At 42.6% G+C, this 72,089-nt stretch overlaps 2 protein-coding genes and 1 long non-coding RNA gene across 3 annotated transcripts in view; 1 reads left to right on the top strand and 2 right to left on the bottom strand.

Moving 5' to 3' along the window:
* The window catches only part of LOC149462359 (uncharacterized), a 19,351-nt gene extending 11,121 nt beyond the window's left edge, over positions 1-8,230 (bottom strand). The window contains exon 1 of the long non-coding RNA XR_016312672.1: positions 7,866-8,230. This is a non-coding gene — a long non-coding RNA (uncharacterized LOC149462359). The remainder of the gene's footprint in view (positions 1-7,865) is intronic.
* Positions 8,231-16,157: 7,927 nt separating this feature from the next.
* LOC149462358 (uncharacterized) lies at positions 16,158-40,647 on the top strand. The gene is made up of 7 exons (XM_089677066.1): positions 16,158-16,359; positions 26,433-26,566; positions 27,236-27,356; positions 31,846-31,967; positions 34,689-34,759; positions 36,284-36,431; positions 37,366-40,647. Exons 1-7 carry the CDS (start codon positions 16,285-16,287, stop codon positions 38,645-38,647), a joined length of 1,953 nt encoding a protein of 650 aa, XP_089533192.1. The 5' UTR covers positions 16,158-16,284; the 3' UTR covers positions 38,648-40,647.
* Positions 40,648-41,542: 895 nt separating this feature from the next.
* Positions 41,543-68,793, bottom strand: NELFB (negative elongation factor complex member B). Its single transcript, XM_089677067.1, has 13 exons — positions 68,529-68,793; positions 65,245-65,408; positions 63,809-63,908; positions 59,324-59,554; positions 59,017-59,202; positions 57,712-57,824; positions 56,707-56,809; positions 56,018-56,113; positions 54,689-54,831; positions 51,876-51,982; positions 50,578-50,719; positions 46,174-46,282; positions 41,543-42,947 (listed from the first exon to the last, which is right to left on the bottom strand). Exons 1-13 carry the CDS (start codon positions 68,730-68,732, stop codon positions 42,807-42,809), a joined length of 1,839 nt encoding a protein of 612 aa, XP_089533193.1. The 5' UTR covers positions 68,733-68,793; the 3' UTR covers positions 41,543-42,806.
* Between the last annotated feature and the right edge of the window lie 3,296 nt (positions 68,794-72,089).

Below are 72,089 nucleotides of genomic sequence, written 5' to 3'. Positions count from 1 at the left end.
AAGAAGAAGAAGAAGTAGGATGAAAATAAGAATAATTCCAAACCGGAAAAAAGTGTATGTGCAGAGCTCCTCTAAGTGTATCTGCAGAGCTCCTCTAAGTGTATCTGCAGAATAGAGGAACTCTGCACATACACTTTTTGCCGGAAACCGCTGTATGGAGTGAATGTCCCAGAACTGTCAGAAATAGACTATTTATGACAGTTCTGGGACATTCACTGCATACAGCTGTTTTAACCGCTGTATGGAGGGAATGTCATGGAACTGTCAGAAATAGACTATTAATGACAGTTCTGGGACTGTCCTTCAATGCAGCGGTTGAAACATTGTATGTATTTGTTTCCATAAATGGATCCATTTATGGAAACAAATACATACAATGTTTCAACCGCTGTATGGAAGGACAGTCCCACAACTGTCATTAATAGTCTATTTCTGACAGTTCCATGACATTCCCTCCATACAGCGGTTAAAACAGCTGTATGGAGTGAATGTCCCAGATCTATCAGAAATAGACTATTTATGACAGTTCTGGGACATTCACTGCATACAGCTGTTTTAACCGCTGTATGGAGGGAATGTCATGGAACTGTCAGAAATAGACTATTAATGACAGTTCTGGGACTGTCCTTCCATGCAGCGGTTGAAACATTGTATGTATTTGTTTCCATAAATGGATCCATTTATGGAAACAAATACATACAATGTTTCAACCGCTGCATGGAAGGACAGTCCCAGAACTGTCATTAATAGTCTATTTCTGACAGTTCCATGACATTCCCTCCATACAGCGGTTAAAACAGCTGTATGGAGTGAATGTCCCAGATCTATCAGAAATAGACTATTTATGACAGTTCTGGGACATTCACTGCATACAGCTGTTTTAACCGCTGTATGGAGGGAATGTCATGGAACTGTCAGAAATAGACTATTAATGACAGTTCTGGGACTGTCCTTCCATGCAGCGGTTGAAACATTGTATGTATTTGTTTCCATAAATGGATCCATTTATGGAAACAAATACATACAATGTTTCAACCGCTGTATGGAAGGACAGTCCCACAACTGTCATTAATAGTCTATTTCTGACAGTTCCATGACATTCCCTCCATACAGCGGTTAAAACAGCTGTATGGAGTGAATGTCCCAGATCTATCAGAAATAGACTATTTATGACAGTTCTGGGACATTCACTGCATACAGCTGTTTTAACCGCTGTATGGAGGGAATGTCATGGAACTGTCAGAAATAGACTATTAATGACAGTTCTGGGACTGTCCTTCAATGCAGCGGTTGAAACATTGTATGTATTTGTTTCCATAAATGGATCCATTTATGGAAACAAATACATACAATGTTTCAACCGCTGCATGGAAGGACAGTCCCAGAACTGTCATTAATAGTCTATTTCTGACAGTTCCATGACATTCCCTCCATACAGCGGTTAAAACAGCTGTATGGAGTGAATGTCCCAGATCTATCAGAAATAGACTATTTATGACAGTTCTGGGACATTCACTGCATACAGCTGTTTTAACCGCTGTATGGAGGGAATGTCATGGAACTGTCAGAAATAGACTATTAATGACAGTTCTGGGACTGTCCTTCAATGCAGCGGTTGAAACATTGTATGTATTTGTTTCCATAAATGGATCCATTTATGGAAACAAATACATACAATGTTTCAACCGCTGCATGGAAGGACAGTCCCAGAACTGTCATTAATAGTCTATTTCTGACAGTTCCATGACATTCCCTCCATACAGCGGTTAAAACAGCTGTATGGAGTGAATGTCCCAGATCTATCAGAAATAGACTATTTATGACAGTTCTGGGACATTCACTGCATACAGCTGTTTTAACCGCTGTATGGAGGGAATGTCATGGAACTGTCAGAAATAGACTATTAATGACAGTTCTGGGACTGTCCTTCAATGCAGCGGTTGAAACATTGTATGTATTTGTTTCCATAAATGGATCCATTTATGGAAACAAATACATACAATGTTTCAACCGCTGCATGGAAGGACAGTCCCAGAACTGTCATTAATAGTCTATTTCTGACAGTTCCATGACATTCCCTCCATACAGCGGTTAAAACAGCTGTATGGAGTGAATGTCCCAGATCTATCAGAAATAGACTATTTATGACAGTTCTGGGACATTCACTGCATACAGCTGTTTTAACCGCTGTATGGAGGGAATGTCATGGAACTGTCAGAAATAGACTATTAATGACAGTTCTGGGACTGTCCTTCAATGCAGCGGTTGAAACATTGTATGTATTTGTTTCCATAAATGGATCCATTTATGGAAACAAATACATACAATGTTTCAACCGCTGCATGGAAGGACAGTCCCAGAACTGTCATTAATAGTCTATTTCTGACAGTTCTATGACATTCCCTCCATACAGCGGTTGAAACCGCTGTATGGAGTGAATGTCCCAGAACTGTCAGAAATAGACAGAAACTGTCACAGAACTGTCCTTCTTCTCATCCTTCTCCTTCTTCTCATCCTTCTTCTCATCCTTCTTCTCATCCTTCTCCTTCTTCTCATCCTTCTCCTTCTTCTCATCCTTCTCCTTCTGCTCATCCTTCTTCTCATCCTTCTCCTTCTTCTCATCCTTCTCCTTCTCCTTCTTCTCATCCTTCTCCTTCTCCTTCTTCTCATCCTTCTCCTTCTCATCCTTCTCCTTCTCCTTCTCATCCTTCTCCTTCTTCTCATCCTTCTCCTTCTTCTCATCCTTCTCCTTCTCCTTCTTCTCATCCTTCTCCTTCTCCTTCTCATCCTTCTCCTTCTTCTCATCCTTCTCCTTCTCCTCATCCTTTTTCTTCTCATCCTTCTCCTTCTCCTTCTTCTCATCCTTCTCCTTCTTCTCATCCTTCTCCTTCTTCTCATCCTTCTCCTTCTTCTCATCCTTCTCCTTCTTCTCCTTCTTCTCATCATTCTCCTTCTTCTCATCCTTCTCCTTCTTCTCATCCTTCTCATCCTTCTTCTCATCCTTCTTCTTCTCATCCTTCTCCTTCTTCTCATCCTTCTTCTTCTCCTTCTTCTCATCCTTCTCCTTCTTCTCATCCTTCTCCTTCTTCTCATCCTTCTCCTTCTCATCCTTCTCCTTCTCCTTCTTCTCTTCCTTCTCCTTCTTCTCATCCTTCTCCTTCTTCTCATCCTTCTTCTTCTCATCCTTCTCCTCCTTCTTCTCATCCTTCTTCTCATCCTTCTTCTTCTCATCCTTCTCCTTCTTCTCATCCTTCTCCTTCTCCTTCTTCTCATCCTTCTCCTTCTTCTCATCCTTCTCCTTCTTCTCATCCTTCTCCTTCTTCTCATCCTTCTCCTTCTTCTCATCCTTCTCCTTCTCCTTCTTCTCTTCCTTCTCCTTCTTATCATCCTTCTCCCTCTTCTCATCATTCTCCTTCTTCTCATCCTTCTCCTTCTTCTCATCCTTCTTCTTCTCATCCTTTTCCTTCTTCTCATCCTTCTTCTTCTCATCCTTCTTCTTCTCATCCTTCTCCTTCTCATCCTTCTCTTTCTTCTCATCCTTCTCCTTCTCCTTCTTCTCATCCTTCTCCTTCTTCTCATCCTTCTCCTTCTCCTTCTTCTCATCCTTCTCCTTATTCTCAGCCTTCTTCTTCTCATCCTTCTCCTTCTCATCCTTCTCCTTCTCATCCTTCTCCTTCTTCTCATCCTTCTCCTTCTTCTCATCCTTCTCCTTCTCCTTCTTCTCATCCTTCTCCTTCTCCTTCTTCTCATCCTTCTCCTTCTCCTTCTTCTCATCCTTCTCCTTCTTCTCATCCTTCTCCTTCTTCTCATCCTTCTCCTTCTCCTTCTTCTCATCCTTCTCCTTCTCCTCATCCTTTTTCTTCTCATCCTTCTCCTTCTCCTTCTTCTCATCCTTCTCCTTCTTCTCATCCTTCTCCTTCTTCTCATCCTTCTCCTTCTTCTCATCCTTCTCCTTCTTCTCCTTCTTCTCATCATTCTCCTTCTTCTCATCCTTCTCCTTCTTCTCATCCTTCTCATCCTTCTTCTCATCCTTCTTCTTCTCATCCTTCTCCTTCTTCTCATCCTTCTCCTTCTTCTCATCCTTCTCCTTCTTCTCATCCTTCTCCTTCTCATCCTTCTCCTTCTCCTTCTTCTCTTCCTTCTCCTTCTTCTCATCCTTCTCCTTCTTCTCATCCTTCTTCTTCTCATCCTTCTCCTCCTTCTTCTCATCCTTCTTCTCATCCTTCTTCTTCTCATCCTTCTCCTTCTTCTCATCCTTCTCCTTCTCCTTCTTCTCATCCTTCTCCTTCTTCTCATCCTTCTCCTTCTTCTCATCCTTCTCCTTCTTCTCATCCTTCTCCTTCTCCTTCTTCTCTTCCTTCTCCTTCTTATCATCCTTCTCCTTCTTCTCATCATTCTCCTTCTTCTCATCCTTCTCCTTCTTCTCATCCTTCTTCTTCTCATCCTTTTCCTTCTTCTCATCCTTCTTCTTCTCATCCTTCTTCTTCTCATCCTTCTCCTTCTCATCCTTCTCTTTCTTCTCATCCTTCTCCTTCTCCTTCTTCTCATCCTTCTCCTTCTTCTCATCCTTCTCCTTCTCCTTCTTCTCATCCTTCTCCTTATTCTCAGCCTTCTTCTTCTCATCCTTCTCCTTCTCATCCTTCTCCTTCTCATCCTTCTCCTTCTTCTCATCCTTCTCCTTCTTCTCATCCTTCTCCTTCTCCTTCTTCTCATCCTTCTCCTTCTCCTTCTTCTCATCCTTCTCCTTCTCCTTCTTCTCATCCTTCTCCTTCTTCTCATCCTTCTCCTTCTTCTCATCCTTCTCCTTCTCCTTCTTCTCATCCTTCTCCTTCTCCTTCTTCTCATCCTTCTCCTTCTCCTTCTCCTTCCTCATCTCCAAGGGCATTTAAATTAAAGGTACAGTGTTCTGCACTAATTTAAAGGCTCTCTGAAGCCTAGAAACCCTTTAAATAAGTCATCTTCGTAGCGGAGAAATTCGCATCGAATCGAATTTCACACTGGAATTCGCCGAATCAGCCGAATCGAATTTTTCATTTCTTCGCTCATCTCTAACACCAATAATGGAACACTATTCCTACCGATGATATGGCACTATTTCTGCTGATGATGTGGCACTATTTCTGCTGATGATGGGGCACTATTCCTACCAATGCCATCCACGATGGGGCACAATTTCTCCCAATCATACCAGTGATGGGACACTATTCCTATCAATGAGAGCAATGATGGGGCACTATTCCCACCAATGACACCAAAAGTGGGGCCCAATGACACCAATGATGGGACACAATTCCTCCCAATAACACCAAGGATGGGGCATTGTTTACTCCAACTGATGCTGGGACATTTTCTACTCCCAGTGGCCACATTGCGGCCCCTCTAAAGCCTGAAGGACAGTAAACTGGCCCTTTGTTTAAAAAGTTTGGAGACCCCTGTTTTAGAGGGTGGCTACTTTTATTCTCCATGGTCCCACTGTATGTAGGAAGGTAGCCTCCCTCTCATGCTTGCTCCTGAGATGTACTATGAACTGTAGATTCTGGGAAGTGTAGTGTGCATAGAGCAGTGTACATGATGTGCACTGTTCATTCAAAAAAAAAAAAAGGAAATTGGGGGAAAAGAAAAGGTTTAGGAACTCTCCAAGGAGACAAAACAACACAGTGAGAAATAGTGTAAAAAACAGATTGCAGATCCATTAGATGGTGAATGTGTATGGTTTATTTTTGGAGAATAAGGATATAGTTTAGTGTCTCTTTAGATATGTCATCCTTTATGTTACTCTTCAACCATTTCATGAAGAATGTTTGTTAAAGTGATAAAGCTAAAGCCAAAAACGATTTTTTTAACCTTAATGCATTCCTTGCATTAAGGTAGAAAAAAAATAATTTCTATTCCTCTGCCCCCCCCCTTTCCTATGTGAAGGGGAAGAGAGGGGAGAAGAGACCCAGCTGCATCTCTTCTCCCCTCCCTTCCACTTCACACAGGGACTCAAACAGCAGCAGGAGACATTGGCTCCTGCTGCTGTCAATCAAGTACAGTGAAGAGGAAGTAGGGGTGGGGCTACGTCCCGCAGTGTGTGTTTATGGAGTGCCTCCATAGACACACACTGCATGCCTCCATAGCAAACAGCTTGCTATGGTGACACAACAAAGAAGAGGAGGAGCCAGGATTGCCAGCGGGGGACACAAGAAGAGGAGGATTGGGACTGCTCTGTGCAATACCGCTGCACAGAGCAGGTGAGTATAACATGTTTGTTATTTTAATTAAAAAAAAAAAAAATAGACTTTAGTAACACTTTAACATATGAATATAGATCTCTGTCGAGATGGCTTTAAAATGATCTTTTCTTCATCACCGTGTGCATATATTTTCACACTTGAATATGTTGAGTAAAAATATAAGATTAGTAGAGATTCCCAAAGCCCCCTAATCTAGCAGGGGGGGCAATTCACTTTTTCGTTGGAAATGGATCAAAATGAATCATGTGACAATTGTGTTCCTGGGCACCTTAAGGGTACGTGCTGATTGGACTTCATTTATATCAAATCTGGATTGTGTATAGGTTCAGCTGTTGTGGGTCATTTAAAGTGTATACTATCCTAAAAACTTTTGTGTGTGTCCACATATATGTATTTTATAAATCATAGCCGTTATCATTCATGTACTTTTTCCATCTGACGTATCTGGTTGATCCTACCAGTCACTTTTCTTCCTTGTTCTAAACTGACCACACAAAGCAGAGAAGCTGGTCTGTGCTTGCGTGGTCAGTTTGCATCCTTTGGTAGGCCATTCAGAGGTAGAGGACACTACATGCCTGTATTGGGTAGTTTGTTCAGCCATCATGCCCCCTGACCAATCACAGCCTGCCTTTTGAACACATCCCCTGCTAAAGCACAGCCTGAATCTTGCCTTAGGCTGAACAGACTATGGAATACAGGCACGCTGTGTGTCTGCACAGTGTCCTGTAACCTCGATCACTTAAGAAGAAGCGATGCATAGTCACATGAAAGAACATTTCAACCTTGTTAAAAAGGTAAGATCTTTTCTGTAACTAAGAAAAAGCATTTATAATGCCTGTTATAGTTTAAACTGTATTAGAAAGTGTCTATAACACTGTATGTTCATAACTACGTTAAATTACCCTAAAATGAACACAGGTGCAGTATAAACTATCAGGGGCGGACTGACCATTTGGAAACTCGGGCACTGCCCGAGGGCCCGGGGTCAGTAGGGGGCCCCATGAGATTCCCCTGGTACCTTTTTCATAGGCATTTTTGAGTTTGGGCAAGGAAACAGGGGCCCCATGATCCCCTATTGCCCGGGGGCCCCATGAGTTGTCAGTCCGCCCCTGTACACTACAGTACTGAGCTTGAACTAAACAGAGATAGATGAAAGTAGTGTGTCCAGACTGGGGGTGTTTAGTGCATGTTGAACACAGTAGACCATGCAACCTTTTACATTTGCAGTATATATTATCTGTAAAGTGACCTATGGCAAGTGCACCCAAATGCAAACTCCATGCAAATGCAGTCTAGCTATCAATATAACATATCTCAGTAATATGTTTCAAGGTAATCAGGCAAAGATTTATAAATGTTCTCCATGTAGTACAGCCAATGGATGGATGTACAATAATTTTTTTCTTTGCGGATTAAGCAAAATGTTATCCCATTACAACAGGGGGGATTTAGTACAAGTCATGCTGGGCCTTGTAATCCCCTGGCGTAGAGAGCCAGAGATTGCTCATAAACAGAGGAGGGTCTGCAGGGCTACAAGTAGGTGATGCTGAAGCTTGTAGTCCCCCAGCAGATACCAAGTCATAGCTTACCCACAGACAAAGGAATGTGTGCAGCTTGGCAGTGACTCACCTGGATGACCAGACTGGTCCAGCCTTCTTCTTGGGTTTACATGCTAGTTTCTTGTACTCCATCCAGCCGCTGACCAGTTCCTGCAGGATGACCATATAGAGGAGGAAGATGAGGATGCGAGGATCAATTTGGGGGAGCTCGGAGTCCAGCTCCCCTGTCATGGCAGACGACAGAGGTAGATGACGAGCTGTGTAGATGTGGTCGCTGCACAGGAGACGGAGGATGAGGAAGAATCATGAATGATGTAGAAGCCCCCCCAGGGGAGGGGGGAGGAGGATGCTACAAGGAGCAGACATGTATTTAACAGAGGCTGCATCTGTCCTGTGTGCTTCCAGAGCATTGTCTGCCTTATAATTAATCTGCTCTTTTCTCACATCCACCAATCATGTAGCTCTCTCATGCCTGCTGCAATGCTAATTCTCTGCCATACAACCCCTGCTATAATCTCTTTCTGATATGGAGTACTTATGTATGTTGTTCATTTATATACAGACAGCAAGTTCCACAGATTATTATACATTTCTACAGTTTTGATGTTCCGCAGTACTCTACAGCGAACACTAAACCTTTACATCTGTCCATGCACCAGAGGCCAGGGGAGCATGCACTCTAATATTCCACCCCAGTCCCACGCTGATATTAATATCATTTTTTATAGCTCTGATAAATTCTGCAATACTGTACAGAGAACACTGAGCCAATTATATCAATCTCTGCACCAGAGCAGCTTACGCTCCAATGTTCCATCACAGTCACATGGCAATATTATTATACAATATTAATATATTATATTACTATATTGTACATTAAAGCAGTAGTAAACACCGCTTGCTGACTTATATCTACAGGCAATCATATAAAAAAAGCTTAACTTCAAGTACAACTAATATCTCATAAATGTGCACTGTTTAGGAGATATTCATAAATACATCAGTTGTTCATATAGTGAACTCGGTGTAGAGTAATTCACCCTGAGATCATCACAGAGGACAAGGTGGCACTCTCTATGTCTGGAGAAAAAGAGATTTAATCTCCAAATATGGAAAAGTTTCTTCACAGTAAGAGCTGTGAAAATGTGGAATAGACTCCCTCAAGAGTTGGTTCTGGCCAGCTCAGTGGATTGCCTTAAAAAAGGCCTGGATTCTTTCCTAGATACACAGAATATAACTGGATACTAACATTTATAGGTGAAGTTGATCCAGGGAATATCCGATTGCCTCTCGGGGGATCAGGAAGGAATTTTTTCCCCTGCAGGTGCAAATTGGATCATGCTTTGCTGTTTTTTTTTTGCCTTCCTCTGGATCAATTGTGGGTATAGGATGATAACTTTTTTTTTTTTTGGTTGAACTGGATGGACTTTTGTCTTTTTCAGCCAGACTAACTATGTAACTATTTTTGCAGCTGGTAACATTACCGACGCATGCGCACTGCGCTTTGAAGTGACAGCATGCTGTCCCTTCAGAGCTCTGTGTGCAGGAGTGGATTCATGGCGGCTTGGCCATGACCAGAGCCTGCAGACCCAGAAGGAAGACCAGGTGAAGGTAGAAGCCGTGTCAGCGTCATACTAGCCCATTATGACATTACCTTGCAATGGGAATTTTTTTTTTTTCTCCCTACACACTTTACTACCAGTTTAATATACAGCAGTTAGTTACATCACACTCGGCACCAGAGATGCTTACACTCTAATGTTCCACACTGATATTTATATAAATGTATATAGCTCTGATATATTCTGCAATACTGTACATAAAACATTCTACCAGTTACATAAACCTTTTCTCCAGAGCAGCTTACACTTCAATATTCCACCACAGTCACATGGCAACATTATTAGACCTTAATATAGATCTGATATATTACACAATGCTGTACAGAGAAAACTGAGCCAGGCACATCCGTCTCTGCACAAAGGAGCTTACACTTCAATGTTCTACTCTAGACACACACTGTTATTACTAAGCATTTAAATAGCTCTGACATATTGCACAATGTTCTACAGAGAACACTGAACCAGTGACATCAGTCTCTGCACCAAAGGAACTTACACTCTAATGTTCTATCACAGTCACACACTATTATTGTAATTAAACATTGATAGTATATAGCTCTGATATATTCCACAGTGCTCTACTATCAACATTGTACCAATCACTTTAGTCTCTGCATCAGAGGAGCTTACACTCCTCTGTGGTTCGGTGGAGTGGAGGAGACGATGGACCATTTCTTGCTTCAGTGCCCCTTCAATATAGAAGTCTTCAAGCAGGTGGGTGGGGTCTGGGTATCCCTTTCCTTTCCCACTTGAGTTATGTGGAGTGGTCTTACGGGGTCTTTCAAACTCACCAGGACTTTGATTTTAAGACACTTTTTCTAGTTAGCTTAGTAGTCCGTTACTACACGTGGAATGCACGATGTCAGGTTTCCATTCACAAAAAAGTCCTTCCTGTCGAGATGGTGGTGAACAACATTCTGGGTGAGGTTGAGAAGATTCGGGGTCTTGAGAAGGACGGGTGGCGGCCGGGAGCCTGAAAAAAGACATGGAGGAATGTCAGGTCCCGTAGCTGCTATCTGTCAGTCTCTGTGTGTGGGGCTTCACTTTCTGTCCTTTCACATCCCCTAGATTTTTGTAAGATCAGATTTTTAAAAAAAGTGGCATGGGATCAATGTTTAATCATTTCTTAGCCTGACGGTGTGTTTAGGTGAAAGTCAGGTTTGCTAAGATACATTATAAAGATGATAATAATAGTAAAATATGATTGGTTCTGTTTATGTTTTTCCCGGCAAGAAAAAAGCCATTTCCTGTTTTCTATGCTGAAGAAGATATTTTTGTTTAATTACATATATTTATTTATTCTGTATATATGTAAATATGTTTTTTTTATTATGTTGTTTGTTTGTAAGATTTTTAATAAACAAAAATGTACATTTTAACGCCCCATGACAGTCACACACACCTTTTATACATTTATTCACTGTATCTCTGACATATTCAACAGTGTTGTATTTGGGGCACTGAAACATTCACTTCAGTCTCTTCACCAGAGGAGCTTACACTCCCTTCCACTGTTATTTATCTGTATAGAGTCGGAGAGGTCTACGGCCATACACGCCTCTGGGCTAAATTACACACAGCGGGTCTAAGCTCCATTAGGACGTGGACTTACCTGACACATTCTACATCCTTGCATTTCCCCCTATGGGCTCCTGGATGATCATATATACTGTACTCCCACTACTCCCATGCTACACAGGCAACTTTTTTGTAAGTGTTATTATGCTTTTTTTAGGGCATAAACAGCTTGGATTTGACTAATTCCTGCACCTTTGCTTACCTTTTTAACTAATAAAAAAGCTGAACTGCAGCTAACACCTTATAAGCAGAGACAGCAACAGTTTGTTTTTCCTTTTGGGATAAAGGTTTGACATAAATGAAAAAAGCCTGAACATTGTAAGCACCCCTGTCAGTGTTAAACGCTTTGTCTCAATCCTCTAACTGACACTTTTGCTGGACAGCTCAATCTGTTAAAGTAAGCTTAAAAATAACCAACTTACTATCCAGATCACCAGTTGAAAATAAAGTGAAAAAGCCTAAAAAAAGGAAACGAATACCTCATTGAAAATCAAAAAAATAAATAAAAGTCAGTATTTGTAGCTGCTGACTTTGAATAAAAAGACACATACCTGTCCACGGATCCAGCGCTGTCACTGGGCCAGCTCTTTGTCGGTCTCTGGATTCCTGGCACCGGCATGTTTACTGTGGGAAGATGGCTGTGACTCACAGCTGGACTCTCTCTGTGCACGCGCTGCGCCTTGTGAATGGACCTGCAGCCACCTGGGACCTGTGATGTGTCCAGAAGTCTGCGGGCAGGGAGAGGGGGAGAACTTCTGGTGGAATCGCTTAGGTTATTCCAGCAGAGGAGGTACCTGACAGAATTAGTTACCCCCACCAAAAAAAATGTTCTAAAAGTGGGAGGGGGGGCATAAAGCATACCCTTTGTAGGTGAAGTTCCCTTTTAAGCTGCAATATATCACATTTTTGTTTTTTGAGTTTAATAATGCAATCTAGAAATCAGCTGCCATGTTGTCCTGCTCATGGATCACTGTATATCACAGTGGTTCATATAGTGAACTTGGTGTAGAATTATTCACCCTGAGGTCATCACAGAGGACAAGGGGGCACTCTTTACGTCTGGAGGAAAAGAAATGTAATCTCCAAACATGGAAAGGTTTCTTCACAGTAAGAGCTGTGAAAATGTGGAATAGACTCCCTCAAGAGTTGGATTTCTTTAAAAAAGGTCTGGATTCTTTCCTAGATACACAGAATATAACTGGATACTAACATTTATAGATAAAGTTGATCCAGGGAATATCTGATTGCCTCTCGGGGGATCAGGAAGGAATTTTTTTCCCCTGCAGGAGCAAATTGGATCATGCTTTGCTGGGTATTTTGCCTTCCTCTGGATCAACTGTGGATATGGGATTATAACTTTTTCTTTTGAACTGGATGGACTATTGTCTTTTTTCAGCCAGACTATGTAACTATGTATAGTAGTACAATCCTGGCTGTGCGTTGTCTATGGTGGTGGGGTGTGTAGTTCCTCAGAGCTGTAGGCACAATGCAGTACAATATATGTTGTCAGCACACTGCTGAATATTGATCTGGCTGCAAGTCATCAGACGAGGCGGCTAGCTTGTGTAGTGACTGTGACACACAGACATCTAGGGCACATGCCAGGGAGGGGGTGACTGTGACTGCTGTGTGGCTGCAGCAAACCAAGGTGAGAAATGCCTATGCTTGGCAACTGCTGTTACTATGGGAACTGGAGCTCTCAGCACTCAATCAGTACACCCCTTCATACTGAATCTGCTCACTCTCTCATGGCAACGGATGGATGACTGCAAAGGCTCGAGAATGCAGCAAGAACATGACTTTGCTAATAGGAAAAATCAAATAGAGGCAATCTAATTAAATGTATTTAGGGAAGCTGGGGGAGCTACTGCATACAGAAGGTTTTTTTTTACCTTCATGCATAGAATGCATGAAAGTAAAAAAAAATGTATCCTTGACAACCGCTTTCAGGAGTAAATGAAACCTGTACTGTAAAAGTAAACCTGTATTGAATAGAATGTTCTGTAAAATTTGTGTAACATGAAGTTACAGTTAGCCTGGCTGAAAAAGACAAAAGTTCATCCAGATCAACCAAAAAAAATAAACAAACAAAAAAACCCAACATTTATAATCCTACACCCACAGTTGATCCAGAGGAATTAAAAAAAAACATCAAAGCACGATCCAATTTGTTGCTGCAGGGGAAAAAATTCCTTTCTGATCCCCCGAGAGGCAATTAGATATTCCCTGGATCAATGTCACCTATAAATGTTAGTATCCAGTTATATTCTGTGTATCTAAGAAACAATCCAGGGCTCCAACAATTTTCTGCTTTGGTTGCAGACAACTTTCTGCTGTGACAATGAACCCCCATTCACACTGTGCAGCATGTCACCCATGTACTCATGTCAGCGGCTGCCCTCCATGTGACAAATGCGGGAAAAGTTGCTCAAGTCTCTTTTTTGAGCTTTGCACAATTTTTAGCTGCACTTTTTCTATATGTAAAACCACACACCTTGTTTTCCACCTTTGGGGAACCATTAACAATGAATGCCACAAGTGCGACATGAGTTTTTTGTGCATTCCATGAAAGGATTCAAAATTGTGTGATTTTGTGCGTTTTCACACGCTACACAAGTGCGAATGCGGTCTGCCACCTCCCTCATTGCCATCTCTTTACATTTAGTGGCTGTCAAGAGATATAGAGCAGATGCCGCTGCAGCTCACAGTAAGCTCAACCACACTGACATTATATTTACTGCTTATATACGCAGATCAGCCATAACATTATGACCACCCACCATAACCAGGACTCCACTAGACCTCTGAAGATATGCTGTGGTATCTGGCACCAAGCTGTCAATAGCAGATCCTTTAAGTCTTGTAAGTTGTGATGTGGGGCCTCTATGGACTGGACGTGTTTTTCCCACACATCCCACAGATGCTCAAGTGGATTGCGATCTGGAGAATTTGGAGGCCAAGTCTACATCTTAAACTCGTTGTTCTGTTCCTCATACCATTCTTGAATTGCTCAGACCAGGACGCCTTTTTCCTTTGTTCTGTAGTCCAGTTCTGATGCTCATGTGCACATTGTAGGTGGTTTTGGCTGTCGACACAGGTCAGCATGGGCACTCTGACTGATCTGTGGCTACGCAGCCCCACACACAACAATCTGCGATGCGCTGGGTGTTCTGACACCTTTCTATAAGAACCAGCAACAACTTTTTCAGAAATTTAAAGAGGAGCTCTGGACTCTGAAATTAAAAGTCAGCAGCTGCAAATACTGTAGCTGCTGACTTTTAATATAAGCACACTTACCTGTCCAGGATCCAGTGCCGTCCTCACCCGGGTTAGTTCTTCACTAGCCTCTGGGTTCCTGGAGCAGGCATAGCAAGTAAGGGAAACCAGAAGTGAAGCTATGTGGCTTCACAGCTGATTTCCTACTGCACATGCGCAAGTCGCGCTGCACCTTGTGAATGGGAAGGCACAATCCCAATGTACATGTTCATGTATATATGCAGGTGCTGCAGCGACCATCAGCTCAAACCAAGAGAAGTCAGAGGAGAAGAATGTCACCAGCATACCGAGGATCTCCAATATGGGTCCAAAGCTTTAATAAGTGATCACATAGTTACAGCAAGAGCAACGTTTCGGAGCCTCGCAGGAACCCTTCATCAGGCATCAGGTGCTTTGTGAATAGTCTCGTAGTCTTCTGGGACCTGTGAAGCAGGGGTGGACTGACAACTCATGGGGCCTCCAGGCAATAGGGGATCATGGGGCCCCTGTGTCCTTGCCCACACTCATAGCACACCCAAAAAAGCTTATAAAACTGTACCAGGGGCATTTCATGGGGCCCCCTATGACCTCGGGCAGTGTCCGAGTGCTCGAATGGTCAGTCCACCCCTGCTGTAAAGTGTCCCAAAAGACTGCGGGGAGGGGGGGGGGGCAAACTTTTGGCTCAGTTAACCAGAAGTGGGAGCAGGCACCTCTCAAAAGTAGACACCCACTCTCCCCCTCAAAGTGCCAAATGTGGTAGTGGAGGAAGGAGGTGGGTGCATACAAGCAGATCATCCCCTTTTGGGAGGAGCTCCACCTTAAACTACAGTAGCTCTTCTATTGGATGGGACAACATAGACCAGCCTTCTCTCCCCACATCAGTGAGCCTTGACCACCCACTGCCTCGCCGGTTTTCCTTCCTTGGACCATTGTTGGTAGGTCCTGACCAATGCAGACCGGGGACATCCCAGCAGAACTGCAGTTTTGGAGTTGCTCTGTCCCAGTTGTCTAGCCATCACAATGTGGCCCTTGTCACAGTAGTTCAAATCCTTACGCTCTTATGCATTCAACACATCAACTTCAGGGACAATATGTTCACTTGCTGCCTAAGGCTGGCCATACACTATACAATTTTATGTCCAATTCCTTTTAGATTTACTTTCAACTATGTAGTACAAGAGCCTGCCTAATTGGATACAATTGAAAGTGTTGTTAGTTTTGACCTCCTATTGTATGTTTTTTGGTAAATCTAAACCAAAAAGCTCAAGAAAATTGTATAATGTATGGCCAGCTTTATATATCTCACTGACTTTCAGATGCCATTGTAACAAGTTAATCGATGTTATTCACTTTGCCTGTCCATAATCATCAAGTTATGGCTGATCCTGACCTGATTAATCATTAATCTTTAATCACATCTACTGTTTAAACCCTCTGATAACAGCAATGTATGTAAGGCACACAGACAGCTGCAGGAGCCTGTTATTTGGGGCTGTTATGCACACTTCAGGAGCTGGAAGGGAACTGCCAGACAGGGGCAGACTGACCATTTGGAAACTCGGGCACTGCCCGGGGTCAGTAGGGGGCCCCATGAAATGCCCTTGGTACCATTTTCATAGGCTTTTTTGAGTTTGGGCAAGGACACAGGGGCCCCATGATCCCCTATTGCCCGGGGGCCCCATGAGTTGTCAGTCCGCCCCTGGTGCCAGATATCTCTTTTCACCCTCCAGCTGAAGTGTCAGGACGGGAAGCTGTATGAGGAATCGAAGACAATCCTCCGTTATGACCATTTGTCTGAACATTCAGATTCCGGGGTAGAAGATCTCTGCTGCCGTTCTGCCGCACACAGCTCTCAGCCACGTGCAGATATCAGCAACGGCCTGGAAGACCACGCCCCCTCACACATGACTGCAGCAGCACGCTATTCCGCTGTCCAGGGTGCTGATCCTGTAGCGATGCGCTCGGCACTCTACAGCTTGTGAGCGGCGATCCTCGCTGTGCCTGGTTGGTTGCCTAAGAGACGCAAGACGCTGAATGGCAGCCTGCGAGGAGAAGCGTGCCCGGGATAGTATGGGGGCCCGGGGAGAACACGGGGAGCGGGCTGAGCAGGTAACTGCGGGGAAATACGGAGGGGGGAGGGGGGCTGAGCCATGTGGCCATGTGTTTCCTCATACTGCCAGCTTGGGGGAGGGGGGGAGCATAATACTCTCGGAGGGAGGAGGGGGTTCAGGACGTCTGTACTGGCTGATCATGGGGGCAATATTCTAACAAATCCAACCAACCGCATGCAATGCATCCTACAATCATGCCCGATCACACTGGTACACTGTCACATTTTATGGTTTTATCTGATCACCTGGTAAATCATTGACTTGTCACTCAAAAAAATACACCTTAACCCATTCAATACCGGGCAATCTTACACCTTCCTGCCCAGGCCAGTTTTCAGCGCTCTCACACTTTGAATGACAATTGCGCGGTCATACAACATTGTACCCAAACTAAAATTTTATCATTTTCTTCACACAACTAGAGCTTTCTTTTGGTGGTATTTAATCACCGCCGGGGTTTTTATTTTTTGCTAAATTAACAAAAAAAGACCAAAAATTTTGAAAAAACATGTGTTTCTTTGTTTCTGTTATAAAAGTTTGCAAATAAATAATTGTTCTTCATAAATTTAGGCCAAGATGTATTCTGCTACATGTCTTTGGTGAAAATAACCCAAATTAGGATGTATTTTTTAGTCTGTAGGAAAGTTATAGAGTTCACAATCTATGGTATAGATCTGAATATTGATCAATCCTGAAGTACTGACAGCCAATCTAATTTCTTGAGGTCCAAAAATGTCAGAACAGTACAGATATCCCCCAAATGACCCCTTTTTGCAAAGTAGACAGTCCGACGTACTTCATAAGAGACATGGCGAGTTTTTTGAAGTTGTATTTTTTCTGGCATAATTTTTTGGAAAATTAAAAAATTAAAAAAATTAGTTTCACTATTTTTTTTTTACATACTGTCACCAGTGCAGTACAGCGTCATCATATAACTGGCATGGCGGTGATCAGGGACACTGACTGGTAAAAGTATAAAAAAAATATATATATATATATTTAAATTTTTTTTATTATTTTTTATTTTTTATTACATTTTTCTTTTTTTAAAGATTTCTTTTTCATATTTTACTATGACCAAAGTAGTACAATGTTACCATAGTAACATTGTACTACTTTGGGGAAGTGATCAGTATTTTTTTTTTTTTTACACAATTTGCTTATAGCAAAGTATTACTTTGCTATAAGCAAGCATTTACCTGAATGACAACGATTCATTCAGGGTTTTTTTTTTTTGTGCTTAGCTGTGATTTGGCCACAGCTAATCACATGACATGTGCATGTGATTAGCTGTGACCATTCACAGCTAGACACTAGTATACAATGGATGGCATGAATGAAGCCATCCATTGTATACAACTGTCATGTGACCTGCTGTGATTGGTCACAGCAGGTCACATGGTACCGGCAACAGGGGCCAATACTCAGATCTGTCATCGGCCGTGTCCGAGGTACACGGCCGGTGACAGATCACGCCGATGCGCGGCTATGCAGGAGCGCAATCTGCGCATGTGTGGGAGGACACCATATGGCGTCCACCCGGAACGCTGATGACATTTGCCGGCCGCCATTCAGCCATAGGGCGGGTGGCAAATGGTAAAAAATGCACAGTGCATTTTTAGCGCGTTTCCATTGACCTCAGTTCACGCTAGTCCGTAGGCTGCAGACTGGTTGCGGGTGCAGGAATCACACCTGTTCCCAGACCCACAACCAACTGCAGCCAAATCCCGCATTTTGCGAGACACGCTGGGATGTAATTCAATCTGAATGGCACCCCCATACACCTCAGCCTGCAGCGCGATTGCGAGAACTGCTGGGAAACGCAGCACCACAGCTCATGTGTTATAGAATAGGAAGAAGGGTCAGCCGCACACCAGAGGATTGATGAGTATAGTGTATATTTATTAATCCATAGACCACACAAAATACCAGGACATGAATACAGGACTTGTTAACGCGTTTCACATGATCTCCTGCTTAATTATGATGGATTAATAAATATAGACTATACCCATCAATCCTCTGCTGTGCGGCTAACCCTTCTTCCTATTGCATGGTGTGTGGTGGCGAGCCAGAGTCTGCACCTGTCATGGATTGATCTGAAGGGCCCCCTCCATACAAAAATATGATAACTACAAAATGATTTTGTTTTTTTAACATGTATTTGAGAAAGTGGATTTTTTCCTGCAAAATCTATAAAAGTTTATACTCTGGTTTATTGTATCAGTTTAAAGACCAACTCTAGGAATTAGAAAAAATTGATCCTAGTAGTGCCCTCCATGCCCACCCCACACTGCACAGGTTAAATGCCTGCTATTTCTAAGGGGTAGAGGAAGAGGTATTATTACTTACTCCATCCCCTGCTCTGGCCGCCTTTTTTCTGCTGAGGCGGTTCCTCAGCATCATCATTTACAATCAGGGGCGGACTGACCATTTGGAAACTCGGGCACTGCCTGAGGGCCCGGGGGTTAATAGGGGGCCCCATGAGATGCCCCTGGTACCTTTTTCATAGGCTTTTTTGAGTTTGGGCAAGGAAACAGGGGCCCCATGTTCCCCTATTGCCCGGGGGCCCCATGAGTTGTCAGTCCGCCCCTGTTTACAATGCAGGTCTTAGGAAGCTATTCAGAACAAATGTGAGCACGTGCTGAGAAGGAGGTGGCAGAAGATGTGAATGGTCTGAGGAGAGGATCTGGCATAGTTGCCAATACTGTACATTGTGTGCTGTGTTTGTTTGCTCAGGAATGCATGCAGGCTCATTCACATTGCACCAAAGCATGCAGCTGTACACGTTAGCAAGAGCGTGCATGCTGGCACATGTTAGCTCACATCTGCTGCCAGAACTGGTGCCAAATGCCTTATATAGGGACAGTTGATGTGCTCAGAGTTTGCTGGATGATCTTCAGCTACCAGTGCTCCTCATTACTGTGATCTTTGGACTACCTGTTTTGCCTGCCTCTGGACCTTCTTGCTGCCTGACTCCTGGTTTGACACCGGCTTGTTCTAAAACCTCTGCTTCTCTTGTTTAACCATGTATGACTCTGGCTTGCTTCTTTGACTACTCTCCTTCCTACTGCACTGGACCCCTGTGAATGACCTCTGCTCTGTTCTTGACCATGTTCCTGCCTACTCCCTGGCTTACCTTCCCATGTATGATTTCGGCAACCATCCTGACTACGCTTCCTCAGTCCAGTTCTGCCAGGCTGATTTCGCTTATTCCTCAAGTGCCACCTCATTTGTGGTTGCTGCCTTGGTCTTGCTACATCTCTAAGGGCATCTGTCCTGGCAGATAAGCTGACAGCCAGCTTATCAAGGGTATTTATTTGTTCTGCTCAGAGTTGGACTTTAAATTAATTTTGGCATCTCAAGAAAACCATGCATACCCCTTTAAGGAAGTTAGCCTACAACTGTGTGTGTGTATGTCATGCATTTGTAAAAGGTGTGACTGTCATTGAGAAAATAAACCAGCTCTTTAGTTATCAGTTAGTTAGTGAGGAAAGTTGATTAAAAGGACATTTAGTGTAGAGGTAGGTCTGGCCAGCATTGTCAGCCTACAGCAACCTTTCAGCTCCAGAGAAAGAGGCTTGTCCCTCAAAACATGTCAGGTGACTTGTCTAAACTGAATGTTTCTGACGAGGTCCTTCAACTTGATCATCTAGAACACAGATGTCAAACTGGCGGCCCTCCAGCTGCTGCCAAACTACAAGTCCCATGAGGCGTTGCAAGATTGACATTTACAAGCATGACTCTCAAAGGTAGAGGTATGATAGGACTTGTAGTTTTGCAACAGCTGGAGGGCTGCCAGTTTGACACCCCTGATCTAGAAGATGGGGATATTAGGAGGTCCTGTTCATGGGATGTGATGGATGGTTATATACCTGTAATTGTAATATTTGTGTTCGTATTTTACTTGGTTTTGTAAATAATGTTGTGCCAAAGGTGTTGCATAAGGTGGGTGCGCTTTCTCTTTTTGTGATTTTAAGGACAACCTCTTTATTCTGATTTATATAGTTATGTGTACAATAGTATGTATAACAGTATGCATTTACAGTTAGATCCATATATATTTGGACACAGGCATAATTTTAGATTTTTTCAGGTATTTACCAAAATATATTCAAGCTATAGTTATATAATGGATATGGGTTGAAAGTGCACACTCAGGTTTAATTTGAGGGTATGTACATCCAAATTGGAGGAAGGGTTTAGGAAGTACAGCTCTTAAGAATAGCCAACCCCCCTTTTTCAAGGGACCAAAAGTAATGGACAGTTGAATCAACAGCTGTTTCATGGCCAGGTGTGTGCTACTCCTTTGTTATTTCTTCATCATTTAAGCAGGTAAAAGGTCTGGAGTTGATTTTAAGGGTGGTATTTGCATTTGGAATTTATTGCTGTGAACCTACATCATGCTTTCAAAGGAGCTGTCCATGCAAGCGAAACAGCCCATTGTAAGGCTTCAAAAACGAAACAAATCCATCAGAGAGATAGCAGCAACATTAGGAGTGGCCAAATCAACAGTTTGGTGCATTATGAGGAAAGAAAAAAGCACTGGTGAACTCAGCAACATAAAAAAGCATGGACGTCCATGGAAGACAACAGTGGTAGATGATCGCAGGATCCTCTCTATAGTAAAGAAAAACCCATTCACAACATCCAGACAAGTGAAGGACACACTCCAGGAGGTGGGCGTATGATTGTCAAAGTCTACAATCAAGAGAAGACTTCACGAGAGCAAATACAGAGGGTTCACCACAAGGTGCAAACCATTCATAAGCCTGAAGAGTAGAAAAGCCAGATTAGACTCTGCCAAAAAACATATAAAAAAGCCAGACCAGTTCTGGAAAAGCATTCTTTGGACGGATGAAACTAAGATTAATCTGTACCAGAACGACAGGAAGAAAAAAGTATGGAGAAGTCTTGGAACAGCTCATGATCCAAAGCACACAACGTCATCTGGAAAACATGGCGGAGGCAGTGTGATGGCATGGGCGTGCATGGCTTCCAGTGGCACTGGGTCATTGGTGTTTATTGATGTTGTGACAAAAGACAGAAGCAGCCGGATGAATTCTGCAGTGTTTAGAGATATACTGTCAGCCCAGATTCAGCCAAATGCAGCAAAGTTGATTGGATAGCGCTTCACAGTACAGATGGACAATGATCCAAAACACACTGCAAAAGCAACCCAGGAGCTTTTGAAAGAAAAGAAGTGGAATATTCTGCAATGGCCGAGTCAATCACCTGATCTCAACCCAACTGAGCATGCATTTCACTTGCTGAAGGCAAAACTAAAGGCAGAAAGACCCACAAACAAAGAACAACTGAAGACAGCTGCAGTTAGAGCCTGGCAAAGCATCAGAAAGGAGGAAACCCAGACTTTGGCAATGTCCATGGGTTCCAGACTTCAGGCAGTCATTGCCAGTAAAGGAATTTCAACAAAATATTAAAAATTAACATTTTATTTAGGATTATATTCATTTGTCCAATTACATTTGAGCCCCTGAAAATGGAGGGACTGTGTATAAAAATGATTGCAGTTCCTAAAATTTGTACTTCATATTTCTGTTCAACCCCTTGAATTAAAGCTGAAAATCTGCACTTCAAATTAATTTGGATTGTTTCGTTTTAATTTATTCTGGTGGCATACAGAGCCAAAAGTATGAAAATTGTACCTGTGTCCAAATATGTATGGACCTAACTGCACATGTACAGTATTTACTTCACATATAACACATTTAACCTTTTAAGTATGTACTGTATATATTATCAATTACAATACTGTGATTTGCCATGTATAATAATTCCTGTGTATAAGGGGTTTACTGTTCCTGAAGTGCCCTGGAACCCCCAAGGTCTAAATCCAACCCTGCCCACAATAGTTTATATATTTATAATGAACTGGTACTTTGCCCATTAAGTTCACTTTAGTGCTAGATCCTGCAGCTGCATATATTCAGATTCCCTTTGCACCCCCAGTGCTCTGTTCACTGCTGGGAATAAAATCAAAACAAAAACAAATCCCCTTGTAAGCTCCATGTGGATCCCAGTTGGAGTTTACTCAGGGCTGACAACTTTCTTCCAGCCCCTACCTATGTGATAGTGCTGGGCTCTAAGTGGCATGTTACCAGCACGGTTACATGTTGGAAAGGAGAGTGAGCCCCATGGTCTACCATACCCAAAGGTACCAGGCATTTGCTCCTGATTCAAAAAAGATCAGCAGGGAAATGAAGGGATGAGTATGTGCAGCTGGCAGAGCTAATATTAAAAATAAAATGTTGCTTTGTCTTGCATAGGCAAAGGGCATGGTCACTTTAAGTATCTACACTATATTGCCAAAAGTATTGGGGCTCCTGCCTTTACACGCACACGAACTTTAATGGCATCCCAGTCTTAGTCTATAGGGTTCAATATTGGGTTGGCCCACCCTTTGCAGCTATAACAGCTTCAACTCTTCTGGGAAGGCTGTCCACAAGGTTTAGGAGTGTGTCTATGGGAATGTTTGACCATTCTTCCAGAAGCACATTTGTGGGGTCAGGCACTGATGTCGGACGAGAAGGCCTGGCTCGCAGTCTCCACTCTAATTCATCCCAAAGGTGTTCTATTGGGTTGAGGTCAGGACTCTGTGCAGGCCAGTCAAGTTCCTCTACCCCAAACTCGCTCATCCATGTCTTTATGGGCCTAGCTTTTGTGCAGTCATGTTGGAACAGGAAGGGGCCAAACCCAAACTGTTCCCACAAAGTTGGCAGCATGAAATTGTCCAAAATGTCTTGGTATGCTGATGCATTAAGAGTTCCCTTCATTGGAACTAAGGGGCCAAGCCCAATCCCTGAAAAACAACCCCACACCATAATCCCCCCTCCACCAAACTTTACGCTTGGCACAATGCAGTCAGGCAAGTAACGTTCTCCTGGCAACTGCCAAACCCAGACACGTCCATCAGATTGCCAGACAGAGAAGCGTGATTCATCATTCCATAGAAAATGTCTCCACTGTTCCAGAGTCCAGTGGTGGCATGCTGTACACCACTGCATCCAGCGCTTTGCATTGCACTTGGTGATGTAAGGCTTGGATACAGCTGCTCGGCCATGGAAACCCATTCCATAAAGCTCTCTACGCACTGTTGTTGTGCTAATCTGAAGACCACATGAAGTTTGGAGGTCTTTAGCTATTAACTCTGCAGACAGTTGGTGACTTCTGCGCACTGTGCGCTTCAGCATGCTGACCCTGCTCTGTCTTTTTTCGTGGCCTATCACTTCGTGGTTGAGTTGCTGTTGTTCCCAGTTGCTTCCACTTTCTTTCAATACCACTAACAGCTGAATATTTAGTAGCAAGGAAATGTCACAGATGGACTTATTGCACAGGTGGCAACCTATCACGGTACCACGCTTGAATTCACTGAGCTCCTGAGTGTGACCCATTCTTTCACAAATGTTTGTAGAAGCAGTCTGCATGCCTAGGTGCTTGATTTTATACACCTGAATCTAATGATTTGGAGGGGTGTCCCAATACTTTTGGCAATATAGTGTATATTTATCAGGACAGAGGTTAGGGTGAGCTGATTGGCAGATCCTCATTGCAATGGGTAGCTGGCCTGAATCTGGAAATCATCAAGTATATGATCAGCAGTGTAAGCTCAAACTAAACGTGGCTTGTCCTGTAATTGCAGCAGTTGTTCTGGAAAGATGCTAAGCACAGTCTTTGATATGGAGTTAGCCACCTAGAAAAATAATGAAAATATCACAGAGCAAGCAGGGTAAAAATATTACAATCACAAACAAATCGAAGAATGCTGCTGCCTAGGGACTGGCATACAATTCTACCACCTCCTAGAGGTCATCAGCCTTGCCAGACTGAAAGTTTCATATACAAGCACAAATGGAGTCTGTAGATGAAGTAGAGTACTGGGAGTCTTTATTCTATAAAGAACATACTATACAAAAGATAAAGGCCTTGCCTAAGGAACTTATGTTCCATATGTGCTTTCTGGAATAAAGTCTCTAGGTGTTCTACTCCACCTACAGACTCCACTTATGTTTGTACATAAAATGTTACAGATACATAAATGATTTTCAGGTAATATAATAATAACTCTAAGTGGTCACTGAAAATGCCATATAGTTATAGGTACATAAAATGGAGAAGGAACTGAAGTCAGAATTTGAAATCACAATCAGGCAAAACAATTATTTCTTTCAGGTTGGTGAAGAGTTTGTGAAAGAAAAAAAATAAGTGTTCTCCATAGCATCCGTGCCAGGACTAGAAAGGAGGAATTTGGGGGAAGATCTATGCAGACGCTGGTTTACTGGAGAAATATCTCCATTGAAAAAAAGGGCATCCATGGGGCACTGGGAGTTTGATATGCATTTAAACAAGGTAGTAGAAGGGGAAAAAATATTTGAAGAGCTCAGTGGCTCAGGCTATATCGACAATAGGCAGGGCCAGCCTACCATGGGTACTCCAGCAGGTCACCAGGAAAAAGTGTGCACATATGGAAGGAGCGCCAGACCAAACAATAAGGCTCCATGTACACGGGGCACTTCTGAATGATGGAAACTGACTGCTGGAAAACGTAGGTTAACAAACGTCTGTTTAGCCGCGTTTGCATAACGCGTTTATGTGCGTTTGCGTTTAGAAGCATTTTTTAAAGATAAGCACAGAAGAACCTCCCAAATGCCCAGAATGCACTGAAAACTGGTAAATTGTTAACTATTTCAGACTGTGTCAGAGAAATACAGAGAGTAGAAGCAGAGACAGCAGAATGTGTTGACATTAGCTAGGTGTGAGTTGCTCATTAACATTTCTTTTGTTTCCAAGGGTGGGAAAGGTGTCTGGTAGAGTGTCATTAAGGTCACCTGGCAGAGGGTCTTCATGAGGAATTTTAGGTGTGAATGGGCATTAACATATCTTTTGTTTCCAAGGGTGGAAGAGGTCTGAAAAGTGGTAAATTGTTAACTATTTCAGACTGTGTCAGAGAAATACATAGAGTAGAAGCAGAGACAGTAGAATATGTTGACATTAGCTAGGTGTGAGTTGCTCAATAACATTTCTTTTGTTTCCAAGGGTGGGAAAGGTGTCTGGTAGAGTGTCATTAAGGTCACCTGGCAGAGGGTCTTCATGAGGAATTTTAGCTGTGAATGGGCATTAACATATCTTTTGTTTCCAAGGGTGGAAGAGGTCTGAAAAGTGGTAAATTGTTAACTATTTCAGACTGTGTCAGAGAAATACATAGAGTAGAAGCAGAGACAGTAGAATATGTTGACATTAGCTAGGTGTGAGTTGCTCAATAACATTTCTTTTGTTTCCAAGGGTGGGAAAGGTGTCTGGTGGAGTGAGTCATTAAGGTCACCTGGCAGGGGGTCTTCATGAGGAATTTTAGGTGTGAATGTGCATTAACATATCTTTTGTTTCCAAGGGTGGGAGAGGTCTGAGGTGTGAATTGGTCATTACAATGTGTGACAAGCTTGGTAGGAACATCCTGTGTTCAGTGTTTTGTCCATCTGAGTACCTTGAAAATGCTTTGCATGCATTTTTCATGATGAAAAAAAGTCTCTGGACAGCATTAGGAACTAAAAGAGTTAAAAACAATTTTCAGACGCAAACGCTTATAAACATGATTTGCCGCGTTTAGACGCGTTTACAAGCGTTTTGATTTTGAAACGCTGATAAAATCAGCTGCCGAATGCAAGTTTTCTGCGTTGAAAAAACAACTGTAAACGCCTGTAAATGACTGTAAACGAAGATGTGTACATGGACACATAGGTAAACAGGGTGAGTTCAGGGGCTGCTGAAAAAAACGCTGAACAGTTTATGAGCTGAAGTGTACATGAACCCTAAGAGTGTGGTAACCTCTGGAGGAACCCTAGCTGAGAAACTCTGCAGTAGGGAATAGTTTTTAACGGACTGGCATATCTCAGTGCAGTTTTCAAGACTTGCTTATCTCTAGTCAGGATCTTATTTAATCTCTAGCAATTGTATTTACTTATAGGAGTGTTTAGCTTCGATTTTTTTACAATTAATTAGTTATAGGGCGTGAGGGGCTTTTCTGTCCAGACTTCAACTTTAATTTGTATTTTGCAGGGTGTAAATCGTCCAGACAGCACAAAAAATTCTTCAGCACCAAGAGTATCTCCATATGCGAAGAGAAGTATTACACAGAGACACCAGCGTAAAAATACATCTAACGCAAATCCAGGAGTCATATCCAGGGCAAGGTAAATCATTTTGCTGATAGGTACTTCCAGGTATGGAGGAGCATATGGCTTAGTCTGTTTCCTTCAATATGACAACACATGATGGTGGGTCACTCAAGCTCTCATGTATCATGCAGAATACAACACATCCTGCACATGAGTGTTGTGGTCTAGTACAGGGGCGGACTGACAACTCATGTGGCCCCTGGGCAATAGGGGATCATGGGGCCCCTGTGTCCTTGCCCAAACTCAAAAAAGCCTATGAAAAAGGTACCAGGGGCATCTCATGGGCCCCCTACTGACCCTGGGCCCTCGGGCAGTGTCCGAGTTTCCAAATGGTCAGTCCGCCCCTGTTTGTCACACATTTATTCACATATTGTATTGTCTGGGGTGTAGCGTAGGTTTTTTCCCCTTTTTTTCAGCCAAATTATATTGTAAGGATTAATGAAGTTCTCAGTATGGCAGTAAATGTCCAACACTTATGTAACTACAGAACCTAGCTCAACTGACCCAGCAGACTTGAAGTTGGAGTTCCACAGCCATGACTTCTTGGTTTAAAGATTGTTCATAAGCAAAGTTTTTGCATTAAAAATAAATAGTTGACAGGTTCATATATTACTTTGCTGTCACTGACGTTTCATGAAAAACTTTGACAAACATCCTGTTTGACATTTATAAGTATTTTCTCAGCAAATCAAAGCAGACTTCCAGATTGCCATCTCATAAACCCACATGCTCAAGTGCACCAGCCACCACAGTTCGACTGCCAGCGGAGAGAAAAACAGCTCCAAATCCACCACTTAACGCCAAGGTTAGTATGCAAGCAAGACACTGATTAATATCTGTTTGGCTCTTCAGATTCAGATACTTACATAGCAATAGATAATCAACTCTAATGACTTAATGAGGAAAAATAATACAAGATTACAATGTTTTATTGTTGCCCGCTCAGTGTTACAGACTAGATGCCCTAATGCAGGCCATAGATGGGTCGAAAATCGGCCGATTTTTCGGCCGAAAATAAAATCGGCCGATTTTCGGATCGTTAGTGGGCGATTTGGTCGGCCGATTTTTGGTATTTTGGCCGTTTTTTTTTTTCGGTAAAGTTGGAAAAAAATCGGCCGATTTTACCGATCGGCCGATTTTCGCGGCAATTAGTGGGCGAATCGGCCGATTTTTTACCGATAAAAAACCTGCGCATGAGCAGTGACCTGCAAGAGGAAGACAAAAAGAAGAAAAAGAAGAAGAGGATGAAGAAGAGGATGAAGAAGAAGAAGAGGAAGAAGAAGAGGATGAAGAAGAAGAGGATGAAGAGGATGAGGATGAAGAAAAAGAAGAAGAGGATGAGGATGAAGAAGAAGAAGAAGAAGAGGATGAAGAAGAAGAAGAGGATGAGGATGATGATGAAGAAGAGGATGAGGATGAAGAAGAGGATGAGGATGAAGAAGAAGAGGAGGAGGATGAGGATGATGAAGAAGAAGAAGAGGATGAGGATGATGACGAAGAAGAAGAAGAAGAAGAAGAAGAAGAAGAGGATGAGGATGAGGAAGAAGAAGATGAGGATGAAGAAGAAGAAGAAGAAGAAGAAGAAGAAGAGGATGAGGATGAAGAAGAAGAGGATGAAGAAGAAGAGGATGAGGATGAAGAAGAGGATGAGGATGAAGAAGAAGAAGAGGATGATGAAGAAGAAGAGGATAATGATGATGAAGAAGAAGAGGATGAGGATGAAGAAGAGGATGAGGATGAAAAAGAAGAAGAAGAAGAAGAGGATGAGGATGAAGAAGAAGAGGATGAGGATGAAGAAGAAGATGAGGATGAGGATGAAGAGGATGAAGAAGAGGATGAGGATGAAGAAGAGGATGAGGATGAGGATGAAGAAGAAGAAGAAGAAGAAGAAGAAGAAGAAGAAGTAGGATGAAAATAAGAATAATTCCAGTCCAGCAAAAAGTGTATCTGCAGAGAGCTCCGCTATTTCTGACAGTTCTCTGACAGTTCCTTGACATTTACAGCGGTTGAAACATTGTATCTATTTGTTTCCGAATAAAAACATCTGTATCCTAAATGGAAATAAATAGATACAATGTTTCAACCGCTGTAAATGTCAAGGTACTGTCAGAGAACTGTCAGAAATAGCGGAGCTCTCTTCAGGGACACTTTTTGCTGGCTGTAGAAGGGATGAAAATCGGCCGATTTTTTTTACCATTGATGGCAACGTCGGCCGCTTGAACGACCGAATTTTCGTTTTTTAAAAGAAAAATCTGCCGTTTTTCTCCCCATCTATGGCCTGCATAAGTCAGAGGTAATTATCAGTCAGAGGGTCTCAGGTCCAGTTTTGTGTTTATAGGCAAAACTCCAATTTGACCTGGTGATGTCATTTCAGAGACCTTGTATTTCTGATTACAGCCAGTCAGATACTGCATGTACTTTTCTAAGACAGGTAAAACATTTTCATTTCCACACACAAAATTGCCCCTATATGCCTTATCTGTTGATAATCCTCTGCATAGATTGACTGGAGTCTCACAGCTGACAGATTTACGTGATAGATTTAGGGCAATTTGATCTGCCTGTGAGGACAGGTTTCAGTCCTGTAAAGCAAAGTGTTTTCAGTCTGAGAAATCACCTTAAAGTGGTTGTAAACCTCAGACATGAACTATGAACAAAGCATATCCCATTTTAATATTTACTTGTCTCGATCCAGAGCACTGAGTGTCATTTCTCATCGCTGCCTTGTTCCTTTTCTATCTGCTTGAGTCAGTTCTGACAGGTTTTCCTGACACCAAGAGAAAAAAGGTGACAGGAGAGGGACCTCCAGCACACAGTCTGTGATTGACAGCTTCACCTCTGCTCCTATGTTCTGTGTGGAGGAGGGGGGTGTCTCTTCCCTCTAATAAGCTCTCAGAGCTCTCCTCACTGAGCTCTGCACAGTGTAACTTCAGCTTCCCACCCCTTGCTGAGGGATCCTGTGAGTGAGTTCTGCACTTGTTGGATGTAGAGAAGATATTGCTGCAGATAAACAGGTACAATGAATGTAGGAGGATTGGTTTCTTCTTTGTATATCACCTGAGGCCAATCACTTCACTGGGTACATGTGAGGGTTTACATGCACTTTAAAGAATGTCAACCCAACTTTTCATATTATTATTATTATTATTATACAGGATTTATATAACGCCAACAGTTTGCGCAGCGCTTTACAAAATGAAGGTAGACATAACAGTTACAATATAATTTGATACAAGAGGAAACAGAGGGCCCTGCTTGTTAGAGCTTACAATCTAGAATTCATGATATGTGCCTGCTGTACCATGTACTAGTATGAAAAAGTATCCTGTTCTCTTTGTATTGCTTCCTTTATGTGAAATCCTGGTGTTCCTGCTAGTTCCTTGGCCTCCCTATTGAAAACTGACCTCACTAGACAGAAGAGCACAGCGTGGTCAGTTTTCTGGCTGTGCTGGGTGCTAATCTAATGATTAGGCTTGTACTGACACACCCATCCTGCACAGCCATTCACTGGGAAGATCAATGTGCTGCTGTGTCTCCTCCCTGAACTCCTTATGCAGCTGAAAACAGAGGGTATGTGATCACTTATAAAAAAAGGGAAAAAGGGTATTTATATATATTTTTTTAATATCTATACACGGATGTTTGCCTTTCATTTAAATTTTAAACTGAATGGGGTGTTTTACAAGGTGAGGGTTTACATATACTTTAACATAAAACTACGTATCATTGGATTGAAATGTATATCTGTTGCAATTTACGTGCCTAATGGACCGCACCTCCACCTCCTCTCTTGTCCAGAAACCTTTCTAACTACCTTACTCCTCCCTTTAACCTAAACTTTCTTCCATTCTCTAACTTTGAGCAGTCTATCTTGATTATTCACACTACACCCAAAACTCAAAGATTGATTACATATACAAGTCTACACTAAGACCCACGCAGCATCTAAGGCTAAGAACGTAAATGTATGGCTCCTGGAAATCCTTAGCTATTGCTATTGTGCAAGTGAATGTGTAGCATTGTTATTTATTATACCTGGAATATTATTATTATTATTATACAGGCTTTATATGGCGCCAACAGTTTGCTAAGCACTTTACAATATAAAGGGAGACAATACAGCACTGATACAGTTCAATACAAGAGGGTTAGGAGGTCCCTGCTCCTTGGAGCTTACAATCTAAGAGGGAGGGGCTGGTGGTACAAAAGGTAATAATTGTGGGGGATGAACTGATAGGAGAAATAGAAGATTCGGTTATTAGCTGAAGGCAGGATAAACTTCCCTGAAGAGATAGGTTTTCAGAGATCGCCTAAAAGTGGGCAGAGTAGGCGATAGTTGGATAGATTGGGGTAGAGAGTTCCAGAGGATGGGGTAAGGCTCTGGAGAAGTTCTGGAGATGAGCATGAGAGGAGACAAGGGAGCTAGAGAGCAGGAGATCGTGGGAGGAGTGGAGAGGACGGTTTGGGTGATTGTCAGGGATGCGGGTATGACCAGAAGTGTGTGGACTGACACAGGGAAACGCAGGCTTCAGATATAGTAAATAATATAATTTATTAAGACTAACAATACAAACGCAGTGCAAAACTAAACATAAACACAGTGCAAACAAACTTAACCAAACCTTCAACAGATAACAAACATACAATACAAGAGTAGTCAGGCAGGCCGGGTCGGTAGCAAACGGGCAAACGGAGTACCAGGAGCAGGCGGGAGAGTGGTCAGGACTAGCAGAGGTCAGTACAGGCAGAGTTCAAGCAGAGTCAGGACAGAAGTAACAGGATCAGGAAACCAGGGCCAAGCAAACAGTACAACAAGGCACAGACTGCAGGTCTGGCCATCCCTTAAATACACCACCTGCAATCAGCCCCAGGTGATGGCTAATTGCCGAAGTGAGCCTCTGGTTGCTGAGAGCACCCGCTGGCCAGTCCTAGTACTGCAACCCACAAGGCAGGTGAGTCCCACCACTATTGGCGAGTCCATTCCTACAGTGATATTTGGAGACAAGATTGGTGATGTAATTTGGGGCAGAGGCTTTATATGTTATTTGGTAATGTATTGAATTTTAATCTGTTGCGCAATGGGAAGCCAGTGGAGAAATTGGCAGAGAGGGATGGCAGATATGGAACAATAAGTAACGTGGATGAGTCTGGCAGCAGCATTTTTACCAGTTTGTCTTACTGCCCTCTACTTTATATTTAAATAGCTGTACTTGGAATGAAACCTCACTGTCTTGTTCACATGCATATCTCTCTGTATAATTTAATAAAATTCAATGTATCTCTGTTGTCCATAGCAAGGAGTGTGCAATACAAGTCTTGGGGTGCCTAGAGAGAGGCAGAGTGCTCCTTTAACACAGCTGCGCCATCAGAGGCAGGCCACGTACATGATGGTACCAGTCAGGATGAAGAAGGCTGAGTAAGTGAGCACAGGGTTATTTTGTCTGAGGATTCTTTGGCAGGTTATGAGTGCAAAACATGGAGATTCCAGAGTTCATCTCAGCGTAAGACAATGACAGTCTGGATATGCAGGGATGTGGTTAAAGTCCAGTTGAATTTTCACACCTTTGTTTATCTCTTTATAGGCAATTATACCCACATGAGTTGTGCTGGGAAAATCTTTTAAATGGTGTTCTTTGCTGGCAGAGCTGAGTAACAGCAACACCTTTTCTTTTCTATAGTGTTTATTCGATTTTTCATAAGAAAGAAGTTACAAACTGGTACAGAATACATATACATCCATTCCCCCCTCATACAAACTGCTGCCCTTTCGGGCAATGTGCAGAATAAGTTTCATAATACTTATCTGTTGATGGTGACCACAGGGGTCCCTTAGGGACCTGTAGATGGAAGATCTGCAACAACAAGATAACAGAAAAAACTAAATCTAATGTAAAACTGTTTATACGGGTCATGGTGGTCTGAGACAACAGACCTGACAAAGTGGGCAATCGCCCTCAAATGTTCAACAGGCAATAAGGGGATATGTCCCTCATGGCCCTTGGTTAGTGAGTGTTCAAAACCAGAGAAGGGATTTGAGAAAAAAAAAAAAAAGAGAAGGCGAAATGAAATAGAGAGAGGAGTGAGAATAGAGATAGGGGAAGTAAAGGAAAGAAACAAGGAAGATGTAAAGGACGTTTGGTGGAGAAGGATCCCGCTAGCAGTCGGGTGCGGGCAGCAAGACGATTAATGTTTATCGACACTCCCATGTCGACCATCATCCATCCTCGGATGATGCTGAAAGGTATTGCATCCAAGGATCCCAGGTTTTTTCAAAATATGCCATCCTGCCCTGAAGAACAGCGGTCAAACGTTTGTTGACCATTTTCCACGTTAGCTTAGTCTTCAGGAGATCAAGGGAGACCAAGGGGGACCACCAAGAGCATGCAATGGATAGCCTGGCAGCAATAAATATAAATGCGATCAGGCGTTTCACATATCTGGGTACCCCCTCCACTGGCTTCCCTAGGAGAGCAACAGCAACACCTTTTAACACATGCTTACACAGACTTGTATTGCAGAGAAAGGAAGGGGGTGTCTGCTACTGAGACTTGACTACTGAGAACATTGGGTGTAACTCTGGTGTCCAGTGGACTGCACAGTGATAGTCACCTAGAGCATTTAGAGGACTATTTATAAAACCTGTGTTGCATGAATGTCAAAAACATTCATGCAAGCTCAATTTGTTTTATTGTTTTCAAATAGATGAACTCCTTTATGAGCAGTTCCACCCAGTGGCTAAAATGGGATATATTTCCTCATTGAGATATTTCAGAAAACTATACTGCATTTTAGCCACTAGATGCAACTGATGATTCAGGAATTAATCTATTCCAAAACATATGGTGGAACTTCATTTAGCTTTCATGAGTGTTTCTGACATTTGTGCAACAACGGTTCCATAAATTGACCCCTTAGTGTTACAGGCTTTGAAGGCTTTGAAAAATGGAGGCTGAAAATGGAGGCCTAAGTTTAGCATTAGGAGCAAAGGTTACTAGAAAGTAAACCAGTCTAACCAATGTTGCATGTCTGATATTTGTCTGATCTTTTATATACCAAAAAAAGTTTCCTGTTACTTTTACCTGCTGTGTGTGTTTCTTTATAAGTAGTTTCACACCAGGGACAGGTAGTGGCGTCCCTAGGGGGGTGCAGGCCGCATTGAGTGACACTATCACAGGGGGTGCAGGATGCCAGCAGAGCTTCTGGGATCTGTGAAGGTCCTGGCCAGTTATTGGCGTGATCCCGGATTCCAGGCACAGTGACAGCTGCCCCCGGTGTAGCGATAAAATGAGTATCCTGCGAAGATATGTATCCCCTTAAACAGTTGCGCATGTGTCGGTTTCAGGTCGAAGAAGCTGATCGCCGATATCCAGCTTTAGCACAGAGCTACCACAGTTAACCCCTTACAGGCTGCAAACCGCTGAAGCTTATCCCGCGGATCACTATGGGTTGCAAGATCAGTTAACCCCGTATAGGTTGAACCTATACGGGGTTAACTGATCTTGCAACCCATAGTGATTCGCGGGATCAGCTTCAGTGGCTTGTAGCCTGTAAGGGGTTAACTGTGGTAGCTCTGTGCTAAAGTCAGAGTTTGGCACATGCACAGTTGCTTCAGGGGATACATATCTTCGCAGGATACTCATTTTACCACTACATTGGCACCACTCCTTCCTCTCTGGAGGGGTGACACCAACCCTAGGGACGCCTCTGGGGACAGGCACCATCAACTACCATCACCTTTCCAATCATTTGGCAGTTAGGACCATCTCATTGCACAGGGTAATGATAGGTGGCAGTACTTAGCCTTGAAGTCAGGCTCCTAATATCAACCTGAAATTAGTTACAGAGACACACACACAGGAAAGTTTCTAATGTCGATAATAGTTGGTATCTTATGGTGTTGACTCTTGGGGTGTATATTCACATTTATAAGATTTAATGTGACTAACAGGTTCATTTTAATGCCATGCTTTCAAAGTACATTATAGTTCAATAATTGCAGGTAAAAAAAGGGCAGTTCCTCTTTGCAGCTTATTGTTCGCACTTTTGCTGCTGCTGGAAAGACACAACCCCGCATTATACTCAAGCCACTGTTTCTTTTATCTTGCTGTTTAATACTTTCTGTGATTGTGTTTACCAGGTTAAAACTTTTGGACCCAGAAAAAGTGAAGAACTTGACCCCCCTAGGAGCAGCTATGCCATTTGAGCCAGGTACTGAGATTTCGAGGAAAAATTCTCTTTGTATTCATATAACTTTTCATATTTTTTTTTTTTTTTTTGCAAAGTGACTTTCGTGTATAAGAATCAGGTAGTTTGTGAAGATTATCAAACCTTTTCTTATACAAGAGGCTATGCTGTTTCTGCTTTAATCTAAACTATTAGATCTCAGTACAATACCCATTGTTGGCTGTCACATGGATCAGCTTCAATTCTGTTCTAGAGCTGGGGCTGCCACTGCCCAAAGACCAGCAATGCTAGATAGTAATAATAATAGTGGGTGCAGTGGGACATTAGACTGCAAAGTGTCATGGATAGTAGAGTGTTGTCTGAACAGCACTGTGGAATATGTCATAGCTTTACAATTGTATGATAATAGTGCATGACTGTGGTGGGAAATTAGAGTGTAAGCTCCTGTTTTGCATGCAAATGGCTCAGTGTTTCTTGTACAGCACTATGGAACATGTCAGAGCTTTATCATTGTATAATAATATAGTGTGTAAAAGTAGAGTGTAAAATCATTTAAAGCAGATACAGATGTAAATGGCTCACAATCCTTCATGAAGCACTGTGTATTATGTCAAATAAATGTAGAAAAATATTATATATATATATATATATGTATGGGCAGCACATTGGCTAAATGTTTAGCATTTCCGCCTGGCAGTACTAGGGTCGTTGGTTCGAATCCCAGCCATGACACCCCCTGCCTGGAGTTTGCATGTTCTCCCTGTGCCTGCGTGGGTTTCCTCCGGGTACTCTGGTTTCCTTCCACACTCCAAAGACATGCTGGTAGGTTATTTGGATCCTGTCTAAATTGGCCCTAAGATGTGTATGTAAGTTGGGGACCATAGATTGTACGCCCCTTCTTGAGGGTTAGGGACTGATGTGTATGTACAATATATATGTGTAAAGCGCAGCGTAAATTGACAGCGCTATATAAGTACCTGAAATAAATAGTATGACTGTCAAAATGACAAAGTGTAAGCTCCTCTGGTGCAGGGGTTTTATGTGAATGGTTCAGTACTCTCTATACAGCACTACAGAAAATGTCACGTGCTGTATAAATATATACTAGCATGACAGTTGTGAGATATGATGGCAGTGGAGAGAAACTGATGTGAACGGTTCGGTGTTCTCTGTACAACACTGTGGAATATACTATGGTGGGGACATTAGAATGTAAGGCCCTCTGGTGTAGATACTGATGTAAATTTGGTTTGTGCTATACAAACAACTGATTACTGGTGTGAAATGCAGTTATTGTTTAAATGTAAGTGTAGTCATTTTAATATTACTTCTGAATTATATCAGTGAATTGGAAGCATTTGCATGCTCTGAGTGCAATTTGTTTACAGCTCATGTATTCCCCTCTTTGCCTTTCAAAACACTTCTGCTTGGACCTTGAAAAAGGGGACATACCCCAAAAGTTTGTCCTGCAAATCGCAAGTCAGTGCAAATAAAAAAAGTATCACGGACAGTACTCAATTGTTTCTAAACACTTCTGTATGTTTGTAGAAACAAGAGAGAAGAGGCGGCACTCGTATCTTCACCAGGCACAAGCCAGCAGGCAGCAGTCTTTGAACTCCAGGAATGGAACAGTTCTCAGATTTCCAGTGAAACAGATGTCTCCCTCAAGGAAGAGCACTGGAATTCCTAGAAAACGGTGAGAGAGATTACTTTTTATGTAACAGAAGGTATTGTTCAGCTTGTGCTTTCTTTGTACGAAATGCAGGTTCAAGCCTAGTACACGCGATCAGAAAATCATACAAAAAAAATACAGCTTTCAAAATGATCGTACAATAATCTGATCATTAGTACACAGCTTTCGTCTGAAATTATTTGAAGGGACAAGCATGAAAATGTTTCTCATATGATACCAGGTTGTGCGATTTTTGTTTAATCAGTAGTTTTTAATAAATCAATAATACAATGAAAATACATTATTTCACTTCTGAATTTTTATTCGGTCATACAAGAATTTTCATAACTTTAGTAACCTCTTCTCTTTCGATATATCTTTTCGATTGGTATGCAATAGAAAAAAAAACACTTGATCATTCGTCCAATATTCTCATTGTGTGTATGGGACTTCAGTCTGATTGACTTATCTCTTGGAGACTCACTTGGTGTCTCTACCACATTTCTTGACTCTGCCCTCTGCCCCCTGCCCCAACAAAGTGTCTCTCCTTCGAATTCATTTTGTTCGGCAATCAGGCAAGTGGCACTTGGATCTCAAATGTATGTACGGATTATGTATCCAATTATAGTAAAAAAAATAGTTACATGTATCTTTACATTGGGCATAAATATCTCTGTAAACCTCCTGTGACCCCCTGCACAGCAACATTATGAGCCAGCAGACGTTTGTTATTTACTGCTATTCCTTTATTGTCCAATCACAGGAGAGATGATCCTGCCTATTTATTGAAAACGGGGAGTAGAGCGCTTAAACTGAATTTGCCCAGATAGATGTATGGCTGACCTGTATTTGTGAGAGCATGCTCTCGGGCCATCAATCTGATCTTTGCACTACTACTTACTGTATGTATACACATGAACAATTACTGAAGCATAATATTCATTTTACTTCTCTTCAGGCAGGACAGTAAACCATCTACAAACCCGAACAAAACCTCTGAAGATCATGAAAGCCACCTGACTCATCAAATAGATGGTCTGGTCCTTAGTGAGAAAGATAGTTCAGAATCTAGCTCATGTAACACCGGTCAAGAGTCTCACAACCCTCAAACTTCACCCCAGCTTATTGTCAACCAGAAATTTGTAAGCAAACATGATGAGACAGCTTGGATTGATGGTTTTTCCATAGTAGAAACACAAAATATAGATCCAATAGAACTGCTGACCTTTCAAACTATATCTACCAGGAAGGAAGAACAAATTTTGGATATTGGCAATAAAGATGTCAAAGAAGAATTCGATATTGGAACCAAAAAAGGAGTAATCCAAGGACAGCTGTTAGAAGAAGAAACAGAGTCTTATTCAGAGCTACACCTTGGTAGTAAGGAGAACCATGAAACTGAAGGACTTCAGCCTAAAGTAGCATCTGACGTCCTTATCCAGTCTGAAGCAGATACTTTAAATAACCCACAAGGAGATGTAAGCACCAAAACACAGAGTCAAGAAGATGCCACATCAAGTCATGAACACTTGAAGAAAAGTCCCAGGGTCAAAACAAAAAGTAAAAATGTCACATTAGGTCACAATCAACTGAAAGTAAGTCCTAGAGCTATTGATTCAGACACTACAGATGAGAGGTGTGTGTCATTACCAGCAAAACAGGACCCAATAACACTAAAAACCACCATGGACTTCAGCCAAACCTCAAGCCCAGCCGAGGAAAACATAGCAGACACAGGAGCATCTAGCAGCGAAGGGGACACCAAGTCACAGATTTCTTCATGGAGGAATGATGTCATAAGGAGGAGTCAGGGAGTACTGGTACTGACAAGAAGTACAGATGAAAATGCCATCTTCATCCCTAAACTTAAATTTGAGTTTACTCCTGACAACAGCATAGACTGGACTACATTACCTCAGCTGCTAACAAACAAACACAGCAATCACGTCAAAGAGAAAGACCCCAGTATTACAATGCCATGCACCCCTAGAGGACCGTCATTTAGCAAAAGTATCCTGAAGAAGTCCTCTGCTTCTCAAGGATTTATTCCAACTGCAAGGAGCAACTCTGAATCTATTCCAGGATCGTTTGGAGCAGAAAATTCTGCACAAGACAGTGTCCCTCCCCTCCATGGGATAGTGGACCTGTCCATTTCATTTCAAGGTAAATATGAGGGAGATGAAATACCAAAAGACATTCCCAAATTATTACTGATGGAGGAAGATAGCGATGAGGATTAGCAGACAGCTTCACATAACCTGTTGGGACAAAATAACTCCTGTGCACTTCCGGGGCAAGATTAACCCTTCCTGATATATAAAAAAAAAAAACTTTTGAAAAAGATTGAAGCATGGAAAAGATGGTGCCTATAGCAACCTGAATCTACTTCTTTTCCCAGTGCAAGAATGTGAACGGATTCAATTGTTTAGACAACAGCAATTTCTTGTTTTTATTAGCGAGCCATTTCACAATAACTGTGAATTCATCATTTTGAACAGACCAGTTCAGTGTTATAAATTACATAAATATGAATATTTCCCTTCTTTTACAAGCCTGCCTGAACAAATCTCTATAACTGTAAAAAAATTCCATTTGTACATTCTGTTCCTATGTTGATCTACAACAGGTTAGTATAGGTGTAAATGGCAAATCGTTCTGCCTTGGTACCAGAAACATGAGAGTGATCGATGTTATTTGAAACAAATTACTCGCCTTCCATCCCCCTGTATGTGAAGGAGTGTTAAAGTGGTTCTAAAGCCAAAACGTTTTTTACCTTAATGCATTCCCTGCATTGAGGTAAAAAACATTTAATGGCTTTCTGTCCTTTCCTCTTCACACAGGACTTGAGCAGCAGCAGGAGCCATGGGCAGTGAGGAGGAAGTGTGGGGCAGAGCTAAGCCCTGCTGTGTGCGTCTGTGGAGAACAGCTCCATAGACACACACAGCTTGGGAGCGAGTATGCACTGTGTTCCCATAGCAAGTGGATTGCTATGGGGGCACACGAAGAAGGAGGAGCCAAGATCTCTGGCAGGGGACCCTAGAAGAAGAGGTTCGGGGTCCGCTCTGTGTAATACCATCGCACACAGCGGGTGAATATAACCTGTTTATTATGAAAAAAAAAAACCCCACATACATATACCACTGCTCTGGAATCAGTGGGGGGGAGATCCTGTATCCGAGACTTGTCACTTAGGTATTTTCCAGCCATGGTATCAGACTGCCAGACAAATATCACCTAAGCATGTTCCACGGGGACAGCATTATATCTTTACTGATAAGGAAACTTACATTGAACAAACATTCAGTGAGGAAGTATTATTTAAAAAAAACCAAAACACTCTTTATATAAACCCTTTTGTTTAAATAAGGCCTAAGCTACAATTGTATTCTCCTGCTATGGAGTGGTTTACCCAATTGCTGGCAGTCACTTTATAAGTGCATTGGCATAGTGCAGTTTAAACATAATCTGTTACAAAAGGAAAATGCTTCCTATAGATACAGCTATTTCTTGACAGTCAGCATGCTAGTTCATGATAGTTTCCGGGCAGTATGCTAGTTTTGGGGCTATTGACTTACAACCAGTTTGCAGCCTAAGAGTCAAGATGGCAGATTCCATCTGAGGCTTTTCATATGTATTTCCTCTAAAATCATATGCATACACTCAGATCGCAAAATAACTTAGATATGATAGCATTGTCAAATAATAGGGCAAAGTGAGCTAATAGATCGTGCTGTGGGCAGCTATACACAGGGTTTTGTTCTCGGACTGAATTTTCATTGCTACACAGTTTTATCAGTCTTGGCCTGCTCTTTTAGAGTCGCAGCCTCGAGTGCTACACTTAAGTCTGCATTTTGACACACATCACAACAAATCAGAGCATGCATTAAAAACTTGAACTAAAATTCATGGATTTAAAAACACTACAATGTGTTTTATCCTCAACACATTACCACTTTGAACTCTTGTGCTCAAAAGTTTGCATACCCTGGCAGAAATCCTGAAACTTTGGCATTTATATTGAAAATATGACTGATCATACCAAAAAATTGTCTTTAAGGTTAGTGATCATATGAAGCCATTTATTATCATAGTTGTTTGGCTCCTTTTTTAAATCAGAATGATAACAAATCACCCAAAAGACCCTGATCAAAAGTTTACATACTGGAATGTTTGGCCTTGGTACAGACACACAAGGTGTCACACACGGGTTGAAATGCCAATTAAAGCTTAATTTCCCATATCTGTGGCTTTTTAAATTGCAATAAGTGTCTGTGTATAAATGGTCAACGAGTTTGGCAGCCTCATTGCTGTATATCTGCAGTGTGAGATCTAAGGCACTGCTGCATCTGACTGTTAGCCTCAAGAAGTTTGGTGATGTCTATACTGTGCTGCTCATCACTGTTCTTGCTGGAACCTTTGACGGGACGAAGAAAAGCCCTGCCTCTACCAAGATGGCCGCTTCCACACACAGACAGTGCACAAGAAGGCTTGTAAAGTCCATAAAGACCACAGGCAATACTGGGGACTAGTCCTTTGCCTTCTGTCTGCCTTCTTTGGCACAGCTTCCAGAGTTCAGTAACTCTTTAAATTGGTTGCACTAGAGTGGTTGTAAAGGCTCAATGTTTTTTAGCCTTCATGCATTTAATGCATGAAGGTAAAAAACCTGTGTACAGCAGTGCCCCCAGCACCCTCAATACTTTCCTGAGCCCCATTGAGATCCATCCATCAATGTGCCTGCATGACAGCCTCGGCTGTCCCGGGTCTCTGCCTCCTCATTGGCTGAGACAGCAAGCAGCAGCCATTGGCTCCCGCTGCTGTGAATCACAGCCAGTCAGCCAATGAGGGGGGGTTGGGCAAGCCGCGGTTTCATGTATGAATGGACACACGGAGCAGCAGGTGTCCCCATAGCAAGCTACTTGCTATGGGGGCACCCAACAGAAAGGAGGAGCCAGGAAAGACTGCAGGGGACCCGAGAAGAGGAGGATCCAGACTGATCTGTGCAGTTTGGTAAGTATAGACATGTTTGTTAAAAGAACCTTTAGTATCGCTTTAAAGCATTCCAAATAGCTTTTATGTGATGCAGTTTGATAAAGAAAGGTAAATATAAAGAAAGATACCAAATTACCAAGCATATGTACAGTTGTATTATCAAAACAAAATTTTATTTCTGTTTTGTAAAAAATAAAACACATTTCTACAAAAGGCAAAAATCAAATCCCAGGTGAGTGTGCGTAAATGTGAAGGATATGGTAAACGGACAATGCATATATTTAACACAACCACTGCAAACACTTCTCTGCCATCGTAAAATGTATATACACCCAAATTAAATCATTTCTATGGGACTACACTCTACCCCAGGGCTGCAAGGCTAAAAATATGAACAATCACCATTGTGCTAAGTGGATAACGTAAAGTGCTACTAAACCCAGGACCCTGCATTCACTATATCTGTCTCCCACAGTACACAGAACTTGGAAATGCAATTATTTTAGTAAATATAAACTGATAAATACCATTTCTCATCAGCAGTTAGAGCAGTCTTGTGACTTCTATTAATGCCCAGCGAAGTACTGGTTATAGCTTGTAGGAGGAGTTTTCATTCTCCTGTAGGAGGATGCAGGACCCATGACTTCTGTCTGGAGAGTGCGGATTGGCCCTGTGTTGATCACATGCACTCTTCCAAGAAAAAAAAAAAAACAAAAAAAACACACCAAACTGAGCATGTGCAATCCAATAAAAAAATTTAAAAATTACATTTCGTCATAAATACAGGCCAAAATGTATTCTGCTACATCTTTGCTAAAAAAATCCCAATATGTGTAAATTAATTGGTTTATGTGAAAGTTATAGCATTTACAAAAGGCGGTATGTATACTGAAATTTAAAATTTTTTTTTTACTAGTAATGGCGGCGATCATCGACTTATAGCTGTGGGACTGCGGCAGGAATTCTGACACTGGGGGGGAAATGACTTGCTGTCACCGATATCCACAGTGACAACAATACAGTGATCAGTGCTAATAAAAAGCACTGACACTGTACTAATGGCACTGGGCAGGAAGGGGTTAAAATAACACATTACCAATGGGTCTGTCATTGTCCAGTGGAAATGAGCAGAATGGCAATCCATCAATAGCCTTGGACATATACCCTTCTGTGCTCTGTACAAACCAATCAGGTTGAACCGCAGAGCCCCAGAAATCAATATGCAGCCTGTTAGTCATCAAAACACAAGCTTCCACCTGAGGTTTCTTGTACAGATACACCACAGACTCACATTAAGCAATGGCAGGCATTCTAAGGATCTACTAGAAGGCACAAGTACAGCCAGGGTTACCAGCAGCGGGGAAATGGCAGTTGTGCTTTTTTGGACTAATGCCGACACTATTCATTGTCTCAGATGATGGGAGGAGTGGGGACACTGTGCAGGGGTAAGTCCATGGTTGGTGTCTCTGGTTCGGGAGGTTGTGGACTTGCTTTCCTCTGCTGTAACTTCTCACACAGTTGGTTATAAAGATCCTTAACAGCTTCCCCGCTCTGTTTATTGATATAGAGAGAAGGATTAGTTCATCAATTTCAGTACCACATTGCAAAGAGAAATGACAAAAGCACAGTCCACAGCAAACTGACTTCAGATTATGCTTGTCCCAGGCCTGATATGAAAAAAGTACCATTTACATTAATAAATAAATAAAATAACCTATGCTTAGTGCAGAATAGTCAACTCTTAATATGTCCATTTACTTGATCCTGCCAGTTCATAGTTCTAATAAAGATTCCTGGTTTGAGGCAGACTACGCCATCTGGCCATCATTGAATTCTAGATTGTGTAGGAGTTGTTGGCCTTCCCTATCTTCGCTATAATTATGTACGCATAGACGCGACATGTTGGACGCTTCCACTAACATTAGTATTCTCAGTCAGGAGGAAGCTCTGACAGTGTCATGTATGGACTATCCAGTACACCTCCTCCAAGCCTCGCTTTGGGTTAGGAGAAAATATGTCAGAGTTCCTAAAGTACAGGCCCACCACCTGCAGAGGAAGGGACAGAGAACAAAGGAGATGAAGTCATGTGACTGCACATAAAGATTTAAAAAGGTATTTATTTGGAGACTGTTATTCGTACCATTAGGCTGTTTTTTTTTTTTTCTTCAAGTTTAGTTGTTCCAACTACTTTAACCCCTTCACGCCGGCGCCTCCCGGCCCTTTAAGGGTTTCAGAAATCGGGAGGTGGGGCAGGGTTTAGGGTCATGTCACCGCTGTAACACGCTGGTCACATGATCGGGAAAGGTCCCGATCGAAAGAGAAGATCGGGACCTTTCCGTGGGTACCGGATATGTGTGCTGGGAGTGCGCACGGCGCGCGCTCTCAGCACATGTCTTTTTTTTTAATACAACGCAAATGTGCAGCCGCTCGGCGTCTACGCCCAGACGCCGGGAGGCCACACATTTGCATTCGGCCGGCGTGAAGAGGTTAAATACAGCTTGGGTCTGCTTAGATTAAGTTCAATGCAGTCTGACTGTGGAAACCAATCTACCTTAAAGTGATATTAACCACTTGCCCTCCTGAGAATTTACCCCCTTTCCTGGCCAGGCCATTTTTTGCGTTACGGCGCTGCGCTACTTTAACTGACAATTGCACGGTCATGCAACACTGCGCCCAAATAAAATACGTCCTTTTTTCCCCCCACGAATTGAGCTTTCTTTTGGTGGTATTTGATCACCTGTGTGGTTTTAATTTTTTGCGCTATAAAAAAAAAGACTGACAATTTTGAGAAAAAAAAACAATATTTTTGGCTTTTGCTATTAAACATGTCCATTGAAAAAAATTTAAAAAATCTAATTTAGGCCAAAATGTATTCTGTGACATGTCTTTGATAAGAAAAAATCCCAATACGTGTAAATTAATTGGTTTATGTGAAAGTTATAGCGTCTACAAATGGTGGTATATATACTGGGATTTTATTTTCTACTAGTAATGGCATCGATCAGCGACTTATAGCAGGACTGCCGCGGACATTCTGACACTGGGTGGAACTGACTTGGTGTCACTGACATCCCCAGTGACACCAATACAGTGATTAGTGCTAAAAAAACTGTAGGCAAGAAGGGGTTAACATGAAGGGCGATCAAAGGGTTAACTGTGTGCAGAGAATGTTTTACTAGGGGGCTGAATCTGTGTGCTTCACTGTAATCACACTGCTCTGGATGGGTGTGCTGTGTACAGCCATCCAAAGCAGTGTGCCGAGCTGACAGGGAGGAGAACTGTTAGTAAACAAAACAGTCCTCCTCCCCGTTGGAGATGCTCGGTATTCACCAGCCAGGACCGGGTGATTGACAGCTGCGGCCACGAATGGCGGCGCGGGTAGGACTCGTGTGCGCCCCCTACCTGTGTATATGTATGTATGTGTGTGTATATACACACACACACACACACACACACACACACATACATATACACACACGCACGTGATTTTGCGCACCCCTGCTGCCCTGTAGCAGTATATCTGCTATAGGGCAGCGGGAAAGCGGCTAAAGGCAATAAAAAAATTAAATAAACATGTTATCACTTGCTTGCTCTCTGCAGTGGTTTTGCACAGAGCAGCCCCAATCCTCCTCTTCTTGGGTCCCCCGCACTCCTGGCCCCTCCCTCCTGCAGAGTGCCCACAGAGCAAGCAGCTTGCTATGGTGGCACCCAAGCAGGCTCACTCTCGAACCACTGCTCTGTGTGTCCACTCAGTGGCCCCGCGCCCCTGATCTCTCCTCATTGGCTGTGACTGACAGGCGCAAGGTAAGGAGGGAGAGTCGCTCCTCTCATGCACATTGCTGGATCACGATGGGACTCAAGTAAATATTAGGGGGGCTGCTGCAGAAAGCATGAAGGTAAAAAACCTTGAGCCTTTACAAACACTTTAAATGAGTATTTTCTTTTTAAAGAAATAAACATGTTATACTTACCTGCTCTGTGTAATAGTGTCGCACAGAGCAGCCCTGGTCCACTTCTTTTTTGGCTCCCCTGCCACCGCTCCTGGCTCCTCACCCCTGCCAAGTGCCCCCATAACTCTTGCTATGGGGGTACTCAAGCAGCTCAACTCCAAGCCATGCTCTGTGTGTCCATTCACACATGGAGCATGGCTAGGCCCTGCTCCCCACTCTCTCCTCATTGGCTCACTGGTTGTGATTGACATCAGCAGAAATCAATGGCTCCCATTGCTGCGTGAACCAATGAAGGGAGAGAGACCCCGGAGAGCCGCTGCTTTTATACACATCACTGGATTGAAATGGGGCTCAGGTACCTATAAGGAGGGAGGAGCTGGGGGGAGCTGCACCCAGAAGGTTTTTTCCCTTCATGCATAGAGTGCATTAATATAAAAACCCTTGAGCCTTTAGAACCAATTTAAGTTGGTTCCAATGGTCAGGCTGTGTTGCTTCAAAAAAGGATGGGCAGCTTCAAGAAGCAGTAACCTCAAGACTGTGTAACAGAATGACGCAAACAGCTGCAACAGAAGGGTTACCAAAGAGGAAGATTGGCAGCTAAGGATCATTTCCCAATCCTAGCCGAAAATGACAAAAGCCTTTCACTACACACAATGAAGGGAGAAAAAAAATCATCTTTATCCCCCAATGAACTACACAATCCATGCCTTCTCCGCCTGTGGCCAAGTAAGTGCTTTTAGTTCCTCGCCTTCTCTTGTAAGGACACGTCACACCTGACCACAGAACACCCAATAGTAGAAGATTACACAATCCCTTCCTCTACTCACAGTCTTGGCTGGCTCCAGGGCTTTCTGTAAAGACTCCACTTTGGATGGCGCCACTTTGTGGTGAAGGTGAAGTACTAAGCGAAGTACATGTCGGTGAATGTTCTCCTTCCTGCAAAAGATTCAAGGTAGTTTATTTATTCTTTTAAGTGACTTTATTGTGTACTACAAGAAGCACAAAGGAACACTGCCTTTCTGCTTAAATGTGTGAGATATTACTGTAGCACTTAAAATGATTGTAAACCCTTGTCTTGTAAAACAACCCATTCATTTTAAAATAGAAATGAAAGGTGAAACATTTCTGTATACATGTAAAAAAGAACAAGTGTCCCCATTCCCTCTGTTCTTAGCTGCATAAGAGCTGGGGGAGGAAAAACAACAGTACACTGATCTTCCCAGTGAAAGGCTGTGGGGAGGTCAGGATAAGTCTGATCACTGGATGAGAGCCAAGTTCTCAACATAGCTACAGTGAACTGACCAATCTGTGTTCTCATGCTTCGTGTAGTCTGTTTTTAATAGAAAAGCAGAGGGACTGGCAGGAACACCAGGGATTTCACACAAAGGAAGCAATACAAAGAGAACAAGATACTTTTTCATACAAGTACATGGTACAGCAGGCACATACCAGGAATAAGGAATGTTGGGTTTACATATTCTTTAACAGAAAGTATTTTAGATGCCCATCACATTTTTACCTGTTTTTTGTTTTCTAATCATACAATTGAATTGCAAATCTATGTATAAAATACAAATTTTCTGCCTGTAAATCAGAGTACACCAAGAAACTCCGGTAGACGATTGCCAAAATAAAACCAATTACCCACACAGAAAGACCTTTTCCTTTTTTAAAATACAAATAAACGAACAATGACAAAAAAAGACCAGTACAACACAGCCAGTCACAGGGAGGGAGCAGAAGCTGCATAAATATAATAAGCAAACATCCTCTGTGTACATAAAGTATTACAAGTCCCACACAGATACAAGATTGTTACATAGTGAGAGGATTAGGTGCATCAGGGTGATCTCATTCACATGTACTTGCATCTAACACACTTTTAAAATGGCTGTGAAGCTCGGACATGAAATATGATGAAAGCATAGCATATCCCTCTATAGTGTGTACTTGTCTGCATCCAGAGCACTAAGTGTCATTCCTGTGTGCTGCCTAGCTCATTTGCTATCAGCATGAGTCACTTCAGACAAGTTTTCCTGACATCAAGAGAAAAAAGGTGAAAGGAAGATGGACCTCCAGCACACAGCCTGTGATTGACAGCGTCAACTCTGTTCCTGTACCTCTTCCCTCTAATAAGCTTTCAGAGCGCTCTTCACTGAGCTCTGCATATTGAGTCCTCATGCACACTGGATGCTTTTACAGCGGCTGTTTTTGGCTTTTGATATTTTTTTCTATAGCCAGTAAACCCCCCAGCATGTTATCCTAAATGTCCATGCACACATAGACTGTAATCAACGTTCTTTGGCTGGAAAAAACCCCAGAACTAGTGGGTTTCTAGAGGAGTTTTTTAGCTGTAAAAATGTTATAACGCCGAAAAACGCAGTAAAACGCAGTAAATCGTGGCAAACCAGCGTTTTATGACTTTTTTTGACCCCCATAATTTTTTTTTTTGGTGAAAAAAAACCTCTAAAAAACAAACACTGCAAAACGCATCTAAACACTAATACAAAAATTCTAAAAAACGCTGAAAAATGCACGTTTTTAACATGATTTTACACAGTGAACGTTACCAGCGTTATCAAAACGCCCCGTGTGCATGGAGCCTCAAACTTCAGCCCTCTGTCACCTGCTTTCTGAAAGCTCAAACAAGGTGTATAAATTCAGAACTTCGAATGGCTGTAAAGGAGAGAGCGCTCCAGATAAACTGACACAACTTATGTAGGAGGTTTTTTTTCACCTCTGTGTATCACCTGAGGCCAGTCGCTTCACTGGGTATATGTGAGGGTTTACAACCACTTTAATAAAGGCTTTAAATAGGATTTAAGCGATTTCTGAATTAGTGCCATAAGTTACCTCTCTGTGATTATTGTGTACCTATATGCAAAATATTATCATTATCATCAGAGGGACATTATTCACCTGACCTTCACTGGAGACACAAGAGAAGTTGCCGGCTTAGCGTGACGCAACTAGAAAACTATTAGACAACTTGACAAATAAAGATAAAAGTCACATGGAATCTTGGAGCACAAGCATGGAGAGCCCTGCCAGTTATTACGTCATTTGCTTACAGGTGAATAGAGTGTCTCCTGAGTCAAGGAGAAATTGTGGAAGGTTATTGGCTTAATGCATATTAAATTTGGAGGACTTCAAATATTATGAAGACTTTACCATTGCAATGGCAGCTCAAGAATATGCCATGTTTGCTAACCTGTTATGTAGTTAGAATGTAATTTAGTCATAAAAATATTATATTATTAGACAAGACATGAATGAGGTAAAAGAGCAGAATAGACACACAAACCATTCATCTGAGCTGACATGAATATGTGAATGAATAAGCAAAGTTTGTTCATTATCTGCCATGGTAGGTTTTACCAGAACCACAATTCAAAATGCGAGCCAAACCTCACCCATACACCATAGTATATACATTATATCAAAGTGGGTATAAAAGCAAAAGGTTTTTGTCTTAATGCATTCTGTACATTAAAGATAAAAAAACCTTTCAAAAGCTGCTCCCCCCAGCCCTCCTTTTATACTTCTACTTACCTGAACCCGATCTCGATCCAGCGCTGTGCTTATCTGCCTCTGACTCCTTGACTCCTGCTATCAGTCAAAAAAAAAAAAAAAAAAAAAAAAAAAAAAAAAGGAGGGAGAGGGGCCAAGCCACGTTGTGTGGTTCTATGGACACGAGTGCACCCATAGCAAGCTGCTTGCTATGGGGGCACTTAGAGAAGAGGAGCATCGCTGGCAGGGGACCCCAGAAGAGGAGATTTGGGGCCACTGTGTGCAAAACTATTGCACAGAGCAGGTCAGTAGCTTTACAACAGGTTTAATGTTCTGGAACCACATTTGTATATTAAAGTCACAACATCAGGGCTATAATATACCCATATGGAAGAAAAATATTCTTCCCATATATATTGACATATATTTGAAATACTACAATTTTGACCATATTCAACACACACACACACACACACACACACACACACACACACACACACACACACTTGCATATTGAAATGCGTTATTACAAAATATATGAAAAATACATTTTAAATATACTGCATGTGTTTAAAAATACAAATCTACATTATTGGAATGCATTTACAAATATATGCAAAAATATATGTTAACATTACTTTTTTATATATGTTAAAGAAAAAAATCTGAAGAATATATTTAAAAAAGATATATTTTTAAAAAGATATATTTTTTAAATATATTCTTCAGATTTTTTTTTAACATATAAAAAAGTCATTTTAACATATTTTTACATATATTTGTAAATACAGTCCAAAAATGTAGATTTGTATTTTTAAAGACATACAGTATATTTGAAATGTATTTTTAAAAATATTTTTTATATATTTTGTAATAAAAATGCATTTCAATATGCAATATATATATATATATATAAATATATTGAATATGGTCAAAATTGTAGTATTTTAAATATATGTCAATATATTTGGATATTTGGATAGGATATTTTAAAATATATTTCCAATATATTTTTCTTCCATGTGGGTATTATTGACAGAATATGTATGTCCCACTGTCAATGATGCCACAGTAAAGGTTCACCCACATCAATGCCACAGAAAATATCAGTAACTTCCAAAACTGGGCAGACTCAAAAAAATAAACAAGTCTAATAGAATCACTCAATTCAAATCAATCCAATTCAATCTTAAAAAAAAAATAATAAATAAATAAGTTTGATTGGCTTTACTGCCGGGGTCATCTACAGTATTTATGATGAAAGTATTATTTTGTAGCTGGAAATTAAAATTTGATGCAGTGGAATTCTGAAATGTTTGATCTCATAATCGGCGTAAATGTTAACTTGAACAACTGTTATGCGATGTGTTCAACCTGCAAGATAATTATCATGTTAAAATGAGCAAGAGTGCTCTCAGTTATCAGTTAACATCAGAAAAACAAGGTTTAGGGTTCCTAAAAATTTGGAATTAACATATTTTACCTTGACACCTATGAGTATAAATGATATAGACACAATGTCTGTCACTCAGCATTATCGAAGGTGAAGTCATAAGGTAATAGCCTCAGATCATGAACTCCCAGAATTTCCCTGGGTCTCTGTAAGCCTCAAATTACCCCAGAAACAATCAATACTTTTGGCCCCAACCGTAAAGCTCACATTCATCAGTTATCATTTGCACATACACAACGATTTACTTTTTACTATAAAATATTCTTACTTTGTGCAAGCTGTGAGAAAAAATCCATCAAAAATCTGGTTGCAAAATTCTTCTGAACTGAATTCCTCGGCAAGAAGTGTTAGATTGCTGGTGAACAGATGCAGGAAGATGTCTGTGAAAGCTGTGTCACTAAATGTCTCCTCTGCAAAGAAAAAAAAAAAAACTATTTCTTCAGTAAACAATGGCTAAAGCAGGAAATTGTGAGGTGACTTGTGTAACTATACTGAACTTTAAAGGAAATCAACAGCCAAAACATTAAGGGGTTTGTTTCTAAAACATTCATTGGCCAAATGTCAGAAGTATTCATGCAAGCCAGCCAAAATATCTTTTTTTTTTCCTATAGCATCAGCACCATTCAGTGACCTAAAATGTGGTACAGCATTCTGAAATACCTCAGCGAGAAAATATAATACATGCTGGCCATGAGATGTTGCTGACAACATAGGAATTAATGTATTAGAAAAATTACAGGGAAAATTTGTACAGCTTGCCGATTAGTTTTGGATAGAGTGGGGAATGGTTAAAACCCATGAGTGCCAGTTCACATATATGCAGATTGGATGTGGTTTGAATCACATCCAATCCGCATGACAAGTAAAAAAACATTGCTTCCTCTAGTGCCTGTTCATATATGTCCAGTGCACTGGCGGTGCGTATTTAGTGTGGTTTGAAAAAAAGAGTCATGTACGATGTCTGAGCAGTATGGTCCGGTTCAGGTGCGGAGTACAGCCTACTGACTTCTATGGGAACTGTTTCTAAACCACATATGTGTGAACAGGATAATCCTGAAAGCTAATCCTGCCCTGAACCTGATGTAAACCTGACATGAATCGGTGAACAAATACTGTATCAATTTGCTGTGAGACCTGAGCTTCAATCCACACCGCACATGTGTGAATCAGCTCTGACAAATTTTATGTCATCTTAGTCAAATTGGGGAGATCTAGCTCATCTTCCAGACCTGAAAACACAGCACAAGAACTGAGAGGAAACACCCTCTCAAATACTTTCCTCAAAAAGAGAAAAAAAAGTATCCCTAATGTAAGATTTCCTATCTTTCCCATCACTTTCATTCCCAGTGACAAAGGTCACTGGAGCAAACAGACAGTGAATCTCCCTAGAAGGAGAACAGACACACATTAATAACCTGACAGGATTCCAACTCTTATACAATTTCATAAACACCCCCCCGCCCCCTCCCCCCCCCCCCAAAAAAAGTGGAACACATTTGGGCTTTAGATATTCTTTAAAAATTCTTGTATTTGTGTCTTTCTGCAGAATATAAATGCTGCACTTACTAAGAGCAGGAAGCAGACGAAGCAGCGAGTTCTTATTTCTCTGTTTTGTGATGTGCAGCAAATAATACAGTCCCACCTCGCAGGCTATTTTGTTCTCATGCAAAAATCTGAAATTAAACATGAAAAAGGCATAAAAAATAAATGATGTCTACAAAAAATAAATATTAACCACTAGCCTAAAGGGCACTTATACCCCCTTCCTGCCCAGGCCAATTTCCAGTTTTCAGCGCTGTCACACTTTGAATGACAATTGTGCGGTCATGCAACACTGTACCCATATGAAATTTTTATCTTTTTTTTGAGACAGATAGAGCTTTCTTTTGGTGGTATTTAATCAGCTTTGGGATTTTTATTTTTTCTTATACCAAAAACCACTGAAAATTAAAGAAAAAAGCAAAAAACGTTTTTTCTTAGTTTTTGTTATACAATTTTGTAAATAAGTGATTTTTCTCCTTCACTGATGTGCGCTAATGAGGCTGCAGTGATGGACACTGATAGGCTGCACTGATGAGGAGGCACTGGTAGGTTGCACTGATGGGCATTGACAGGCATCACTGATGGATGACACTGATAGGCGGCACTGACTGGCACTGTTAGGCAGCACTGACTGGCACTGATGGGTGACATTGAAAGGCAGCTCAGATGGGCACTGATATGTGGCATTAATGTGCACTGGTATGCACTGATATGTGGCACTGAGCACTGACTGCTGGCACTGATGGACACTGACAGGTGGCACTTCTGGGGCCTCACTGATCATCAGGGCACACTGATCATCAGTGCCCTGATGATCAGTGTACATGTCCCCTCCGCGGAAAGCCAATTACCGGCTCTCCTCTCCTCCCGAGCTGTTAGCGTGACAGCTCGAGAGGAGAGAAATGCCGATAACCGGCATTTCCGTGTTTGCATGTGATCAGCTGTGATTGGACACAGCTGATCACATGACCGAGCCGACATCTTCAGCTCTTTCCGTGATCTGCTGTGTCCAAGGGACACAGCGCACCGGCAATCGCCGCGCATGTGCGGTGAGAATGGAAGGACATCATATGACATCCTATCAGAACGAGAGAACCACCTTGCGCCCGTCATTGTACTATATGGTGGGCGGAAGGTGGTTAAAGCAGACCCATCACCTGAAAATTAAATCCCAATCTAATGCTACACCAAAAAAAAAAATCTGAACCTTAAAATCCAGCAATTATCCCCGTTCATACTAACTAGCTACTAAAAATACCAATAATAAGTATATACAGGCTAACTGAAACAGTGAAGTATCTCACCCATTTGGGACACAGATAGCACTAAAAACTTTGAAATGATTGTAAAGTTTTATTTTTTTTTAAATAAACAGGGTTATACTTATATATGGAACTGCACAGAGCAGACCCAATCCTGCACTACCTGGGTCCCCCCCTGGCTCCTCCTCTTTTTGGTGTGCCACCATAGAAAGCTACTTCCCATTGTGGCACACCTGCTTGTGTCCTTTGACCCGCCCCTGCTCCCTTGCCACAGGATGTGACAGACAGCAGCGAGAACCAATGTCTCCCACTGCTCTCGGCAAAGCCTGAGATTGGGGAGAAGAGGAGAGAGCCACTGCAGACTGTGCTCAATCAAGTGAGGAAGTATGAGGGGTATGAGGGGGTGACAGTATAGTCTAAACATTTTGTACCTTAATGCAAGGAATGCATTAAGTTTAAAAATGTTTAGGTTTTACTTCCACTTTTACCTCTTAAACGCTGCCTCCTGGAAGCCCTTTAAGTGGGCTTTACTGCTTGGGAGGCAGCATGGCTTCTCCATCATGGGAATGCTGGGATTGGCACTTGCGGTGGTCACATGATCGGAAGCCTGTCTCAGTGGTGATCAACAATGAAGAGCTGGAAGAACATTTTGCAACTAATTAGGTTAATTGGCATCAGGTCAGAAACATGACTGGGTATAAAAAGCTCTTAGATTGTAAGCTCCAAGGATCAGGGCCCTCATAACCCTTTTGCATTGAACTGTATTGTTGCTGTATTGTCTCCCGCTTTATTGTAAAGCGCTGAGCAAACTGTTGGCGCTATATAAAATCCTGTATAATAATAATAAGGGCATCTTAGAGAGATCATGTTCTGTCATGTTTCTGACCTGTTGCCAATTACCCTAACTAACTGCAAATTAATCTTCCAGCTTTTCCTTGTTAGTACCACTTACTCCGCCAGCTTTTTCTTGCCCTCTCCCAATTTTATTGAGACGTGTTGCTGCCATTAATTTCAAAATTACCTAATTTTGTTTCATAAAAAATTTCAGTTTAAACATTTGAAACAGTTGATATGTGAATAAAAATAAAACTATGTAGGCATCCTATTGTTTTGTTGAACCCGAATCATAATTCCAGACTGAGTAACTTACATAGTTATTTGTAAATAAATTAATATTTAATAACCCTTTCAGAATGTCACAAGATTATACAGTTCCCCATTAAAGTGTATGTAAAGGCAAAAGGGGAAAGTATAGAACCTCTGCCAAGTTTTATTGCAGTTTGTGTCCTTTCTATGTAGATTTATCCTATTAGCCCGGGTGGCCATTGTCACTGAACCAGAGAGTAACCCTACACCACACAGCATAGTTGTCATGAAAACAAGAAGTCAGGGAAATCTTCCAATAGAGACAAATGTTTTGGTGACAACTGTCCAAGATGGCAATTCCTCTCCTGGTGGGGAAATTTTCTGTTTCCAGTACAGGAAGTAAAAGGAGATCTACACAGCAGGACAGCAAAAAATTACTTGACAAGTTCATAATCAGCGCTATCCATACTTAGTCCAAAACTAACACACCTGATAAAGACATCTGGCAGAGTATTGGGATATGTAACCGGCACTTTTTCCTCAGTCGGTAACTTGTGTTCCACATTGAAAGTGTAATCATCGACCACCAAGGACATCAACAGAGGAAGAAATTTAGTAATCAGTTCTGCCTCCTAAAGAAAGAAGAACAGGATTGAAAACACAGTGAAAACACTGTATTCATGTTGCATTCATTGGAGCATACAGCCCCACCTAAAGAAAAAGGGGACACCAAGTTGCTCTCTATAATAAATGATAGCATTTTCCTCTGCACGCAGTTTTTGGGTATGTTATATAGTTCAGATATAGATTTATATGCAGCAATTACTGTTTAAAACATAGAATAAAAGATGTTTTAATCTTCTAAACAATGAATTGATCCTGGGAAGGGGGGGGGGTTATGTTTTTGATTGGCATTTACAGACTTTAGAATGCTTTGTAACACCTGGAGACCACAAATGAGAGCAATCAATGAGCTAATATGGCTACCTGCTAAAATCTGGCTGCATGGCTGTTCAGTTTACCATAAAGGCAATCTGTCACTTTGCCCATTCATGGCAGAGTGGCGGGTTCTCTTTAAAGCCAACCCTTTTCCTCCACCTACTGAAACTTCCTTCAATCCCTTAATCTATCACAAATGTGGGTCCAAACTCTGTGTAAATTCCATGTCAGAGCTTACACGGGATTGTTAATCTCTTAGTAACCCTTTTACCCTCTCCACGTGAGCTGGAAATTAGCCACTCAAGCACAAGCACTACATCCTGGGAGGAAGGGGAGAAGGTCACAATCTCTCTCACACTTCCAAACACCAGGTATTTCTGGAGATTTTTAAAGTGTCACTCCAACCAAACTGTTTTCAGTGTTGGTGTTACTGCTGAGTAAGTATATCATGTATGTAAGTATGTTGAGGGAAAAAAAAATTCCCATCTGGGTGATCAATGTACATTGCAAAGGTTTTAACAAACTATGCTGCAGTTTCCTATCTGTTTCTGCTTGGAAGGAATAGCTCTGGTTAGACCATGTCCTGTGCAATGCTATCTGAAATCCTCTGGGCCCAGAGAGCTCCCCACATGATGCCAGGAGTGGCTGACAAAGTTTTATTATATTCATCGAGTTTTCAGTATGTAAGAGACAGCAAGGAGTCTGCAGTGAGAATGTTTGTGAATGCCTCTCCTATATTCCAAGTATGGTTCCCAAACTTCCATTACAAGTACAAAGCAATTATATTGTTCTCCCTGTATGGGTTTTCCAGTTTACCATTCAATTCTGAGTGTACATTTTAGGATGCTTTGGTGTGGGTCACCTGTAATGGAAACTTACCAGTTTGGGTTCTTTAAACACTTGACTATCTATCATGTCCCATGCGCCGTGTCCCAGAGACAACATCCTCAGAAGGAGCAGCAGCTCAGGACTATCCTAATGTAAACAAACAAAAAAAACAAATAAAAACCGAAAAAGGTCAAATAGCAAGTTGTGTCCAAAAAGGTTTAGAAACGTTTTTAAAACAAAGTTCTCTCTGAAGTCTCCCTCTACAGGGGCTGCATTGGCTGTTTGGGAGATTTAAGCAAGGATTCCCCTGCTGTTAATCATGCCCAGTGAGACGCAAGCGGGGGGAGGGGGCAGGGCACACAGGGACAGCTCAGGAGCAAGCATGCACAAGTCCCTTCAGAGCAAGCAGCTCCTGCTTTGGGGGGGGTGTAGGAGGAGCCAAATGCACTGGCAGGGGACCCGAGAAGCAGAGGATTGGGGCTGCTTTGTGCAAAACCATTGCACGGAGCAGGTAAGTATAACGTGTGGTATTTGAAAAAAAAATCTGAACCTTTAGTATCACTTTAAGGTCTTTCCAGATCTCTCTGTCTCAAGGCAACCAGGTATTGTCAACCGAATATGAAATTTTAGCTGATGTGTAGTTTGCAATGGTAATATTATGGGAAAAGGAACTTAGAATAGTTGCACATATACTACACACAGTTTATTACAGTTGCTTTGTTAGGTTCTCTGGTACTCACCCTCGGGAGGGACTCCTGGCTAATTAGTTCCTGAAGGTTTCGAATGGTGCTAAGAGCTAAAGTGTTGATTGCAAAAGGATCACAAAGGATCATAGACAGGTCCCTGTAATGCACAGAACAGAGTTAGATTCCCTAACAGGCAACCACAGAAGACAAATATTTTGTGGAATCCATAGTGTAATGTGGTGGGACAGTGTAGGAGGTAGAGATGCAAATATGAAGTAACTGTGTAATTCTGTTCCAAGAATCTATTTTGTCTAAAGGCCCCACACTAATCATTCCTCTGCATCATGCAGTAGCATTCCTGAACTGTATGGCTGGCAGAAGATTCTACACAGGCTTTAAGGGCACACACAGGCCACAGCTACTACAGGGTCTGGAGGTAGAAGCATACAAGTATGATCTTTAGGATGAACAGGATAAAGTTGTTGGCTGTTTGTCAGTGTCTCATCTTGGGACAAAAGCCTTCCCCCAAAGCATGACATGACTCCACCTGCTCATGTACTTCTAGTTTCACCTTGTGACAAGTATGTATTCTGCTCAACAGTTCCTAAATCAAAAGACACCCACATAGTTCCTTTGTAACTCCTGGTGCTGTATTGGTTAATATATTAGCCAGTTATCTGTATCACCTATCCTTTACCCATGTTGCAACTCTGCCTGGATGCCTCCTGCCCTTGAAACATTTCACAGCTGACAGACGGCTCATCAGTTGTTAGCCACCTATGGTGGCACAGTTGCTACACACTATTATACTCAAATACAATGCTGGAACATAGACACAAAAGGAATATGGGGCTGGAAACGGTTAAAGTTTCTACTTTAAACATCTAGATTGTAAGCTCGAAAGAGTAGGGCCCTCTAACCCCTCGTGTGCGCTTTGTTGTTGTTGTACTGTTTCATGTATAGTCCCCCCCTCTATTGTACAGCGCTGAGCAAACCCTTTGGCGCTATATAAACTCGATGTAATAATAATAATAATAATAATAATAATAATAATCTTACCCCAGCACCTGTTCTTGCCCTTTCTTCACTCCATCCAAGAATCCCTGCAGTTCCCGTGCCCTCTTTGCATCCACAAACTTCTCTCGTATACAGGCGTCCAAGCACCAGGTAAACTAGAAAAAAGTTAAATGACTTACACCAAATTTCACTGACCTCTATAATCATTCGTATTTCCAATCCAACCACATACTGCATAGTACAAGGTACCTGCAGTGCAATAATAGGATCCTATAACACAGCCAGTTAGCAATGGGGGCCAGGATCAGGACGCTTTTGTTGCAGAATGGCGCACCCCCCCCCCCAGTGGGGAATGCAGGCATCCAAACACCTGTAAGTGTCACATGCTGGGGATTCTAGAAGAAACTGAAGGCTTGGGTATCAGGACAGGTATTATAAATCATCTTTTTGAAGCTGCTTTTATTTTTCAGCAACAGAGTCACATTAAGTTTAAAGATCTACTATTACGATTACTGACCTAACACAAATATTATCAATCTGGGTGGCAGCTTTTGTATATAGTTAGTAATTATGCAAGTCCATAAGGACAGCCATATTCATTGCTTATGACAAACACAAATACTCCTGCGCTTGGGGGTGGACTCAACAGACCATATCTCGAATGTTCTGGATAGTGCACGCCTTCCTGCCTTCAAAGGACCGGGGAAGTCCAAATACACTGAATGCAAAGAAAACAAACAGAAGGCGCACCAGCCTAGTGCATTACCTTAAAAACATTTATTAATAAAAGGTGATAGGTAATATAGTCACAAATGACAGCTGGCTCTGAAGAAGAGGCAAGTCCTCGAAACATGTTAGCCTGTTGGGAGGTCCAGGATTCCCATTGCAGACAGTCACGTAGTGTGGACTGGACAGTGCTGTTCTTTTATGATGTGCCTTTGACGTTATTTTCATTTGTGAGTATATTACCTATCACCTTTTATTAATATATGTTTTTAAGGTAATGCACTAGGCTGGTGCACCCTCTGTTTTCGTTATACTCCTCGATTATGTAGGCTCTGCTTCTTGTATTTCCTCATTACATATGCAGGCTGTGTTTCCTGCTTAGTAGTGCTGCATGATACTTGTGCTTTATTGTTTACATCAGCCAGGTCACATAGCAGCCCTTAAACAAGGCTGCTATTAATTCGTTTGACAAAGAGCACCTAAAAAATATCTAAGTTCTGTGTATGACGATACTGGACAGAAAACATGTTAAAGCCACATCAAAAACCTACGGCTTTCCATTGCTCTTTAAATCAGAAATGGCACAAAATATGCCAACATAACATCCCTATAAGATCATACCTTGTGACAGGGATCTACAGAACAGATCTCGCTGACGTCCAAGTCATGTAAGGACATGAGGAGCTCTGCCCTCAGAGTACAATAGTGCACATTTCGTGTCCTCAAAAATAGCGTGCGCAGGAACTGCAGAACCATGTCATACAGCTTCACATTCTTTCCAATCATCTGCGTCAGTTTATTCACCACCTAAAGAAATAAAAATAGGTAAACCTACAATTGGAGCAACTGTCTAATCTGTCAGATTATGATCATGCCCTGAAAAGGTTATGAAGTACTGATTTCCCATCATGCAAAACACATGCCCTACCTCTCCCTGCCTCCTTGTTTTTGGAGACAGACTGAAGAAGTTGTGCAGGACAGAGAGCTCACTGCTGAGCAGGATATTCTCCTTCTCCAAGATGTACTGCTTAAGCAAAGGTGAGACCTCATCACCGAACAGAGCCTGGTTATCCTGCCAGATCTGGCGCTTCACTTCCACTGCACATGCTTTGTATAGCTCCTTGTCCGCCATCACCAGCTTCAGCTTCTTCTCTGGGACCTTTTGGATGCAAAACAGCAACTAACAAGTGTTACATCATAAATCTTTCTGGAAAAACTCAGCAAATCTACACCTTCTAATAAAAGATCTGTATCTTTCTCAAGCCAAACCACTTAAGCCAGCCATAGATGGTTTGAATCTTGGCCGGTTCAGCAGGGACCAGTTGTGATTCGATTCATCGATACGCAGGCTAATTGTACCCAGGTCAATCCACTGATCGACTTGGATACAACCAGCATGTCGGATTTTTAGCATGTAATTATTGCCAGCGGCTATAGCTGCTACCAGTAATCATTGTGTTCTCCTGGTAGGGACGGCTCCCCATGCCCCCTCACCGGGAGAACATAATAGCTCCACAGGAGGGATTCCCCCATCAACACTGTGCTGATGGGGGAAAATCGATCAATTTTATTTCTGGCAACCCATGGTTGCAGGGAAGGAAACATTGCATAATCTATGAACTGCCTTAGCCCTAGTAAAATAAAAGGTTTTCACTATACACCAATCAGCCATAATAATATGATCACTGACAGGTAAAGTGATTAACATTGATTATCTCATTAAAATGGCATCCTAAAGTGGGTGGGATATATTAGACAACAAGAGAACATGTTTTCCCTGAAGTTAATGTGTTGAAAACAGTAAAAATGGGTAAGCTTAAGGATTTGAGCAACTTTAGCCATTACAATATAGTGTTTGTCAGACGTCTGGGTCAGAGCATCTCCACAACTGCAGCTCTTGAGGGATGTTCCCAGTCTGCAGTGGTCAGGACCTACCGAAAGTAGTTCAAAGAAGGAAAACCGACAAACTGGTGGCAGGGTCATGGGCAGCCATTGCTCACTAATGCACATGGGAAGGCCTGTGCAGTCCGATCTAAGAGAAAAGCTACTGTAGCTCAAATTGCTGAAAAAGTAATTTGTCTATTATGCACTCTTACGAGGGTAGAACTCAGGGACAGTTCCCTATTATATATATATATATATATATATATATATATATATATATATATATATAGTAGTTGTTCATCTCTGCATTATCCTACTAGGATATAGACAGGAATCTGAATTGTGCACCATTTGGCTGTACTGAACAAGTGAAACAAGGGATTCCAGAATCCTGTATTGTTTATAGATCTTTATTCTATAACACTGTGTATACACAAATATTTCCATAACTCTTTATTGTGCCTTATTCAGGCATCTGTTCTAATCAAATCATTGCAATTTTTTGTGCTTTCTTAAAACAATTACTATAAAAAAATTGCTGAAAAAGTTAAAGTGTTACTAATGCTATATCTGGTCTCCCACAGTACACAGAACATGGAAATGCAACTATTTTAGTAAATATAAACTGCTAAATACCTGCTCTCATCAGCAGTATATAGCAGTCTTGTGACTTCTATCAGTGTCACGCACAGCACTGGTTAAAGGGTTAAAGTTTGTAGAAGTTTTCTTTCTGCTCTAGGAGGATGCAGAACCCCTGACCTCTGTCTGGACAGTGCCGATTGGCCCTGTGCTGATCACATGCACTCTCCCAAGAAAAAAAAAAAAAAACCTCTCTAGTATTACATACGAAACTGAGCATGTGCCTTATCAGGAGATAAGATGGGGGGGACTGGAAGAAGGGGAGGATCAGAGAAGTCAGGACCAAACAGCATTTTAATACAAGGCAGAGGATTAACCCCTTAGGTTCCACAATGACAAGTATAACAAGCATGCTTTACTGCATATACAGACTGATTTTACTGTTGTGGGTTTAGTAACACTTTAACCTGTTCCCGACAGCAGAATGACCGCTGAGCAGGACTCGTCAATCTGGGTGGGCGTCATATGATGTCCATCCCGGATCGTGCTGTGGCGAGATCTGTCAATGGTTGTGTACCTTGGACACAGCCAATGACAGATCTGTGTACCGGAACATTGCCAGTACCATGTGACCTGTTGTGACTAATCACAGCAGGTCACATGACAATGGATGGCTTCATTTCATGCCATCCATTGTATACAATTGTGTCACTAGCAGTGATTGGTCACAGTGATCACATGCACAGACTGGGCCAATCACAGCCCATCTGTGTCTCATGTGATTAGCCGTGGCCAATCACAGCTAATCACAACAGAAAAACCTGAATGAATCGATTTCAAATCAGTTAAATGCATGTTCATAGCAAAGACATCCTTAATCATTATGTGTAAAAAAAATAAATAAATAAATAGGTACTATCCCAACGTAATACAATGTTACCATGGTAACATTATACTACTCTGTTCATGGTGTAATATAAAAAAAAAAATCTTTAAAAAAAAAAAAAGAAATGTAATAAAAAAAATTGAAACAAAAAAAGTATAATTTTTTTCCCCATACAGTCACCAGTCAGTGTGAGCACTGCCACACCAGTTATATGATGATTATTATTTTTTTTTTTATTTTCACCATTTTCCAAAAAAAATACAACTTCAAAAAACTTGACATGCCTCTTATTAAATATTTCAGACTGTCTACTTTGCAAAAAGGGGCCATTTTGGGGATATCTGTACTGTTCTGACATTTTTGGGCCTCATGAAATTAGGTTGGCTGTCAGTACTTCAAAACTGATCAATATTCAGATCTATCCCATAGTTTGTGAACCCTATAACTTTCCTACAGACTAAATAATAAATACTGATTTGGGTTATTTTCACCAAAGAAATGTAGCAGAATACATCTTGGCCTAAATTGATGAAAAATAATTAATTTATTTGCAAACTTTTATAACAGAAACAAAAAAAAAACATGTTTTTTTTTTTTTTTGTTTTTTTCTGTAAATTTAGCAAAAAAAACAAAACAAAACCCCAGTGGTGATTAAATACCAAAAAAAGAAAGCTCTAGTTGTGTGAACAAAATTATAAAAATTTAGTTTGGGTACAGTGTTGCATGACCGCACAATTGTCATTCAAAATGTGAGAAGGCTCAAAGCTGAAAATTGGCTTGGGCAGGAAGGGGGTAAAAGTGCCCGGTATTGAAGTGGTTAATGTTGGTACCAATAGAAATGTGTCAGAACACACATTGCATCGCAGTTTACTGTGTATGGGGCTGTGTAGCTGAAGACTGGTCAGGGTGCCCATGCTGACCTATGTCCTATGTGAACCTCAGAAACGGACCATGGAGCAATAGAAGAGGTGGCCTGGACTACGGAATTCAAGAATAGTTTGAGGAATACATCAATGAGTTTGAATTGAGAAGACAGATAGCCCCAAGCCAGAAGCAATATTAGTCCAGATATCAAGGATGATGTGCCAGTAAGAGCAACATAGAACTTTGGAGTCAGTGTACTGATAAATGCAGACACGGCCAGCACGGTCTCATACAGGCGGAGCGGCGCTCGGAAGTGGTAGAGAAGAAACAGGCCCACAAGCCAGGCTTCTGGCCTGGGGTTCTTTTGTATTGAGGGAGCCCGGGCTTTTTGAAGGTGTTCATCAAAATCCTGCCCATCTGCTGTCTGATGATCTGGATAATACCTCTATTGGCTGATGTTGATATCCCTGGAACCTTGTCCTTTTGGCCTGGGAGATATGACATCTAGTGGCAAGATATAAGATGACAACCATCTATCCAGTGGCCCATATCCAGAGCACTAGGAGTAGGTCTTAATTACTCCATGCTTCCTCTGCTTATGCATCTGGTTAGTGCACCCTATACTCAGTACAATTACCACAAGAGTCACGAGCATTCTAGTTTATCGCCTGCTGATGCATCACAGACGTCACGTTTACCCTATATGATCTACATGCTGTGTTAACCTATAAGTTCTGCATCATATTTGAGCTATAACCATTGAACTTACTTATCCTATGTATTTATGTCTAATTTTGGCATCGAGCTCTGCATATTTTTATTGTCTAATGAGTTTGAAGTGTTGACTTGGCCTCTAAATTCTACAGATCTTAATCTATTTAAGCATCTGTGGGATGTACTGGAAAAACAAGTCTGATCAATGAAGGCCCCATAAGGCAACTTACAGGACTTAAAGGATCTGCCGATTGGTTCCAGATACCAAAGTATACCTTCACAGGTCTGACCATGCCTCGACAGGTTATGGTGGGTGGTCATAATGTTACGGCTGATCAGTGTATAAGTTAAGACTGTATCTCCTGTCACCTCTCTCTGTTACTCAGCCCTCAGGCCTTGTGCAAGGCCTAGCACTTCATCTGTGCAACCTTCCTCACTAGATTATATTGGGTTCTACAAAATTCAACAAACAAAAAGGAAACTCACCTTTGGTAGGTGTTTCATTACACACATCACTACAGGCTGGATTGATGGCATTTTAACCAAAGCAAAACATTTCTCCAGCAACTCTTCCAATTTACTGTACCTAAAATGCAAAATCACAACTATGATATGATCAACAGTTATCCTGCACATATAGATAACATCCCATTGATGGTTACATGATAAAAGGTGTCATATGATACAGGACAGAAGTGATTATGTGGTACTTCATTGTAACCAAACTTGCACCTTTCCTGCATGTTGGTAGAAGACAGCTTAAGCATATCAGCATTTATTCTCCTCATTGCTGAAAGGTTCTGGTGCAGACACCTACAAAATCATGACGCTTTGCCTTACACTTCCACAATTCTTTTAGTACAGCTGGTGATTGAGTGACTATAATATTTTATACCACCTGGGGCTTCAAGGCGATAGATAACAAAAGGTTGTAATGTGTATATCTTCCTGTAACGGCACTCAGCTTTATCTAGCTTCAAATATACACTGTATTTCTTATCAGGCACATGCCTTCTAAGTAATGTGTAAGACTTGCAAAGATTTACGATTTCTCACAGAGTTCACAGTACTTCTCCTGACAATGCTTTCATCATCATTTCTCTCCAGAAAGTATCACATTTGTTTAAGCATCATCTGTGGTAGGCATTAAGATGTTGACTCAGAGAGAACATGAATGTAAATCCTGGTGGTTGCGCAGTTATTGGTCTGTTCACAAATGCCTGACACAAAGTTACAGTGTACAGTCTGAGTGATGACTGGGGATAGGAGACTAAGAATAGCTTCCTCCTGCCTGCAGTAAACAGATGGAATTATATCAGTCTTGACAAAGTCACTGACTGGGCTCAAAGACTGCTTTTTAAAGGCATTATAAACCTTCCTACTTGCACTTTGTGTTTTTCACCCACATAAGTTCTGCATTGACCCTGTACTTTCATGTCATAATTTATATTTCACCCAAAATCTGCATAATCGATTGTTTGTCCTAAAATTCACGTTAGTGTGTTTTGTACTGACATTTTACGTTTTCTAGACCTTTGTGGTAATATTGTGTGACAAAAAAAAATTGGAACTACCATCGTTTTATTCTCTAGGATTTCTGCTTTCAGAAAATATACAATATTTGGGGGGGCCTTGTCTAGTCTTCAGGCCTAAAATTATTTTTTAAACGTGTGCAAAAAATGCAAAACCATCTGGCAGCAAAAGGGTTAAACAATAAACACATTTGAAAGTGTACAATGCCTTTAATAAATAGGAAGAACATACTCATGCATACTTGTAACGTTACTGAGAATTCAACTTTACTACTAAAATCCAGTTGCCTGTATTAGAAAACACTACTGCAGATTGTTATTCGCTATCAAACACCTGTCCAGACCAGATGTAAATTGTAACAAAACCAAAACAAGTGATTTTAATCCCACCGGTCCTCATCTTTTCCTTCAGACGCGATGAATGAGACCCTTTCCAGTAACTTCTCTCGCAGTTCATCAAAGACTGTCTGGTGAAACTCCAGTCGGGGAATGCCATGAAGATCCAGGAATGGCAGTGCTGACTGCAGTGATGGAAGGAGGACCCCATTTTCTGTCTGAAATTAAAAACATATCAGTAAATGATTGCAGTGTTTTTATACATGAAAAGGTCTGCCCTGACATGACTAAGCATACATAGAGCACAACCACAAGATTCATCAATGCATAAAAGACAATATGGAAATCACTCAGATGGTGAGGTGATTCAATCAAGAACCCAAAGCAGTAGTAAGGTGACAGGGGCAGTGGAGTGGTACAGTCAGATTACAGTGAGAGGTAGAGGGGGACACATACGTGACTGGCAGCGGTGGGTGCAGTCAGGTGACAATAGATGTCATAGGAGGAGTATTTTCAGCAGACAGGGTGCAGGGTGGGGGAACCAGGGATGTTCAATTCATGTCGTTTTGGGCATCAGGCAGGTAGTTTTTTTTACCTTTAGCCCTGCTGCGGGCAAGCAGCAGGGCTCACTGTCAGATGGAAGCATTCGGGTGGCAGCGCTGCCACCCAATTGCTTCCACACAGCCCACTATGGTGCCAGTCTGCACCCCCTCGCCTGCTATATGTCTTGGGCTCTGCTTGTCCATCTGTGGACCCAGGATCAGTTCAGTGGGTGCCGGCAGGTATAGGGGAGGGAGGAGAACGGACACATTCACTCCTCTCCCCTTCTTGTCCTGAGCCGGAAATTATGTGCCGTCACTTCAGAATGAGATGTGCACTGCATTACATCCAGTGTAGTACAGGGGAGACATTCAGAGTCTTTCAGACCCTGGATGTTTCAAAAAAGAGAACCTGTCACCAAAAATCCCCTCACCCCCACATATGTACGCACCTACAAACATAAAAGCACGCGCTGGTGCGCCTATGCATGAAAACAATTGCGATACTCACGGGGGCGGGGTGGAAGGGGGACATAGGGGGAAAGGGGGGACATAAGGGGTCACGCAGGGCGGGGGGAAAGGGGGACATAGGGGGTCACGCAGGGCGGGGGGAAAGGGGGACATAGGGGGTCACGCAGGGCGGGGGGAAAGGGGGTCACGCAGGGCGGGGGGAAAGGGGGACATAGGGGGTCACGCAGGGCGGGGGGAAAGGGGGTCACGCAGGGCGGGGGGAAAGGGGGTCATAGGGGGTCACGCAGGGCAGGGGGAAAGGGGGACATAGGGGGTCACGCAGGGCAGGGGGAAAGGGGGACATAGGGGGTCACGCAGGGCAGGGGGAAAGGGGGACATAGGGGGTCACGCAGGGCAGGGGGAAAGGGGGACATAGGGGGTCACGCAGGGCAGGGGGAAAGGGGGACATAGGGGGTCACGCAGGGCAGGGGGAAAGGGGGTCACGCAGGGCAGGGGGAAAGGGGGTCACGCAGGGCAGGGGGAAAGGGGGTCACGCAGGGCAGGGGGAAAGGGGGTCACGCAGGGCAGGGGGAAAGGGGGACATAGGGGGTCACGCAGGGCAGGGGGAAAGGGGGACATAGGGGGTCACGCAGGGCAGGGGGACATGGGGGACATGGGGGAAAGGGGGACATAGGGGGTCACGCAGGGCGGGGGGAAAGGGGGACATAGGGGGTCACGCAGGGCGGGGGGAAAGGGGGACATAGGGGGTCACGCAGGGCGGGGGGAAAGGGGGACATAGGGGGTCACGCAGGGCGGGGGGAAAGGTTGATATAGGGGGTCACGCAGGGCAGGGGGAAAGGGGGTCACGCAGGGCAGGGGGAAAGGGGGTCACGCAGGGGGAAAGGGGGTCACGCAGGGCAGGGGGAAAGGGGGACATAGGGGGTCACGCAGGGCAGGGGGACATAGGGGGTCACGCAGGGCAGGGGGACATAGGGGGTCACGCAGGGCAGGGGGACATAGGGGGTCACGCAGGGCAGGGGGACATAGGGGGTCACGCAGGGCAGGGGGACATAGGGGGTCACGCAGGGCAGGGGGAAAGGGGGACATAGGGGGTCACGCAGGGCGGGGGGAAAGGGGGACATGGGGGAAAGGGGGTCACGCAGGGCGGGGGAAAGGGGGACATAGGGGGTCACGCAGGGCGGGGGAAAGGGGGACATAGGGGGTCACGCAGGGCGGGGGGAAAGGGGGACATAGGGGGTCACGCAGGGCGGGGGGAAAGAGGAACATAGGGGGTCACGCAGGGCAGGGGGAAAGAGGAACATAGGGGGTCACGCAGGGCAGGGGAAAGGGGGACATAGGGGGTCACGCAGGGCAGGGGGAAAGGGGGTCACGCAGGGCAGGGGGAAAGGGGGACATGGGGGAAAGGGGGACATAGGGGGTCACGCAGGGCGGGGGGACATAGGGGGTCACGCAGGGCGGGGGGACATAGGGGGTCACGCAGGGCGGGGGGACATAGGGGGTCACGCAGGGCGGGGGGACATAGGGGGTCACGCAGGGCGGGGGGACATAGGGGGTCACGCAGGGCGGGGGGACATAGGGGGTCACGCAGGGCGGGGGGACATAGGGGGTCACGCAGGGCGGGGGGACATAGGGGGTCACGCAGGGCGGGGGGAAAGGGGGACATAGGGGGTCACGCAGGGCGGGGGGAAGGGGGACATAGGGGGTCACGCAGGGCAGGGGGAACGGGGGACATAGGGGGGTCACGCAGGGCAGGGGGAACGGGGGACATAGGGGGGTCACGCAGGGCAGGGGGAACGGGGGACATAGGGGGGTCACGCAGGGCAGGGGGAAAGGGGGACATAGGGGGTCACGCAGGGGGATTTGATGATGAAGGGGGGGGGGGGGCATGTCGGGTGCCACGCGCGGGGGGAGGGGGGCATGTCGGGCCATGCAGGGTGGGAGAAGTGACAGAAGGAGAGGCATAACAGGTGATGGAAAAGGGGGAAAATATCAGTTGGCAGATTGGAGGGGTTAGTCAAGTGATGGGGCAAAGAGGGAGGAATCAGTCAGGTGTGGGGGTCATTAGGGGAGATAAGTCAGGTGACAGGGGGCAAACAGGTGAAAGGGCCAATGGAAGAGGAGATTCAGGCAATAGAAGTGACGAGGAGGGAGACCATTTGAGTGAAAGAGGCAGAAAGAATGTCAAGTCATGTGACAAGGAGTATTGGGATGGGTATGTCACATGACAGTAAGGTATTCGAGTGACACGAGGGCATTAATCAGGTGACATGAGCAGGGATCGGTCAGGTGACATGGGGGGAGGAGAATCGATCAGGTGACAGGGGGTACCTGGAACTGCTCTATGGCTTTCAGTGGTTCGGTACAGTTGGTGAGGGTCTCCTTCAGATCCTCCCCGTTGGCGATGCCGATCTCCTGCAGGCCGGCGAACATCCGTCCCCCCTCCCTTTTTTTCCCCCGGGGCCCGGTAGCAGGAGCAGCCGCAGCCCCTGTTCCGCTCTGCTCCGGCATCTTCCCACTTCCAGCTCGGCTCATCTACATTACACTACTTGCTTCCCGGTGCAAATAAACATCATTTCCGTCCTCAGCGCCAAGTTCTACTTCCTTTTCCTGTGAGGGCGGGGTTTTTCGGAAGTTATCCTGTTACCATGGTAGCAGGGGACTGGTCCCCACAGAACGACATCTACAGGAGAGCCGAGGAATAGGTGGAGCTATTGCTGAGCTGTGCTTGGAAAGTGATCGCTGTGTAGTTGTTCTACTGACTGAAATACTTCTGTACACTCCGAGGCAGGGGCGGACTGACAACTCATGGGGCCCCCGGGCAATAGGGGATCATGGGGCCCCTGTGTCCTTGCCCAAACTCAAAAAAGCCTATGAAAAAGGTACCAGGGGCATCTCATGGGGCCCCCTACTGACCCTGGGCCCTCAGGCAGTGCCCGTGTTTCCAAATGGTCAGTCTGCCCCTGCTGCGAGGCTAGTAATGCACTGTACATAGGGGGCTGCCATAGCTGTCCACCCTCTAGAACAGTGCTGCTTGTATGTCTCTGCTGTCTATATATGCTGACCTAGGACAAGGAGCAGCCAGTGAATATACAGCTTCTGTCCCAGGTTAATGACTGAAAATATCAAAACATGACGACCAAGGAAGTCGTATTTTCAGAAGGGGGTCTGTTCTCTAAAAAAAAAAGTTCCTGTTTCCGATTAGCACAGAAGCAGCAGATAAATACATGTGAACTGTGCACTGTCTGTTCTGTAGGGCATGTATACAGAATCTCACAGATTATGGTCCCAGACGACCAGTCATAGCCTGCTACAGAAATAAATATGCAAGATACAGTAACGGAAAGAAGACTGAAATAGAATAGAGGAACATGGCCAGTAATACAGCTGCAACAAAGCTTTCATTTGCAAATCTGACAAACCAGAACTACCAGTCTTGGAAATTCAAGATGAAAATGCTGCTAATAAGAGAAGGTACATGGAAATGTACAAATGAAGTCAGGCCAGAACACCTTCAGATGAGAGGATAGAGAAAGATCAGAAAGCTCAGAGCACAATCTCTCAGCATAGAAGATGATCATATTATATACTGTATATATATATATATATATATATATATATATATATATATATATATACACTGAGGAACAGAAGTATTTGAACACCCTGCGATTTTGCAAGTTCTCCCAGTTAGAAATCATGGAGGGGTCTGAAATTCACATTGTAGGTGCATTCCCACTCTGTGAGACAGAATTTAAAAAAAAATCAGGAAATCACATTGTATGATTTTTAAAGAGTTTATTTGTCTTGCACTGCTGAACATAAGTATTTGAACACCTGAGATAATCAGTGTTAATATTTAGTACAGAAGCCTTTGTTTGCAATTATAGAGGTCAAACGTTTCCTGTAGTTCTTGACCAGGTTTGCACACACTGCAACAGGGATTTTGGCCCACTCCTCCACACAGATCTCCTTTAGATCTGTCAGGTTTCGGGGCTGTCGCTGAGCAACACGGAGTTTCAGCTCCCTCCAAAGATGTTCTATTGGATTTAGTCACAAAAATAGAAAAGAAAAGAGCCACCTGTAATAACACAGATAATTTGTGTCCTAGTACTATCTCCGACTCACTTATCGTAGAAGTGTGGATTTATAAACCGGGAAATGCTTAATAAAAAATATGGTAGTGTGACAAGAGCAACACCACCCAAAAGGAAAGTGGTTACTTAAAGATCCACGCAGAGTAATATAAGTTCAATAGTTACAAAGAGTACTTTATTTGATCACATAGATCATAGGGAGGTTAAACACAAGCACGGTGAACATATCAAACAAATAAAATCATTTAAAAGCACTTGGCGTCCTCATTTCTGGGTGGTTTGGCACATAGGGAACCATATAAGGCAATGGGGTTTTCTAGCTATATGATCCTAGATTTCCATATAGTTCAATCTTGTATTTAGATTAGCCATGTATTCTTCAGACGTATTCTTGGTATAAGCCAGGATATGTAGAATAACTTCCTGCTGAATGGAAACTAGAACAAAAAGATATGGTGATAAAAAACTTAAATAGCACATAAATCGCACCAGAGCTGCCCCATGCAAAGATAAACTAGAACTTCCATTACCTTCTCAGTAACTTGGCTGTCATACCAGCATGATGAATGTAGAGACTTCCTGGGTAACCACCCCAAGTGAAACAAAGTCCACAATAACAGGTGATTCTAGAGGTATATATAAAAATATAGATCATAAACATCAAGCAGAATCCCTGAATAATAAAAAAACAACAAAATAAAGGTATATATTACCATCAATGAAGATCAAGAGGACTTCACGTCGACTTGAAATAAGATCAGGTCCTTTCTGCTTGTTCAGTAGTGTATATATGAGTGGGAAACCAGGTAGTCTCAATACATACATTTCAAAAAGAGTATTATATATATAGCAGGCACTGTATACCTGAGTCCATATACCCAGTGAAGGGTTTCCAAAAATTGCTCAAACTGAGATAGTAAAGCGGTTCCTTAAGGATATAACTATATCACAGCGTACAGCACATGTGTGACATAGAGTATGTATATTCCTCCAGAGAGGATTTCCAAAAAATTCCCTGAAAAAATAGGGGTACTAGGCACATATAGCATTCCATATAGACTCCATATAAGCTCTATAAATCTAAACAGCGACTGCCGCTAACTGAGCCAAATAAGCAAAAATAACTTGCCACCGGTGGAAGGTATGCTCTTATTTAGAATTGCCATGTGCGGACTGCTGGAATAGTAGCCTTATGGTAATTTTTCAAAGCCTCGTGCCTTTCTAGCATGGAGCTGGAGCAACGCCGCTCCTTCCCTCCTCGTGGGCACCGCACCCTATGAAGACGCCGAGCGTAGTGGCGTCATTACGTTGACGCGTTTCGTCCACCAATCACCGCGGACTTCGTCAGAACTGATCTATATTTTTATATATACCTCTAGAATCACCTGTTATTGTGGACTTTGTTTCACTTGGGGTGGTTACCCAGGAAGTCTCTACATTCATCATGCTGGTATGACAGCCAAGTTACTGAGAAGGTAATGGAAGTACTAGTTTATCTTTGCATGGGGCAGCTCTGGTGCGATTTATGTGCTATTTAAGTTTTTTATCACCATATCTTTTTGTTCTAGTTTCCATTCAGCAGGAAGTTATTCTACATATCCTGGCTTATACCAAGAATACGTCTGAAGAATACATGGCTAATCTAAATACAAGATTGAACTATATGGAAATCTAGGATCATATAGCTAGAAAACCCCATTGCCTTATATGGTTCCCTATGTGCCAAAACCACCCAGAAATGAGGACGCCAAGTGCTTTTAAATGATTTTATTTGTTTGATATGTTCACCATGCTT

Source organism: Staurois parvus, unplaced genomic scaffold (assembly GCF_062004578.1).
Source record: "Staurois parvus isolate SC_StPar_1 unplaced genomic scaffold, SC_StPar_1.0 ptg000176l, whole genome shotgun sequence".
In the NCBI taxonomy this organism is placed as follows: Eukaryota; Metazoa; Chordata; class Amphibia; order Anura; family Ranidae; genus Staurois; species Staurois parvus.
The sequence above is the reverse complement of the archived record's forward strand: the minus strand, read 5'-3'. Positions and strand labels throughout refer to the sequence as shown.

Coding starts and splice junctions, on each gene's coding strand:
- NELFB (XM_089677067.1), bottom strand. CDS start 68,732: ATGAGCCGAGCTGGAAGTGGGAAGATGCCGGAGCAGAGCGGAACAGGG. Junction 56,810..57,711: donor GGGCAAGAACAGGTGCTGGG/GTAAGATTATTA, acceptor TGTGCATTACAG/GGACCTGTCTATGATCCTTT. Junction 56,114..56,706: donor GCCAGGAGTCCCTCCCGAGG/GTGAGTACCAGA, acceptor TGTTTACATTAG/GATAGTCCTGAGCTGCTGCT.
- LOC149462358 (XM_089677066.1), top strand. CDS start 16,285: ATGGCAGCCTGCGAGGAGAAGCGTGCCCGGGATAGTATGGGGGCCCGG. Junction 26,567..27,235: donor GGAGTCATATCCAGGGCAAG/GTAAATCATTTT, acceptor GTATTTTCTCAG/CAAATCAAAGCAGACTTCCA. Junction 34,760..36,283: donor AGCTATGCCATTTGAGCCAG/GTACTGAGATTT, acceptor GTATGTTTGTAG/AAACAAGAGAGAAGAGGCGG.